The following is a 72,089-nucleotide window of genomic DNA, read 5'->3' on the forward strand; positions in this document are numbered from 1 at the left end:
GCCCATGACATCGCTTTTGGAGAAAGGAAGAGAATTTAAGTGGGATGAGAAATGCCAAGAGAGTTTTGATCAATTGAAGGAGAGATTGATGTCACCTCCAGTATTGATTATGCCAGATCTGCAGAAGGGATTTGACATTTACTGTGATGCATGTGGCCAAGGACTTGGATGTGTGCTCATGCAAGAAGGACATGTGATTGCCTATGCATCTCGTCAGTTGCGGAAGCATGAATTGAACTACCCCACCCATGACTTAGAGTTGGCTGCCGTTGTGCATGCACTTAAGATTTGGAGACACTACATTATGGGAACTAAGTGCCAAGTATACACGGATCATAAGAGTTTGAAGTACATATTCACTCAGAAGGATCTCAACCTTAGGCAACACCGTTGGTTGGAGCTCATTAAGGATTATGATTTGGAGATTCACTATCACCCAGGCAAGGCAAATTTGGTTGCAGATGCCTTGAGTCGGAAGGAACATGTTCACTCCGCTTTCGTTGTCCAGCTACCTGATGAATTAGCAAAAGATTTTGAGAGACTCAACCTGGGAATTGTTACACATACGGAAGGAGTTACTATTGAATTGGAACCTACCTTGGAGCAAGAAATTCGTAAAGGTCAGGTTGGTGATGCCAAAATCCAGGAGATCAAGGATCTGATAACAGAGGGTAGAGGCCCAGAGTTCACAGAGGATGAGCAAGGCACGATATGGTTCAAGAATCGGATCTGTGTTCCCGATATCGATAGTCTTCGGGAAACCATATTGAAGGAGGCACATGATTCAGTTTATTCTATCCACCCTGGGAGCACTAAGATGTATCAAGATTTAAAGCAAAAGTATTGGTGGTATGGACTAAAGAGAGATGTGGCTGCACATGTGGCTATGTGCGATGTGTGTCGAAGAGTTAAGGCTGAACACCAGAGGCCAGCCGGACTACTACACCCACTAAAGATACCTGAGTGGAAATGGGAAGAGATTGGCATGGACTTCATTGTTGGATTACCCCGCACGTCTGCTGGTTATGATTCTATATGGGTGATTGTGGACAGGCTAACCAAGGTAGCCCACTTTATTCCAGTAAAGACCACGTATTCAGGAGCCAAGTTAGCAGAGTTGTACATGGCACGGATTGTCTGCCTACATGGTGTGCCAAAGAAGATTGTGTCAGACCGGGGACCACAGTTTACCTCTCGATATTGGAAGAAGTTGCACGAGTCATTGGATACGAGATTGAATTTTAGTTCGGCTTACCATCCACAGACTGATGGGCAGACTGAGAGGACTAACCAAGTACTGGAAGATATGTTAAGAGCTTGTGCTCTTAAGCATGGTGGTAGTTGGGATAAGAGTCTACCGTATGCGGAGTTCTCATATAATAATAGCTATCAGGCCAGCTTGAAGATGTCACCGTTTGAGGCTTTGTATGGCAGAAAGTGCAGGACTCCCTTGTATTGGAATCAAACTGGTGAAAGGCAGTTGTTTGGACCTGAGATTATACAAGAAGCAGAGGAACAAGTTCAGCAAATAAGGGAGAATTTGAGAACTGCACAATCCAGGCAGAAAAGTTATGCTGATACCCGGAGAAGACTGCTTGAGTTTAAAGAGGGAGATTATGTCTATTTGAAGGTGTCACCACTCCGGGGCATGAGAAGGTTCAAAGTCAAAGGAAAGTTGTCCCCTCGCTTTATTGGACCCTTCTTAATCTTAAAGCGAGTGGGAGAGGTTGCATACCAATTGGAGTTACCGGATCATCTCGTGGATGTTCACGATGTCTTTCATGTATCTCAGCTGAAGAAATGTCTCAGGGTGCCTGAAGAACAGTTACCAATGGAGGACCTTAGTGTTCAAGAGGATTTGACTTATGCTGAGTACCCCGTCAAGATTTTAGATACTTTGACTCGAGTTACGAGGAATAAGGTCATAAAGATGTGCAAAGTGCAGTGGAGTCACCACGGTCAAGATGAAGCAACGTGGGAAAGAGAAGAAGAGCTTCGTATAGATTTTCCCCACCTTTTCTCTAGATCTTCTTAAATCTCGAGGACGAGATTATTTTTAAGGGGGGTAGGATTTGTAATGCTCAAAAGTGTAATAAAGAGAATAGAGTTAATCTCAATGGTTTGTGGCCTCTACCAATTATTGCATGTGATCAACACTAGTTAAGTGAACAATTAGAACCAAGAAAACCTAAATAACTTGTGCATCATGCTGGATCTTACCTTGTGTGCATTTTGTGATTATACAAAAATATGGTAAACAAAAAATAATAATATTATTAATTAGGTTAATACCCCAATGGGGAGTTAAATCCTAAAAGAAATTCCAGAGTTTGGGAAATAAGAAAAAGAGAAATGATATAAAAATATATATAAAAAAATTGATATCCTTAAACTTACTACTGTTAACTATACAAATACATTGTAAATGATGAGCCATCAAGTTTGAATTCAAACTTGAATTCAATTGGATTTGGAAATGAAGAAAATAGAAAGAAGAAGATAAAAGAAAAAGAATAGAAGGCCAGTTGGGCCTCGGGTTCCTAAATCTGGCCCAGTAACCGTTTTTCACCCGTGCGGCCCAAGCTCCCGCCCGCACGCGCCGACAGCTGGTCCCCGCTCGTCGGTCTCTCGTGTGCGCGCTCGTCTCAAACGCCGCTGACATGTGGGACCCACATGTCGGGCCCGTCTCCTTCACGTAACAGAAGCCGCGAATCCTCCACATGGTGACCTCGCCGCGCCGCGCATTTCGGTTGGTCCGGTGCGACTTCGCCTCGGTGTATTTAGCCCTGAGTCGTTCCGCCGCGCCCTAGTCTAATCCCGCGTCCACCTCGTGCGACTCTATCGCGCAGCTGGTTTCCACCGCCGTCATAGCCATTGCAAACTCGTCCGAGTCGCCGCCGTCGACAGTCCACTCCCGTGTTCGCGGCTAGCCGGGGCCTCGCCGTTGGCGCCAAACCTTCCTCGGGTCTCCTGGAATCGTTGCGTGGCAACCTTGGGCGCGGAGCGATTAGGGTGTGCAGCGAATTGCTCACCGGCGAGCTAACACCACCAGGGACCCGCCCCACGCCGCGGACAGGGTACTCGCCGCCTCTAATCTTGGTAAGAAACCCGTCCAAACGGATCACCTCGTCCTCCTCTACGTATAGCGCAGTTCAGATTTAAGTTTGGGGGTCCACATTCGGGGATTGGGCGCGCCGGCCATGGCCTCCGCCGTGGTCGGGTGGGCAGCGCCACCGTTCGTGCGTGGCCCGTTGGGGGCGATGATCCTGGACCGTTGGATGCTGATCCGAGGATAGCTAGGCGTGTGTTTACGCAATCGGTTGTGGACCGTTGGGATTCGATCCATCGGTTCTAACGCGATGTGGGGCGTGGGCAGATCTCGAGCGTAGATCCTGAATCCTACGGTAGATAGTAGGAGTGGAGTAGTGATCAGCGCCGGTCTAATCTTGACCGTTCGCGCTTGATCGGACGGCTGCGGGCACTGCATACCCCTTCGCGGGCGCGGATTTACACTTTGGCCCCTCGGTTTCATTGAAATAAACCCGCCGTCCTGGGACCCTGTTTCCAGTGTCTTGGAAAACTTGCTCCGAAGCCCCTGTAGTTCGCAGAAATGGAGGCCCAGTCCAGAGATCATTTAATTTGAATAAATGAAATAGAAAATGGATTTTCAATATGAAAATAATTACTAGAACTTCAATAATTCATAGAAAATTCATATAAACTCCAAATTGGTCCATTCCAGTTCCTAAATTTTTGTAATAATATTGTCTGCGCATTTGTGCCTCTGTTTTGGCATGAAAGGCTCATTTAAATTTATCTAATACTTAATCTTGTATTAAATACATAAAAGCTACAGAAATTCATAACTTGAAATATATAACTCCAAATTTAGTGATTCCAGTTCCTATGGTTTCATTTTGATATGTAGATTTTTACTGCATATTTTATTTACATGCTTGGTGTGATGTTGATTTTGGCTATACTATGTATGTATTGTGTTGATGCGAGTAGACGAGCAACCCACTGTGGAACCTGAGCTTCAACAAGTAGAAGTAGCTGAGCAGGAGCTCATTGCAGGCAAGTTGTGCCCTTGATCACTTACTTTCCCAGCCATGTTCTTATTAATTTTAATGATCTGCATAGGATAATTTTGATGGGAGCCTTTATGTTACCCCAGTTTTGATTACCTCTATACCTTGTTCACCCCTGAAATATTTTTGGGTAGTACTTGCTATTGCTTTATGTGGATTGGGTATGGAGATACACTATTCATGATTATTCTGTTATTAACTTGTTATTATTATTGTTCATGTTAAGATCATTAAATTAATGGGAACATGGAGCGACCACCCGGGAAAACAGTGCTACCACAAGGGTATAATGGGACGCCCTTGGCTGACTAATTAGGAAAGCTAGTGGAAGACTACCTTACCTGAAAGGGGCAAGGGCAGTAGGGGAGAGGTCAGTGCGGGGAGGTCCCTGGTTGATTTTGCTGCGATGGCTGTCAGCCAGGAACCCTGTACTGGATCTTCCTATAAACTGTAGCGGGTTTTCGGAAGCTAGTGGAACTTTGTAAAGGCCTCGTAGTGGATCCCTAGCCATTCACCTCGGTAGTGTCTAAGGGCCTTGCAAACCCAGGCGACATGGGATACACGACTTGTGGGTAAAGATGCGCAACCTCTGCAGAGTGTAAAACTAGTATACTAGCCGTGCTCACGGTCAAGAGCGGCTCGGACCCTCACATGATTAATTATGGAACTTAAATTCAATTTGACATTTGCATCGCATTTGGGATTATTTTACTATTACTGTTCTTTATTATTATTAAGGTTTGGTATTTACTTACACTTAGTAATTGCTAATAAAATTTTGACCAACTTATAAAAGCAATGCTCAGCCTCAACCTCTATTTCATTGATCAGCCTTACACTACATGAACTCCCACCTTTGGTGAGTTCATGCCACATTATTCCCCACGACTTGTTGAGCTATGAACGTATGTGAGCTCACTCTTGCTGTCTCACACCCCCCCCACAGGAGAAGAGCAGGTGGTCGAAGAGGAGCCGCCTAACACTGAGGAGTTCGATCTGATCTAGGTGGCGTGTCTCGGTCGACATTGGCGCCGGCGATCCTTAGTTCGCTTTATCTTTATTATTTTATTTTGTAATAAGACTTCCGCTATGTAATAAGTACTCTGATGTTTTATGACATTTATCTCTATACACTCTGTTATTATATATGTTGTCTTCTTGGCGCATGTATGAGATGCACCCGGTTTTGTCCCTTTAAAACCGGGTGTTACAATCAGGTAGGCAGCTGTTTCTATTTTGACATCTGCGCGTCCGAGCCTGATTCACCTATAAACCAAGGCAAGCCCCGGTGCATGCAAACCCTTCCTTGTGTTTTTTTAAATAATTTTTGCACACTTTAAGTCTAGTGAAATGTGCATTAGGTTTATAGGAGTTACTTGGAAATCCTTTGATGCATTGCCTTCCTTGATATCCATACCTTTATAGATACTTCTGGTGAAGTATCAAAATATGATTTACAAAAATGCTTAGCCCTGCTCGGATCTTGTGGATAGAGGTTGTCTTTTGCATTAAGGCCTAGCTCAGGGGTTATCCTGAGGAAAGATGGCTTCTACCTGCAAGAATATTTTCATTGAGAGCGTGGTGGGATCTTACTGCAAAGTTCCCTTTGATGCTCTTTTCATCCTAAGGAATACAAACAATCCTAAGGGTGGAAGTACTTAAATCAGGACTTGGGCTAGGAACAGGTGATGTTCTACCTAGGTTGATTAAGGATTGGATGCGTATGTAGGCTTGCTGATCAAGGACTATCTTAACTGGCCACATGCCCTGGAAATGGGACAGGGTAAGCTTTGCCTCGGGCAGACTAATACCAGAATAAGATAACACGCTATGGGCATGGAGAGATGGCAAGAGTAGCGTGTACCCTCCGTGGCAAGAGGCTGGACGGTGGTGTATCTGTGCTCTCGGTTGGCGTGAACCTGATCTGGTCTTAAGAACCCCGGTGGCGAGTTGACATATGCAAGGGTTAAGTGCTACATATGTCGTGTGGTTAGAGATCCTCAGCTGAGTAAATCGATTCGGATCGCCGTTATATCCCCGGACAGTGGAGACTTGATCACTGCCCTACAACCTAAGTCAGGATGTGAACCTCATGAATAAAAATGATGTTTTGTTGATGAGATGGTGAAATTATACTAGATGCAAACAAGGTCTATTAATACTTAATCTAGCATTAAAATGTTGAAAGTAAGGACTCACTTTAGTAAGCTATTTCTGCAAAAGTATCTAAGTTGATTCTTGCTAAAGCCTCTCCTTGATTCCCTAATCCAGCATATCCTTGAGAGTCTTTTACTTTGTCGGGTAAGTCTTGCGAAAGTACAATTCGTACTCAGGGCTTTGTCCCATGTTGTTTTAGGTGAAGAAGCGACAAACTTTTGTTGTTTCTGTTCAAAGGTGGTACCCAAAGAGGAGAACCAAGACTAGAGCTGCGGGAGGGAAGGCCCTCCGTTTAAACTTTTTACTGTCTATTTGGGGAGAAGTTTTTGCCCCCATGGTATGTAATAATAATACTCAGCACTCATATAGTATGTTCTGGTCTGTAAATATTAAACACTATCTTACTTTTCAATAAAAGTAAATTATTGTAACTGCTTCCGCATTTCTGTATCTCCGATGAATTGTAATGTCTGCGTGACGGGTGAAACGCTCTTGGAAAAGGTAAAGAAATTCGGATACCGAACTTGTCAAGTGGTCAGGTGCACCTGCAGGGTTGTCTGAGGTCCGTTGGACAAGGACAACTGTAGGTGGGTCTAATTACTTGGGAGGTTCCGTCACAGCGCGCCAATCACCAATCAGGCCATGTTGAGGCAAAGTACAAGCTTTGGCCCCACCTGCAGGCTCGCATCCTCCCCTGAGGTGGGCCCGAGGGGCCACTGTCGGTACCCTGAAACTAGGGTACCCCTTACTGCTGTATAAAAGCATAGTACCCACGCGGCTACTCTTAGTCGCGTGGTAAAAGAGCTGTATGTGGGACCAAGCCATGACTCGCTCCAGCCTCGGGCGACTACTCTGGGTCCGCAACAGCGCCTAACCCCACCACATGGGCGGGTCCAGGGCCCCAGAGAAAGTGATATACTCCAAGGCATCAACAGTGAGTCCGGCCCCCATGGGAAAGTGTCGGACCCCTGGATATACAGTCCGGACCTCCAAGTTTGGTCCAGGACACCCACGTGTACGGACCAGACTCCTAGAATGGGATCCGGACCCCCCCCCCCCGTATGGGATCCGGACCGCCCACAGTAGGGTTCCAAGGTTCCAGGACAGAACACACCCGGGCCTTAATCAGGGCCCAGGCGGGGGTCTGGTGCCGACACGTGTACAGACCTGGTCTGGTGGGATCCGGATCTATCCGCATACACTCCTGCTCCCTGCTCAGGCAGAGACCCGATGCTGCCATGTGGCATACTGCACGCGGCATAAGCCAAAAGGCGGAACCTGGCATGACGCCTCTGGGCTACACGCGCCTTCGCATTCATTACGGATAAGACGTGCGCCTATCCATTCCACTGACACGCGGCGTGCTCAGTCCATGATACGTGGGTCGTGCAGTTACTCACACGTTACCATATCGAGAGCAATGACTCACCATTACTCGTACGTTTCCAAGAGAAGGGTTACTGCCTATCAATGATGCATGGACTGCAGTCATCATGACTCTCGCTGATTACTCATGCGTTACTCTGTCAACAATAGTTATTCACATAATGTATTTCTTCCATTATGCTCCTGGACCCGCGTGTCGGGGCTCAGCATCCTTGTTTGTGCCTCCCTTAAACTATAAAAGGGAAGGCACACAGCGTTACAGGGGACACGCTCAATTACACTCAATACAACTAACACGCAGTGGACGTAGGGTATTATGCTCCGGCGGCCTGAACCACTATAATCCCTCGAGTCTTCTTGTGTTCATCCACCATTCACCAGACAGGCAAAACGCTTAGGCCCCCTCCTCATCTTAGGATTAGGGCGGGTGTGTTCTGCCACCCAGCCGGAGGATTTTCCCTCTAGCACAAGGTTATCCATAAACCGAAAGCAACTTCAAGGATCGCAAAATGGGCCCTCAAGCTGATGAGATATGGAATTTCATACATCCCATGAACGATAATTAAATCACAGGTCCTCATCGACATCATCGTGGAATGGACTGAAGTCTAGACGATACCCATGCCGACAGAGAAGGAGTACTGGATTATGTACTTCAATGGCTTGCTAATGAAGGGACTGGCAGCAGGGTCATTCTCATCTCAGCATTAGGGGAACATTGTAGTATGCCATTTGCCTCCGCTTCATGACCTCAAAAAACGTGGTGGAATCTGAGGCCCTCGTGAATGGACTATATATCACCGTTGAGTTGGGCATCAGACGTCTGAATGTCTAGGGCAACTCCCAACTCGTCATCAGACAAGTAATGAAAGATTCGAAGTGTCGTGACCCCAAGATGGCGGTGTATTGTAAGGAAGTACGCTGCCTCGAGGACAAATTTGATGCCTTGAATTAAACCATGTTCTCGATGGGATAACGAAGCAGTAGACGCTCTGGCAAAAATATAGTCTGGGCGAGGAACCATCTCAGCAGGGGTCTTCTCTAACGACCTCTTCAAGTTGATCGTTTGTTATGGTGAAACCCAGTGCGAGAATGGTCGACCCTCATGCGCCTGTCCGCCGACCCAAGAAGTCTCACAGCCTCCCTTAGGGTCCAACCCTCGACTGTCCGCCGAAACCTTTGCTGTTATAGGAAGCGAGACCACCCTGTCGAGTCTCACCGATGACTGAAGGTCACTATACCAAGACTATTCCATCGAAACAGAGGCACGACGATTCCATAAATGTGCCAAGTCCTTTGTCTTCATCAGCAAAGATCTATACAAGAAGCGCCATACAAAGGTAAAACAATGGTGTATCCCAGTCGACCAACTTAGACAACTCCTGAAAGATATCCAGAAGGGGTCTGTGGACACCATGCTACCCTAAAGCCTCATTGGGAGTGCTTTTCAGCATAGTTTCTACTAGCCCGCCGTGGTGTCCAACGCATAGTGGATAGTACATACCTGCAAACGGTGTTAGTTCCTTGCACATATGACCCATTTGCCGGCCCAGGCACTCCAGATGATCCCGATCACTTGGCCATTCGTGGTCTAAGGACTCTGAAAGTCGCCTAAAGGGGGGGTGAATAGGGCGAAACTGAAATTTACAAAGTTAATCACAACTACAAGTCGGGTTAGCGTTAGAAATATAATCGAGTCCAAAAGAGAGGGTGCAAAACAAATCGCAAGTGAATAAAGAGTGTGGCACGCGGATTTGTTTTACCGTGGTTCGGTTCTTGCAAACCTACTCCCCGTTGAGGTGGTCACAAATACCGGGTCTCTTTCAACCCTTTCCCTCTCTCAAACGGTCCCTCAGACCGAGTGAGCTTCTTCTTCTCAATCAAATGGAACACGAAGTTCCCGCAAGGACCACCACACGATTGGTGTCTCTTGCCTCAATTACAAGTGAGTTTGATCTCAAGAAAGAATGAGAAAGAAAAGAAGCGATCCAAGTGCAAGAGCTCAAATGAACACGATAAATCACTCTCTCTAATCACTAACGCTTTGTGTGGAGTTGGGAGAGGATTTGATCTCTTTGGTGTGTCTTGTATTGAATGCTAGAGCTCTTGTAAGTAGATGGAGGGTGGAAACTTGGATTACTTGAATGTGGGGTGGTTGGAGGTATTTATAACCCCAACCACCAAACTAGCCGTTTGGTGAAGGCTGCAGTCGACGGGCGCACCGGACAGTCCGGTGCGCCAGCCACGTCACCCGGCCATTAGGGTTCTACCGTTGGAGCTCTGTCTTGTGGGCCCACCAGGCTGTCCGGTGGCGCACCGGACAAGTCCTGTAGACTGTCCGGTGTGCCACCTGCGCGTGCTCTGACCTCTGCGCGCGCAGGCGCGCATTTAATGCGTTGCAGTCGACCGTTGCGCGCGAAGTAGCCATTGCTCCGCTGGCTCACCGGACAGTCCGGTGTGCACCGGACATGTCCGGTGAATTTTAGCGGATCGGAAATCCGAAGCTGGCGGGTTCAGAGTTGCTCTCCCTTGGGGCACCGGACACTGTCCGGTGGTACACCGGACAGTCCGGTGAATTATAGCGAAGCGCCTCTGAGAATTCCCGAAGGTGCGAAGTTTAGCTTGGAGTCCCCTGGCGCACCGGACACTGTCCGGTGGCACACCGGACAGTCCGTTGTGCCAGACCAGGGCACACTTCGGTTATCCCTTGCTCTTTTTATTGAACCCTTTTCTTGGTCTTTTTATTGGCTTTTTGTGAACCTTTGGCACCTGTATAACTTATAGACTAGAACAAACTAGTTAGTCCAATTATTTGTGTTGGGCAATTCAACCACCAAAATCAATTAGGAATATAGGTGTAAGCCTAATTCCCTTTCAATCTCCCCCTTTTTGGTGATTGATGCCAACACAAACAAAAGCAAATATAGAAGTGCATAATTGAACTAGTTTGCATAATGTAAGTGCAAAGGTTACTTAGAATTGAGCCAATATAAATACTTATAAGATACGCATGGATTGTTTCTTTAATTTTAACATTTTGGACCACGCTTGCACCACTTGTTTTGTTTTTGCAAATTCTTGTGTAAATCCTTTTCAAAGTCCTTTTGCAAATAGTCAAAGGTAAATGAATAAAATTTTGTGAAGCATTTTCAAGATTTGAAATTTTCTCCCCCCTGTTTCAAATGCTTTTCCCTTGACTAAACAAAACTCCCCCTCAATAAATTCCTCCTCTTAGTGCTCAAGAGGGTTTTGATGTTAATTTTGAAGAGGGTATACCAATTTGAAATTACATCACAAATAAGATACCAATTTGAAAATCCTTCTTTAAAACCAAATTGAAAGACTAAAATTTTTGAAATTGATGGTGGTGCGGTCCTTTTGCTTTGGGCTCATGCTCTCTCCCCCTTTGGCATAAATCGCCAAAAAACGGAATTATTAGAGCCCTTGGAACTACTTTCTCCCCTTTGGTAAACAAAATATGAGTGAAGATTATACCAAATGCGGAGAGTTGCTCGGAGCGACGGCGAAGAATGAGTCATGGAGTGGAGTGGAAGCCTTTGTCTTCGCCGAAGACTCCAATTTCCTTTCAATATACCTATGACTAGGTTTGAAATATACTTGAAAACACATTAGTCATAGCACATGAAAGAGACATGATCAAAGGTATATTTATGAGCTATGTATGCAAGACATCAAAAGAAATTCCTAGAATCAAGAATATTAAGCTCATGCCTAAGTTTGTTAAAAGTTTGTTCATCTAGTGGCTTGGTAAAGATATAGGCTAATTGATCTTTAGTGTTAATGTATGCAATCTCGATATCTCCCTTTTGTTGGTGATCCCTTAGAGCATCTCCAACAATGCCTCAAACTAATGCCTCAAATCGAAATATAGGGCTCTACACAGAAAAAACCACTCCAACAGTGCCTCAATTCAACAAATTTTGTCAAAAAACTATAGGGCACCCTCTCAAGTGCCTCAAATATACTACACCGTAGTGGGCTGCCCTATAATCTAGATTTGGGGCTTTACTGTTGGAGCGGGGTGTTTTGTTGGTGCCCTAAGTTCTATAAAATTTACTTATTTTTAAATTATAAGGCATTTTTATAGGTCACGTTGTTGGAGATGCTCTTAGAAAATGATACCGAATGGCTATGTGTTTAGTGCGGCTATGCTCAACGGGATTATCCGCCATGTGGATTGCACTCTCATTATCACATAGAAGAGGAACTTTGGTTAATTTGTAACCATAGTCCCTAAGGGTTTGCCTCATCCAAAGTAGTTGCGCGCAACAATGGCCTGCGGCAATATACTCGGCTTTGGCGGTAGAAAGAGCGACGGAATTTTGCTTCTTTGAAGCCTAAGACACCAAGGATCTTCCCAAGAACTGGTAAGTCCCCGATGTGCTCTTTCTATTAATCTTACACCCCGCCCAATCGGCATCCGAATAACCAATTAAATCAAAGGTGGATCCCCTAGGATACCAAAGCCCAAACTTAGGAGTATAAGCCAAATATCTCAAGATTCGTTTTACGGCCGTAAGGTGAGCTTCCTTAGGGTCGGCTTGGAATCTTGCACACATGCATACGGAAAGCATAATATCCGGTCGAGATGCACATAAATAGAGTAGTGAACCTATCATCGACCGGTATACCTTTTGATCTACGGATTTACCTCCCGTGTCGAGGTCGAGATGCCCATTGGTTCCCATGGGTGTCTTGATGGGCTTGGCATCCTTCATCCCAAACTTGCTTAGGATATCTTGAATATACTTTGTTTGGCTAATGAAGGTGCCCTCTTGGAGTTGCTTCACTTGAAATCCCAAGAAATACTTCAACTCCCCCATCATAGACATCTCGAATTTCTGTGTCATGATCCTACTAAATTCTTCACATGTAGATTCGTTAGTAGACCCAAAGATAATGTCATCAACATAAATTTGGTATACAAACAAATCATTGTCAAGAGTTTTAGTAAATAGAGTAGGATCGGCTTTTCCGACTTTGAAGCCATTAGCAATAAGGAAATCTCTTAGGCATTCATACCATGCTCTTGGGGCTTGCTTGAGCCCATAAAGCGCCTTAGAGAGCCTATAGACATGATTAGGATACTCACTATCATCAAAGTCGGGAGGTTTCTCAACATAGACCTCTTCCTTGATTGGTCCATTGAGGAAGGCACTTTTCACGTCCATTTGGTAAAGCTTAAATCCATGGTAAGTAGCATAGGCAAGTAATATACGAATTGACTCAAGCCTAGCTACGGGTGCATAGGTTTCACCGAAATCCAAACCTTCGACTTGTGAGTATCCCTTGGCCACAAGTCGGGCTTTGTTCCTTGTCACCACACCATGCTCGTCTTGCTTGTTGCGGAAGACCCACTTGGTTCCTACAACATTTTGATTAGGACGTGGAACTAAATGTCATACCCCGTTCCTAGTGAAGTTGTTGAGCTCCTCTTGCATCGCCACCACCCAATCCGAATCTTGTAGTGCTTCCTCTACCTTGTGTGGCTCAATAGAGGAAACAAAAGAGTAATGCTCACAAAAATGTGCAACACGAGATCTAGTGGTTACCCCCTTATGAATGTCGCCGAGGATGGTGTCGACGGGGTGATCTCGTTGGATTGCTTGGTGGACTCTTGGGTGTGGCGGCCTTGGTTCTTCATCCTCCTTGTCTTGATCATTTGCATCTCCCCCTTGATCATTGCCGTCATCTTGAGGTGGCTCATCTCTTTGATCTTCTTCTTCATCAACCTGAGCCTCATCCTTATTTTGAGTTGGTGGAGATGCTTGCGTTGAGGAGGATGGTTGATCTTGTGCATTTGGAGGCTCTTCAGATTCCTTAGGACACACATCCCCAATGGACATGTTCCTTAGCGCGATGCACGGAGCCTCTTCATCACCTATCTCATCAAGATCAACTTGCTCTACTTGAGAGCCGTTAGTCTCATCAAACACAACGTCACAAGAAACTTTAACTAGTCCAGTGGACTTGTTAAAGACTCTATATGCCCTTGTGTTTGAATCATATCCTAGTAAAAAGCCTTCTGCAGTCTTAGGAGCAAATTTAGATTTTCTACCTCTTTTAACAAGTATAAAGCATTTGCTACCAAAGACTCTAAAATATGAAATATTGGGCTTTTTACCGGTTAGGAGTTCATATGATGTCTTCTTGAGGATTCGGTGTAGATACAACCGGTTGATGGAGTAGCAGGCGGTGTTGACCGCCTCGGCCCAAAACCGTTCCGAAGTCTTGTACTCATCAAGCATGGTTCTTGCCATGTCCAATAGAGTTCTATTCTTCCTCTCCACTACACCATTTTGTTGTGGGGTGTAGGGAGAAAAGAACTCATGCTTGATGCCCTCCTCCTCAAGGAAGCCTTCAATTTGAGAGTTCTTGAACTCCGTCCCGTTGTCGCTTCTTATTTTCTTGATCCTTAAGCCGAACTCATTTTGAGCCCGTCTCAAGAATCCTTTTAAGGTCTCTTGGGTATGAGATTTTTCCTGCAAAAAGAATACCCAAGTGAAGCGAGAATAGCCATCCACAATAACTAGACAGTACTTACTCCCGCTGATGCTTATGTAAGCTATCGGGCCGAATAGGTCCATGTGTAGGAGTTCCAGTGGCCTGTCAGTCGTCATGATGTTTTTGTGTGGATGATGAGCACCAACTTGCTTCCCTGCCTGGCATGCGCTACAAATCCTATCTTTCTCAAAATGAACATTTGTTAAACCTAAAATGTGCTCTCCTTTTAGAAGCTTATGAAGGTTCTTCATCCCGACATGGGCTAGTCGGTGGTGTCAGAGCCAACCCATGTTAGTCTTAGCAATTAAGCAAGTGTCGAGTTCAGCTCTATCAAAATCTACCAAGTATAGCTGACCCTCTAATACTCCCTTAAATGCTATTGAATCATCACTTCTTCTAAAGACAGTGACACCTACATCAGTAAAGAGACAGTTGTAGCCCATTTGACATAATTGTGAAACGGAAAGCAAATTGTAATCTAGGGAATCTACAAGAAAAACATTGGAAATGGAGTGGTCAGGTGATATAGCAATTTTACCCAATCCTTTGACCAAACCTTGGTTTCCATCCCCGAATGTGATAGCTCGTTGGGGATCTTGGTTTTTCTCGTAGGAGGAGAACATCTTCTTCTCCCCAGTCATGTGGTTTGTGCACCCGCTGTCGATTATCCAACTTGAGCCCCCGGATGCATAAACCTACAAAACAATTTTAGTTCTTGACTTTAGGTACCCAAATGGTTTTGGGTCCTTTGGCATTAGACACAAGAACTTTGGGTACCCAAACACAAGTCTTTGATCCCTTGTGTTTGCCCCCAATATACTTGGCAACTACCTTGCCGGATTTGTTAGTTAACACATAAGATGCATCAAGAGTTTTAAATGAAATGCTATGTTCATTTGATGCACTAGGAGTTTTCTTCTTAGGCAACTTAGCACGGGTTTGTTGGCTAGAGCTAGATGTCTCACCCTTATACATAAAAGCATGATTAGGGCCAGAGTGAGACTTCCTAGAATGAATTCTCCTAATTTTGCTCTCAGGATAACCAGCAGGGTATAAAATGTAACCCTCGTTATCCTGAGGCATGGGATCCTTGCCCTTAACAAAATTAGACAATCTTTTAGGAGGGGCATTAATTTTGACATTGTCCCCCTTTTGGAAGCCAATGCCATCCTTAATGCCAGGGCGTCTCCCATTATAAAGCATACTACGAGCAAACTTAAATTTTTCATTTTCTAGTTCATGCTCGGCAATTTTAGCATCTAATTTAGCTATATGATCATTTTGTTGTTTAATCATGGTAAGGTGATCATGTATAGCATTAACATCAACATCTCTACATCTAGTACAAATAGTAACATGCTCAGTGATAGATGTAGAGGGTTTGCTAGATTTTAATTCTACAACCTTAGCATGCAATATATCATTTTTACTTCTAAGGTCGGAAATGGAAGCATTGCAAACATCTAATTCTTTAGCCTTAGCAAGCAATTTTTCATTTTCATTCCTAAGGCTAGCAAGAGAAATGTTCAATTCTTCAATCTTAGCGAGCAAATCAACATTATCATTTCTAAGATTTGGAATTGAAACATCACACACATTTGAATCAACCTTAGCTAATAAATTAGCATTTTCATTTCTAAGGTTGTCAATAGTCTCATGGCAAGTACTTAGCTCACTAGATAGTTTTTCACATTTTTCTACTTCTAGAGCATAGGCATTTTTAACCTTAACATGCTTCTTATTTTCTTTAATAAGGAAGTCCTCTTGGGTGTCCAAAAGATCATCCTTCTCATGAATAGCACTAACTAATTCATTTAATTTCTCTTTTTGTTGCATGTTTAGGTTGGCAAAAAGAGTACGCAAATTATCTTCCTCATCACTAGCATTATCATCGCTAGAGGACTCATATCTAGTGGAGGATTTGGATTTAACCTTCTTCTTTTTGCCGTCCTTTGCCATGAGGCACTTGTGGCCAACGTTGGGGAAGAGGAGTCCCTTGGTGACGGCGATGTTGGCGGCGTCCTCGTCGGAGGAGGAGTCGGTGGAGCTCTCGTCGGAGTCCCACTCCCGGCAAACATGGGCATCGCCGCCCTTCTTCTTGTAGTGTCTCTTCTTCTCCTTTCTTCTCCCCTTCTTGTCGTTGTCCCTGTCACTATCACTTGATAATGGACATTTAGCTATAAAGTGAACGGGCTTACCACACTTGTAGCAAACCTTCTTGGAACGGGATTTGTAGTCCTTCCCCTTCCGTTGCTTGAGGATTTGGCGAAAGCTTTTGATGATTAAAGCCATCTCCTCATTGTCGAGCTTGGAGGCATCGATTGGTTGCCTACTTGATGTAGACTCCTTCTTCTTCTCCTCCGTTGCCTTGAATGCAACCGGTTGTGCTTCGGGCATGGAGGGGCCATCGAGCTCGTTGATCTTCTTTGAGCCTTTGATCATCAATTCAAAGCTCACAAAATTCCCGATTACTTCCTCGGGAGTCATTAGTGTATATCTAGGATTGCCACGAATTAATTGAACTTGAGTAGGGTTAAGGAAAACAAGTGATCTAAGAATAACCTTAACCACTTCGTGGTCATCCCACTTCTTGCTCCCGAGGTTGCGCACTTGGTTCACCAAGGTTTTGAGCCGGTTGTACATATCTTGTGGCTCCTCCCCTTGGCAAAGACGGAAGCGACCGAGCTCCCCCTCGATCGTTTCCTGCTTGGTGATCTTGGTCACCTTGTCTCCTTCGTGCGTGGTCTTTAGCACGTCCCAAATCTCCTTAGCACTCTTCAACCCTTGCACCTTATTATACTCCTCTCGACTTAGAGAGGTGAGGAGTATAGTTGTGGCTTGGGAGTTGAAGTGTTGTATTTGGGCCACTTCGTCCTCATCATAATCTTCATCCCCTACGGATGGTACCTGTACACCAAACTCAACAATATCACATATACTTTTGTGGAGTGAGGTTAGGTGATATCGCATCATATCACTCCACCAAGCATAATCTTCACCATCAAAAGTTGGTGGTTTACCTAATGGAACGGAAAGTAAAGGTGTGTGTTTAGGAATGTGAGGATAGTGTAAGGGGATCTTACTAAACTTCTTGTGCTCATGGCGCTTAGAAGTAACGGACGGCGCGTCGGAGCCGGAGGTAGAAGGCGATGAAGTATCGGTCTCGTAGTAGACCACCTTCCTCATCTTCTTTTTCTTGTCGCCACTCCGATGCGACTTGTGGGAAGAGGATTTCTTTTCCTTCCCTTTCTTTTTGTTGCGGGACTCTTCCGATGAAGCCTTCCCGTGGCTTGTAGTGGGCTTGTCGCCGATCTCCATCTCCTTCTTGGTGTGATCTCCCGGCATCACTTCGAGCGGTTAGGCTCTAATGAAGCATTGGGCTCTGATACCAATTGAAAGTCGCCTAGAGGGGGGGTGAATAGGGCGAAACTGAAATTTACAAAGTTAATCATAACTACAAGCCGGGTTAGCGTTAGAAATATAATCGAGTCCAAGAGAGAGGGTGCAAAACAAATCGCAAGCGAATAAAGAGTGTGACACGCGGATTTGTTTTACCGAGGTTCGGTTCTTGCAAACCTACTCCCCGTTGAGGTGGTCACAAAGACCGGGTCTCTTTCAACCCTTTCCCTCTCTCAAACGGTCCCTCGGACCGAGTGAGCTTCTTCTTCTCAATCAAATGGAACACGAAGTTCCCGCAAGGACCACCACACGATTGGTGTCTCTTGCCTCAATTACAAGTGAGTTTGATCTCAAGAAAGAATGAGAAAGAAAAGAAGCGATCCAAGTGCAAGAGCTCAAATGAACACGACAAATCACTCTCTCTAATCACTAACGCTTTGTGTGGAGTTGGGAGAGGATTTGATCTCTTTGGTGTGTCTTGTATTGAATGCTAGAGCTCTTGTAAGTAGTTGGAGGGTGGAAACTTGGATTACTTGAATGTGGGGTGGTTGGGGGTATTTATAACCCCAACCACCAAACTAGCCGTTTGGTGAAGGCTGCAGTCGACGGGCGCACCGGACAGTGTCCGGTGCGCCAGCCACGTCACCCGGCCGTTAGGGTTCGATCATTGGAGCTCTGTCTTGTGGGCCCGCCTGGCTGTCCGGTGGCACACCGGACAAGTCCTGTAGACTGTCCGGTGTGCCACCCGCGCGTGCTCTGACCTCTGCGCGCGCAGGCGCGCATTTAATGCGTTGCAGTCGACCGTTGCGCGCGAAGTAGTCGTTGCTCCGCTGGCTCACCGGACAGTCCGGTGTGCACCGGACATGTCCGGTGAATTTTAGCGGAGCGGAAATCCGAAGCTGGCGGGTTCAGAGTTGCTCTCCCTTGGGGCACCGGACACTGTCCGGTGGTACACCGGACAGTCCGGTGAATTATAGCGAAGCGCCTCTAAGAATTCCCGAAGGTGCGAAGTTTAGCTTGGAGTCCCCTGGCGCACCGGACACTGTCCGGTGGCACACCGGACAGTCCGGTGTGCCAGACTAGGGCACACTTCGGTTATCCCTTGCTCTTTTTGTTGAACCCTTTTCTTGGTCTTTTTATTGGCTTTTTGTGAACCTTTGGCACCTGTATAACTTATAGACTAGAACAAACTAGTTAGTCCAATTATTTGTGTTGGGCAATTCAACCACCAAAATCAATTAGGAATATAGGTGTAAGCCTAATTCCCTTTCAGACTCAACTTGGTAGGCCCATTTAGAAAGGTGCCCCAGGGCTACACACACATATTAGTCACCATCGAAAAGTTTACTAAATGGATTAGGCTTGGTCAGTCACGAAGACACCTCTAAGCAGGCAGTCGAAATCGTCACCAATATTGTCCATCGCTTTGGGGTGCCTAACTCTATTATCACGGATAACGATACACAGTTTATTAGGAAGAAACTCATAGAGTTTTGCGACGAACACCATATTCGCGTTGATTAGGCCACCGTAGCCCACCCCCACACAAATGGACAAGTAGAACGAGCCAATGGCATGATCCTACAAGGTCTCAAGCCCTGGGTCTTTGCTCGCCTCAAACGAATCGTCCGGTAATGGCCCCACGAACTATCGGCCGTCCTCTGGAGCTTAAGGATGACCCCCAGCTGGGTGACCAGATACACACCGTATTTCATGGTTTATGGGACTGAGGTCGTCCTCCCACCGACATTGAATACGACGCCCCAAGAGTAAAGGCATACACGGACTAGAACAACAAATTGAGCCTTCAAGATGCCCTAGATCAGCTCAATGAAGCCTGTGATGTAGAACAACTACGGTCGGTGAAATATCACTAGACACTATGGTGTACCATTATCGCCGCATACAGGGGAGGACCATGGCAGTGGGGGACAACGTGCTTTGGCAGGTGCAGAGCAACATGGATCGACACAAGTTGTCGCCACCATGGGAAGGGTCGTTCATAATTGGATAAGTTCTCCGACTGGGCACCTACAAGCTGAAAGACAAATGAAGCAGTATGATCACTAGCACGTGGAATATCAAGCAATTATGTTGATTCTACCCTTAACAAGGTCCGACGTCCATGCTCGCACACGATACATGATGTGACTCAACCCTAGGGAAGCAAAACCAGGGTCACCGATAATGGGTGCTGAGGGAAGGAGGACGAGATAGTAGGATGACCACAGCAACATCATAAATAGAACACATCCCGTTAAATCAGGTTATGTTGCCCTCAGTAAAAACCACCATGCTGACAATTCTCCGCTTTTTGCTCAACCAATGTAGGACACACCCATCCCCATAGGGCTATTTTCCCTCGGCCATATTTCAAGAGGAATAAACGTCATCTGCGATTGATGCATTGGCCCTGCTGCCCTGCAAACCATCCGTGCTCGAATATGGTCTGCTTGCCATGGGCTCCCCTGGTAAGGCCTACACTCATTTTTTCCTTTTACAGGGATAAAAAAAATCTTGTGACTTGTGAAATAGTCATAACCAGGCAAATCACACCGGACCCATAAAACATCTGGAGTTCTAAGGCCAGTCCACGAAGGGCTGGGACCGCTCTAGCGAAAAAGAACAAGGGGCAGCCAGTGACGGGCACACTAGCGACTAGAAGCCAAGTGTGCGAGCATCAAGGGCATCACCAGCTTGTGTTCGAGTCTCGGGAATGTATGACTCATAGTTTATAGCGAGGAGAGGTCGCGAGACAACGGGTCCAGTCGAACGGAGCCGACAACTATATGAGTTCATGCCTAAGAGTATGAGGACAATCATCAGCTAACTCTGCACTTGGATCTTGTGAAAGGAACCACGCCAAGCCTTCATGAGCGTTGTCCCGAGGTGAGGAACTCGCTGGAGCTCGGCCACACCAGTTCACCACGCCCGCTCGGCGTCCGACCAAATTAGCCCCATCCCGAGCCCCGGTTGTGGTCCATAGCGTTCCCCTTCCCTCGCCGGAGCTAGTCCGAGCCTTAGCACGCTCGATTCCCCCTCCCCGCGGCCGAGATTCCTCGCTGGAGTCATCCAGACCCGTCCGGAGCACCCCCTACACTGTTCTCTCGCCTCTGCTCCCGTTATCGCGACTGGAGCCCCACCAGTGAGTTCGCCAGGCCCTCCTCGCCAATTCCAGCCAACCCCGACGACCCTAGGCCCCCGAGACCGTGTCTGCCCTATCTCCAGCGAACCCACCGCCGTGGACAGGAGCGGCGCCAACCACCGAGTCGTTAACCCCTGTGCGCCAGATTTGAACCGTCCATCCCTGACCCAGCGGTCCAAATCTCTGGATACTGCTTCACGTGAGCACGCTCTGCCCCTGGGCCCCATCTGTCGGTCGCTTGTGCCCCCTGGAGCTGGGCCTGATTGGTCAACCCACCTTCCTTTCCCAGTCGCTGGCCCCCCTGGCTCGCGTGTCAGCGCTCGCTCGCGCGCCCACTTGCGCTCAGATCTAATCTTAGCTGTGATCTGTGATCGAGCGGCCGAGATCACCCGATACCCGTTCGTTTGGAAAACTTGTTAAAGGACCCCTCAGTTTTTTAGAAAACAACCCATAGTTCTGTTTCTTGCGCTTAGGCCCCTGGTTTCTTGCATAGAAGCCCCTGTCTTTTATTTTTATCACATAAATAGATCTAATTTAGTGTTTTGAATTCTAAAGCTTGTGAATTTCATATCTTTTGCATATGAACTCCAAATTGGGTGGTTCAAATTGCAAAATGTTCATAATATTATTCTCTATCTTGTTTAAATCATAATCTTTCACTGTTTGCATGTATGGATTTTATGACTAGACAATAGGTTAATTTAAAGTGATGGATTATTTATTAAAAGGACAATAAAAAGGAAACACTAATGAATAGTTAAGTGGTTAACTTTGTGAAATTAATCTCATGTAATGTATGATCCCACCCTAGAATAACTTTAATTAGGTAAATAATTCATTAAGATAGATGCAGTTAGGTAATGTAATCCACTGAGATAGGCAGTACTTAGAGAACCACAAACCTCTAGGTGTATTAACCTACCCTAGAGCCTATATTCCACTTTTGTGTTTATACTTTTCTATTGAACTTGTGTTCACTCTGTTGCATGTGTTTGGTGTACTGTTTATTTGTCATTTTTCTCAAATGTGTTGAATGAATGATTACTTTGCGTAGACAACGAGCAGTCCGAGGTTTCCAAATGTGTTGCAGGAGACTTCCCTGAGCAGCAACCTCGTGAAGGCAAGTATCCTCTAACCTATTATGTCCTATTTACTTTATAATTCATTGTCCCGCATTACATACTTAAAACCTAAGGATTGACTAGCTTTGTATTTACCTTATCCTTGATTACCTTTTGGGTTATTGTGGTTAGTTTCATGTTATTGCTTTACTTTAATCAATGAACATGATGAGAACATTTATGATATGATGATGTTATCTTGATTACAATGATGGACTTGTGATGTTTTAAGGGACTGAGGCTGTTTCCTGAGTACCTCTCCGTAAGGACCTATTCGTTGAGAGATCACCCGAGATAACAATACAACTATGGGGGTGAAATGGGACGCCCTTAGTTGATTAATTAGATGAGCTTGGGGTGTAGTTGGCTTTGCTGTAGGACCGTCAATGGGGGTGGGGGCATAGTGCTTGCTCTGCTAAGGGGGGGGGTGTCGAGGTTCATTCGATTTGGTTTTGTTAGTCACCCACCTTAGGGAGGAGTACTGTGTTTGTACGACTGGCGAAACCTAACGAGCAACTATACACTAGGGGAATCTTTGTAAAGGCTACGTAGTGATACCCTGCCAGGCCACCTAGGTAGTGGTCAATGGGGAGTAGCGCTCTCCGGACAGAAACAGAATCATGGCTCGTGGGTAAAGTGTGCAACCTCTGCAAAGTGTTAGAAACTAGCATATCAGTCATGCTCATGGTTAAGAGCAGCCTTGGGATCCTCTTTTATTAGAGTAACTTCGGATACTTCTCTGATGATGGTTAATGGTGATGATTATAACTATGGTTTTTGGTATTTTCTCTTGGAGGCAGTGCCTTTTGGGTAATAACTTGGGTTATTACTAAAACTTGGCTTTCTACTTGTAATAAATACCTGACCAACTAAAAGCAATCTGCTTTAAGCTTAACTCCACATACATCTAGTCCACTTGAGCCAAACGGGACATTTGCTGAGTACGTTGATGTGTACTCAACCTTGCTTTAAAAAACACCCAACCCCAGATTGTCCCCATTGCAATCAATGCTTAGGATAAGATGAAGGCAACATGGAGGACTTTTAGGAGTTTTAGGACTTCGATGAGTTCTAGTCGTGTTTAGTGGCAAACCCCCAGTCAGCTGCCTGTGAAGGCATTATCATTCTACATTTTGTATCCGCACTTTGATTATGACTATGACTTAAGTTAATGACTCTGTGGATGTCTTGGACATCTTGATGTAATAAAGTACTATTTTTGCTATTTACTTTGAGCAGTGTGTGATGATGTACAACTATGTAATCGTTGTGTACATGAGTTCCTGGTCCTAGAATGTACATGGTTCACATTCGGTTTGCCTTACAAAACCGGGTGTGACACAAACAATATTAGTCTAAATGGTTATGTTGATTGTAAAAAATCGGCCTCATTCTATTTTTATTACAACATTCTTGGAAGATCAATTTGCTAATCCTTATGATCATCTTAGGTAACATTTACCATAGAGCTGGGAACTCAAATTTGGTGGCCTTTGTGGAGGAAACTTGTGCCTAGACTAGATACCCTCTTTAAGGTTTATATAGGAACATTTTATATGCAAGGTACAGTAGCAACTTTAGGAACCCAATAAAACAAGCCAATAGTGAGAAAACCATGACTTAAATTCTATAGGAAGGAATATTAATACAAACTATATTTTTTGCTAAAAGTATCCCTCATCAATTGGGCAAAAATGTCCATAGGATCAGAGTATTATATCGAATCAAGGATTATCAAATTAAGTGTTTACCTTAAATTTGAAAATCATTGCAGATTATGGCAAAGGTTAGCTTACAGCTACGTGCGGACATGCACCTTCTCACTACTATCTATGCCACGCTCAGTGCATGAGTCTCGAGGTAGAGACCTCACACCACTAGTCCATAATGGCAAATCTACACCCAAAGCCACTTGGTCCATGGCCTAGTGCATGATCCATGTAACTCCATATAAGTCTCTACATAATCTAGTTTAAAATAGCTAGGATAAAAGAAAGAGAAGGAAATTTAATAGTCCATTTAATAGTCCCGACTTAGGGCATGAGAAACTTCTAGATCTGGCCCTATTGGTCCACATAGTGGGCTATGCAACTAATTTCTTTGATACAGAAAATCATATACAAAATATGATGTCGGTACCCTGAATCAGGGGTACCCTCTACTATAGTATAAAGACGCTGTACACGTACAATGTCTCCTGGCCACACGAAGAACAGCACCCGACCCCACCACATGGGCAGGTCTAGGGGCACCACGTGGCAAGGAAAGATAATACACCCCAGGGATGCATCAATGGGTCCGGACCTCCATAGAGGAACACCGGACCCCTGTACGCACAGCCCGGACCCTCGATTACAGTCCAGGACTCCCAAGAAGGCATGTCGGGTCCCTCGGATGGGCCCCAGGTCCTCCGAGTAAGGTTCGGACCGTAGCAAGGTCCCGGGACAGGGGGAACCCTGGCATGAGTAAGGGTCCGGTGCTGGCACGTGTCCAGGCCTTGCCCTGCTCTCCCCGCTCAGGCAGAGACCCGCTACTGCCGCGTGGCTTGTGGCCCGTGACATAAGCCAACGGGTGCAGCCTGACGTGAGACCTCTAAAGCCACACGGTCTCTGCATTTATTGAGGAGAGGACGCGCCGCCTGCCACCATGCAGACAGACGATGTGCCCTCTCAGCATTTAATGCGTCTTGTCCACTCCGCTGGCAGACGGCATCAGGGTCATCCTGCAGACGACGCGCCTATCCAGTCTATTCTCAAACAGTGCGCCCGTGCCATGCGGCGCACTGTGCTCACCATCCCTTATACGAGAAGCTTCCCCTGTACGCCGAGGATAAGCAGATCTCGGATGTCAGGGCGAGAGAAGATTGCTCCAGGGCGAACATTTGTAGTTCCAAGTGCTATATCCGTTATGTCCCTGGGCCCATATGTCGGGGCTCAGTACCTTTGTGCATGCCCCCTTCAACTATAAAAGGGGAGGCATGCGACGTTACAAGGGGGCTCACTCAGACACACTTAGACGCTCACAAGTTTATACAAGCTCTCGAGCTCAATACATCACACAGTGGAGTAGGGTGTTACGCTCTGGTGGCCTAAACCACTCTAAATCCTTGTGTGTTCTTGTGTTCTTCCCATTTTCCAACTAACAAGCAAAACGCTTAGGCCCCTCCTCATCTTAGGATTTAGGGTGGGTGCACTCCGCCACCCGGCCGGAGATTTCCTCTTCGACATTTGGCGCGCCAGGTAGGGGGCTAGGCATTAGGTTTTTGCTTGTTTTCCTGTTCGGCATGATGGTGCAAATTGTTGAGCACCGTGCCAAGACTTTGGTGGATTCCGTGGTAGAGGAAGAAGCTGCTTCTTCCACACCACTGGTTCCCAACCGTCCTGTGTCGGGCACTGCTGCTGTGCACGTCGCACGGCAGCATATAGCTGCACAGACATCCCGGACTCCATCGAGGGCGACTCCGGGAGCATTGTCAGCAGCCAGGGAGTTGTTGCGACACCCCCCAAGCTCCACGGCCTCACCAGGGGCCATGAAGCAATGGCGGGATGACGTCGACCGACTGCTCGGCATGGCACATTCTACCTCGACCAGGTCGAGGCCACGGTCATCCCGGCGCCAACATGAGGTGTCGGCGTCTGTGCGCTCATCCTCAGTGAGGGGCGCACAGACCAACGACCTTTGAGCAGAACTCGACCGCAGGCATGTGGGAGAGGACGCCCGGGTCTCTTTGGAGAGGGTGCGCGAGCGCCGCCAAAACATCGAGGGTTGCAACCTCAATCAAGACTTCGCTGCGGCAGCACCGCAGACACCAATGGGCATCTGGTCCCAAGCGGGTGTCCCCTTGGGCGGCGTGGGCTGCGCAGCTCTAGCGGATCATCTCTGCGCGGCGTCATGGCCACCCAAGTTCCGGCCGCACCTACCGGAAAAGTACGACGGAACGTCAAACCCGTCAGAATTCCTACAGGTGTATGTCACCGCCATCACGGCAGCAGGTGGAAACACCGCTGTGATGGCAACATATTTTCATGTCGCCTTGTATGGACCTGCCTGGACTTGGCTCATGAACCACGTCCCAGGGTCAGTCTACTCCTGGGAAGAGCTCTGCGCAAGGTTCGTTGCGAACATCGCCAGTGCTTACTAGCAGCATGGTGTGGAAGCCCACCTCCATGCAGTGAGGCAGGAGCCCGGGGAGACTTTCCGGACGTTCATCTCCCGCTTCACCAAGGTGCGAGGTACTATACCCCGCATTTCCGATGCTTCCATCATCACGGCCTTCCGTCAGGGAGTACGTGATGAGAAAATGTTGGAGAAGTTGGCCACACATGACGTGGAAACTGTCCCCCACACTCTTCGCTCTGGCCGACAAATGCGCCAGAGCCGCGCGAGGGCGTGCATGGCACTCAGCCTCGCAAACCGGGGCTGCCCAGTCGGGTGGCTCGGGTGCCGTCCCTTGGGACGGTAAGAAGAAAAAGAAGAAGGACCGCGACTACTAGAAGCCATGGTCCACCGCTCTGGTCGTTGCAGCCACGACCGGGGGCCAGGGCGACCGCAACAAACATCCACGACCGTAGAGGGGTAACAGCGGCTCATGCCTTGTGCACCCCAACGGTTGCCATAGCGTCATGGAGTGTCGTGAGATCATTGACCTCGCGAAACGCGTCAGCGAGCGGTGCGAGCAGTCTTCCAAAGATGGCTCCCTGCCTCGTCGCCGGCCTGGCAAAGAAAAGGTGGACGACGGTGAGGTGGCTGCGGCTGAACGGGACCTCGAGTATCAGTCACCCGAGGGGGACCTGAAGGATGTCTTCGCTGGAGGCTCCTACTCCGGTGGAGACAACTAGACGGACCCCTAGAGGGACCTCGTGCTCCCCGGTCCACGGAGCTGAAGCCTGCCTTCCTCCGGAAATGCTTCTGGACTCCCCGCAGGCCCAGGCTTTTGATAGGTTCATGCAGGAATGGCCACAGCTAAAGACGAGGGCTCCCTCATCAAATGCAGATGGGGACCCAGGGTCAGGACCTAGTCTTACGGTAAGTACCAAACCAAGAAGGGCTCCGCAACTCTCCCCAGCTGGGAAGGACCCTTCAAGGTAACGGGAAAGCGCCGACCCAAGGGCAACCATCAAGCTACGACTGAAGGAGTGCCTCCCCCCGATGCTGGAACATCTCTGTAAGTTCTATCCATAGAGCAAGTCTGAGGGGTCGAATTTGTTTCCCTTTTGTAACTAGGTAACGCATACGTGTACGCCAGCCCGGTGGGATCCGACCCCATAAACCCGGCCTGTTGGTCTGCACCCATGCATGATGAGTTATAAAGAAAAACTACCCCCTCAGTTGTGCCCCTATGATAGTCCCATCTTGCTGCTCCATGGTCTTACCTTGCAGTTTTTCAGATAATACCTTTTATCTAACCCACCCGCACGGTTCCCATCTGTCCTGACATGACGACATCCGAATTGAGCAGCCAGGCTCGCAGTTTAGGACCTCCTTTACGAAAGTTGGGAGGATCGATAGCCTGGGAGCCGGCTCTAGAGAACGGGACCCCGTTCCATGGGGTGGTCCGGAGCCTGTGTGGCCGCTTAGCCTGGTTCCGTACCCGAAAGCCTGCACACTCCACCACTCCATGATGGGTACCTAGTATTTGGAGCTATAAGTCCTGTGGGTCCGACAACCTGGGGTCCGGAGCTAGAGAATGGACATTTGTCTCCTGGGGTGGTCCGGAGCCCGTGTAGCCGCTCAGCCTGGTCCCGTATCGTGGGCCTGCACTCTCCACCACTCTGCGACAAATGTCCTAGTATATAGAGCAGCGACCCAAGGGGGTCCAAACACACAACTTGGCCACCCGGAATAAACCCTGCGAGTCTCGAGCATGTATCAAAGGATGGCTAATATTAGACAGGGGACCTATGGGTGTACTACTAACGCTCCCTGGCTGAAGCTGTGTACAGATCCAGATCCCGACGAGGCTGCCTCCCGAGAGTTGTTGACAACCCTTTCAGATACGCTGGTATCCAACCTCGACACATCAAGCCTGCATCCCAGGCGGGGGGCCAGGTACCAGGGAAGAATCAACAACATAACATCACACACAGCAAGAACAGGCGGTACACAGATAAGTGCTAATAATGCTTGATAAATAGTACTCAAAAGTACCTTTCAAAAAGCAAAAGTATTACATCTGCTTTCAAGCGGAGTCCTAGTTCCATCTCTACTCTACAGGTATAAACTACCCGACGCTAGCAGGGTCGCGCTGGAAGGTTGTGGCCGCTGACCTTGCGGAATCCCCCAAGACGGCGTGACAACGGTGATGGCCGCCTCAATGCGTGCGCCATTACAAAGAGGTCCTCGCCTCCGTCCTCCTACGGGGGGCGACAACGAGGCCATTAAAGCCAAAGAGTCAGAGGCTCGGCGGCAGGTGGCACTGATGGTCTCACCAGTGGAGGCAACCACCTCTGTAGTAGGTAGCCTCACCAGCGGCGGCGACCACCTCAGCACCGACGACAGCGACCACCTCTGCACCGGTGACTTACTAGCGACGGCGGCCGCCTCATCACGCGCGAAGAGTTCCTCGCTCCCATTCTCCTATGGGAGTGAGGACAAGACCATCCAAGAACGCGGCTGCCACCCCCGCGGCGTACGATGTCTTGTACGACCCCCTGGACGGCATTGGAACAGTGTGGCCGGCGGCGCGGGAGACGTCGTGGATGTGGCGAACCTACGCACGGCGTGACCGTCGCCCGTGCGGTGGACGGACAGCCATGCCCCGACCAAGCGGCAGGAGGCAGCGCCGGAGGCGGCACCAAAGCCATCTAAGCCAAGGAGCCAAACACGCGACAGCTGACGGCGCCTGCAGCCGGCCGGCCCCGTGTAGCCGAAGTTTGCCTCCTCCGCAAGGCTGGTGAACGTCCTTCTCCCCCTAATGCTAGAGGAAGAAGAGGGTCACCAGCCCATGCGGAAGGCAGGACCCCAACTCGGCTCGCCTTCCACCCCAGCGAGGATGATGAACATCCTTGAAGCTGAGGGTGGGGGGGGGGGAGGCCGCAGCCCGGCTCGCTTCTCTCCACCACAAGGCTGGTGGTCATCCTTGTGGATGACCACCAGCGGGAGATTGCAGCCGGGCTGCATGATGAAAATCCTTGAAGCCGAGCGATGGTAGAAGAGCGCCAACCCCCACGAGGTCGTGCTCCTCCAACAGCAGCAAGAAGAAGACAAGATTAGCAGCACCACCGCGCAGAAAACGAAGAGCACGAGCTCTCCGGCGGTGAGACCGCCAGAGGGGGTGGCCCTGACGTGGATCCCTCTAATGAACACCGGCGCGCCCCATCTAGAGGCCCGGAAGGCGGAAGGGCGCGATGAATGCAAGAGGAGCGAGGCATGGCTACTGCCCAAAAGATCAACCCTTTTTAAAGGCAGATTTCCCTACTCGCGCCCCGAAGCGTCATGGGCAAAGTCTCCCCCGATGTGCACCAGGGTTCCCACCCTATGACACGGGGGCTAGGCCCCACATGTCATACAGGCTGACCCGAAGCACGAAGAAGGCGAACCACCGCACAAGGAGCATGCAACCGCCCCACGGTTATGCGCCCCTTCATTTTCACCGCAACCAGCGGTCAGGAAGACGAACCGCCACACAAGGAGCGTGCAACCGCCCCACGGTTATGCGCCCCTTCATCTTCGCCGAAACCAGCAGTCGAGAAGGTGAACCGCCACGCAGGAAGCGTACAACCGCCCCGCGGTTGTGCGCCCCCTCAGCTTCGCTGCAACCGGCGGTCCAACATGGGGGCCCAGACCCACATGTCAGGCAACCGGCGCGCCGGTTACTGGGTGCGGAAAAATCGCACCGCCGCTCGCGCCAATACCACGTCTCCTCGGGGCCGTCGCGGAAGACTGAAAAGATAAGTTTTTAGAACTAGTGCAGCGACTCGAGGCATCCCGCACATGGCCCAACAGTGACATTAAGACCCGCTACTGCCGCGTGGCTTGTGGCCCGTGACATAAGCCAACGGGTGGAGCCTTACGTGAGACCTCTAAAGCCGCGCGGTATCTGCATTTATTGCGGAGAGGACGCGCCGCCTGCCACCTTGCAGACAGACGATGTGCCCTTTCAGCATTTAATGTGTCATGTCCACTCCACTGGCAGATAGCGTCAGGGTCATCCTACAGACGGCGTGCCTGTCCAGTCTGTTGTCAAACAGTGCGCCCGTGCCATGCGGTGCACTGTGCTCACCATCCCTTATACGAGAAGCTTCCCCTGCACGCCGAGGATACGCATATCTCGGATGTCACGGCAAGAGAAGATTGCTCCAGCAGCGAACATTTGTAGTTCCAAGTGCTATATCCGTTATGTCCCTGGGCCCATATGTCGGGACTCAGTACCTTTGTGCATGTCCCCCTTCAGCTATAAAAGGGGAGGCATGCGACGTTACAAGGGGGCTCACTCAGACACACTTAGACGCTCACAAGTTCATACAAGCTCTCAAGCTCAATACATCACACAGTGGAGTAGGGTGTTAAGCTCTAGCGGCCCGAACCACTCTAAATCCTTGTGTGTTCTTGTGTTCTTCCCATTTTCCAACTAACAAGCAAAACGCTTAGGCACCTCCTCATCTTAGGATTTAGGGCGGGTGCACTCTGCCACCCGGCCGGAGATTTCCTCTCCGACATATGCTTAGGCGCATATAAAATTTACTAATTTATTATTTTCCAATCAAACTAACTTTCACATGCAGAAACTGATGGGTTGACCAACAAAACTCATTTAAGTGCATCTAGACATCACTACTTCACTCCTTTCAAGCTTACTTTCTCTGCACAAAGATATGCACACACATTGAGGTGCATTTAAGCTTCACTACTTTTACTGTATTCTAGTCAAACATACATATGCTTGCCCAAATTTATGTGGATACATTTAATTTTCTCTATAAAAACAAAATACTAAATCTTCTCAGATACATCTAAACTTCACTACTTTACTGCACCCAAGTCAAAGTCACTTCTGCATGCATAAACTGATGTGCATACATTTAACTTTCATGAAATAAAAATAAAACAAAACATGCTTAGGTGCATATAAACTTCACAACTTAATTATTTTTGAATCAAGCTAACTAACTTTCACATGTAGAAACAGAAGCGTTGACCAACAAAACCTGCTCATCTGCATCAAAAATCTACTACTTCATTCTAGTTATGTTTCCATGAAACTGATGCGCATACATTTAATTTCCATGCAGCCCCAAAATACTTGCTACATATGTTTAACCTTCACTACTTTACTACATTTCAGTCAAACATACACCCACTTGCTCAAATGAATGTGCATACATTTATTCATGAAGCGAAACAAAAGCTAACTGTGCTTAGATGCTTCTAAAATTCACTAGCTACTTCACTACACCATAGCCAAACTTTCTTCCATATGCATAAATGGATGTGAATACATTTAATTTCCATGAAATTAAACAAAAAACATGCTTAGGTGCATCTAAACTTCATTACTTCATTGCATTCTAGTCAAACTTAATTATTTTAGCATGCAGTCAATGAATGAAGAAAAAACACTTAGATGCATGTATTTTAAGCATCACTACTTCATTTCATTACATCCTAGTCAAACTTACTTCAGCATAAATGTAACTGATGTGTGGACCACAATAGATATTCTCATGCAAGTCAAAGGTCTCCTAACATATACCCCCTTTGTCATAAAATAGAAAACACATTTGACTTGGTGTGATATTCAAGATCATAGTTCGACTGTTAACTTCTCTTACAATATATAATTTGTGGCAACAAAAGTTTTGATGGTTAGAAATTATTTCAAAATAGAAATAATGTGATCGCTTTTACTAAAAATTTTCATATAATTGATCTAATTGTTAATCAAATACAACAAAATCTAAATTATGAACTACATGCATGCTTTATATTTTGAGGAAGGAGTACATATATAGTGTACCAGAAGCAGGTAATCTCTGACTTACCTCGACCACACTAAACATATCAATGTAAGCACCCTGATTGATTCCCATAAATTCCTTAGTCTGGTCATGTCATTGTTATAAGAGTATAGCATCATGACCTGCAAGCATACTATGTGTGCCAACTATGGAAATGATCATTATGTTATCAGAAAAAACATCTTCAATAGCAAAATATGTCAAAATTACAACCATTTTACACACCCCAAACCTCTAGCACCATAGAGTCATGATAGCTTTTGAACCATATAGTCTAAGGATGACTCCAGCATGAGCCTCTAAATACGTCACTCCTTTAAAATATGGGAGATCATCTCCTCTATCCCCTCCAACAACATCTTCTAAAGCATACTCTAAATTTAGAGAACTTTCCACCATTATCTATATAGAGAGATATCTCTCATCTCCTCTATCTATTTTAATAATTTAAATAATAGATTACACAAAACTGACACATATGTTAAATATTTATGGGTATGATAAATACGTACGTACAAAAATCTAGAGCAAAATATATCTCTAGTATAGGTATTTACGTATAGAGAACGAGATATAGAGGACGTTGTTGGAGAGACATAAGGTATAGAGGAGAGTATCTTTTAAAGGAGACGGTAAAGGAGATATATTGAGGTAGTTGTTGGAGACAGTCTAATAAGGCACTTGCAACACAAGTTGTTAGCAACATACCACACACTAGCGATGTAAAATGAACATGGATTTTGGAGTTGTGAAATATTTGCATTCGCTAAAACTTGCAATGTAGATATCAGGATTTGTATTTGTTTCTGTTTGGATACTAAATGGATAACGATTTACTTTTTAGCATTTTATCTACCCAATTATAGACTATATTAAATAAAATATGAAATTTAATATTTATTCATATTCACCAAGAACAAGGTATAATGAAACAAAGTGACTATTTATTTAATTTTAGTATTAGTAATGATGCTTTAAAACTATTTAACACTGTATCTATAAATAAAGTTTTTACAAGTGGGGATGACGAAAAATGACTATTATTTTCGACGGTCGAGCAAAAATAAAGCCGGCCGCCAAAAATACCTGTTCCTGATGCCGTGCGTGTGCCTCTATCACTAACATCGTCTTTGCCTTTAGCCGCCCTGCCATAGTCAGACGTTGTCCGCTTATGGCCTTCGCAGTGACGATGCTGACGAGCGCGTGTGTCATGGACCTTGGCGGGGTCCTGTGTACGTGGACACTGGACAGGGCTGCTGCCCTTGCGCGCTGCGGACCTGCAGTGGCAGTGTGTCAGAAGTGCTGGCCTCATTCTTCTGTCAGGGCACGGTCAAATGTGGGGTCCAGGTCAGGGGCGCTTCCGCGCTTATATAAACACCACCAACCAACCCAAGTCACCATCCTCCGCACCCGATTCACCTCCTGGGAAAGTGGAAGGGAGGGAGAAGCAAGGCAAAGCGGAGCCGAGGGTCAAAGGCCCTCGTCCTGCTTGGCCAAGCAAGCGTCGCGCACGTACGTAGAGGCCGACCGGCCGGCCAGGTTGAAGAAGGCATGGGGAGGCCGCCGTGCTGTGAGAAGGCCGGGTTGAAGAAGGGGCCCTGGTCGCCGGAGGAGGACCTCTTGCTCGTCTCCTACGTGCAGGAGCACGGTCCTGGGAATTGGCGCGCCGTGCCATGCAGCACCGGTACAACCCTCTGCTCAGAGTTTGTCTTGTTTCTTTCTAGACTAGATGGATGGTGCCATGGTGGTTGTTTTATGTCGGCGATTCCTTCACTCGTTCCCGCTGCTGCTCTTGTTCATGGACGATTGCATTGCCTAGGTCTGATGCGCTGCAGCAAGAGCTGCCGGCTCCGGTGGACCAACTACCTCCGCCCGGGCATCAAGCGCGGCAGCTTCAGCGACCAGGAGGAGAAGCTCATCATCCACCTCCAGGAGCTGCTCGGGAACAAGTAATTCCACTCCGTTCCACTCCAAGAACAGCTAGTCCTTCATTCGCAGAAACTCCTATATGTGATTCCTCCTCAGTAGAGAGCCCTAACCACCAACTGCTTTTTTTTACTCGATCAGGTGGTCCGCGATTGCGTCGTACCTGCCGGAGCGGACGGACAATGACATCAAGAACTACTGGAACACGCACCTCAAGAAGAAGCTCGCCAAGACGGGCGCCAGGGAAAGCGGTGCCAGCGCCAAGACGACGAAGAAGAGCGATAGGGCCGCGGCGCCCAAGGGGCAGTGGGAGCGGCGGCTGCAGACGAACATCCACACCGCACGCCAGGCGCTCCGGGAGGCGCTGTCCATGGACGACACTGCGCCGCCGGCAATCAAGCCGGAGCCGCTGCCGCTGCCGCTGGGGCAGCTGCCGGCGCCAGCCAGCCAGGCGATGTACGCTTCCAGCATCGATAACATAGCGCGTCTGCTGGAGGGCTGGATGCGTCCCAGCGTCAGTGGGAATGCGTCGGCTGAGTCCATGTCCTCCTTCTCGGCGTTCTCCGGTGGTGGCGACGGCGCGTCGGCAAGCCACATCGGCACGGCGCACACGCCGGAGGGGTTCACCGGCACGAGAAAGGAAGAGGGCGCGGGGCCGGGGCCGGCGTCATTACCAATGTTCGAGAACTGGCTGCTCGATGACGGCATGGGGAACGGTGATGCGTCCCTCATCTGCGTCCCGCTGGCGGACCCGTGCGAGTTCTTTTAGACTGAACTGGAGGGGGATAAGGAAAAACAGAATAAAAGTGCTAGGCTGGAAGAAGAAGAAGAAAGAAGCCAGGAACTCGATTCCCTGATAATATAGATCGACACAGTGCAATGCTGGTCTTGATATATATAGTATAGTTGTTCAATCCAGTTCCTTGCTTCTTATTTCTATGAATTTGGATTTTTTTTTTCTATTCTCTTTTTTGTTTACAAAATTTGGGTTTGGGCTTGGTCTTGTTATGTATGTCCATAGTTATCAGTCCTACACAGGATGATGGATTATGATTCATCATGATGTGTGCATTAGAAGCAAAAAAAAAGAAATCTACTTCTTATATAAGATTACCAATTCCTATAGAATGTAAGCAATCTTTTGTTTAGTTTAGGTAGGTTATTAAGTTGCATGTAGCAACTAATTCAACCTAAAAAAATTAAACTGATAAGAAGAGGTGAACAAGTTACTTATATTATATTCTAACGTAGATTTCTATAAATGGTATAAATGAATTGGAAGTTAAATTATATGGACGATCTATGTTGAACAATTCAACATGCAATTTAATAGGGGTATGTAAAGGGAAAATCTAGTGACACTACTAGCATCGATTTAATCATATGAAAAATACAGTGAACAATTTAGCATGCTACTTATTAATTAGCACTACCGGAATCAATAGCTTCGCCGAGTGCCGGAAGCACTCGGTGAAGCCTTAAAAACACTCGGCAAAGGCTTTGCCGAGTGTAACACTCGGCAAAGAAAACTCGGCAAACAGTGCATCGGCAAAGACTTCTTTGCCGAGTACTTTTTCTCGGACACTCGGCAAATATCTTTGCCGAGTGTCAGGGAGCACTCGGCAAAGAAAAGCGACCGTTACGGCGCCGGTTGACGGAGACGGTGGATTTGCCGAGTGTCAACGGTGACACTCGGCAACGAAGATATCTTTGCCGAGTGCCAGTTGGGACACTCGGCAAAGAGCCCGCCAGGGAGGGTCCCCATGTCAGGCTCTTTGCCGAGTGCCCCAATAGGCACTCGGCAAAGACGACCTCTTTGCCGAGTGCCAGCGACATAACACTCGGCAAAGAACCTAAGCCGGTGCCCAGGTCTGTGCTCTTTGCCGAGTGTTATGACCCAGACACTCGGCAAAGAGCCTCTTTGCCGAGTGTTACACTCGGCAAAGTGACCAGTATGTACCTTTTTTATTTGATTTTTGTTTTCCATCCACACAAACAGAAGATATCACATATATATCACATATATACATCACAGATATCATCACAGACATAAATAGCCAACACAAACATAAAACCGTGACCACAAACATAAATATCCATCACAAACATAAGTGTTCAACACAAGTATTAAACACAAACATAAGTCTCAAACGTCGCAAGCTCTCACATAAGTATCAAACAGAAACATAAGTATTATACATAAGTTGTGAAGTCTAAAACAACGACTCATGGAGGTGGGCGGTTTGGCCGGGGTTGCGTTGGGCTGAACCCTTCCGGAGGGTTGTTGGATGCCGCCCCAGATTGGCCCTGCACAAAGAAGAGATAGCATGTGTTATACCAGATGCATTACAAACATCTAACTACAATTTTGGTACTCACAGGAGTGTGGAAGAGAGTAGGGTCAACTGGGGGGAACAATGGAGGTGGCGGAGCGATGCCCTGTGCGGCGCCAAGGCTCTGCATGTACTGGAACATCTCCGCCATCCTCTGATCAGCCGCCGCCCGCTCCGCCATTATCCTCGCCTCCATCTCTTCTAGTTGGGTCTGTAATATTACAAGCCAACGTTATAGTAACTCAAAGACTAGGTATATAACTAAAGGAAGGACGAGTTACAGAAGCACTAACCTCGAGTTGTGAAATGCGATGCTGTGAGCTGTCGTGCCGAGGTCGAATGGCTGGGCTCGAGCCAGTGCTCCTTGCTCTCACCTGAGACAGAGTGGGAGTGGAGGACGAGTCGATTGCCCCGTCGGCAATCCAGTACCGCCCATGTCTCTTGCCTCCTCCGACCCTCATGAGCACATCGGGGTCGATAGGCTCGGTGCTCGGATCATAGTCTGGGCCATGGACCTCCTGCGCCATGGCAGTGTAGTCATGGAGGCGGCTGTAGACGGCGGGGTTGGTGTAGGCCTCGGGCCCGTCATCCGGGTTGTAGGTGACGTCGGACGTCGCCTTACCCTTATGGGCCATAGCATAGGCCGAGAAGGTGGAACAAGGCCTGCCACCATGTGACGCCGACTGCAACGGAAACCAACGAGATAGTTAGAAATAATATCTAACTTAGTGCTATATATCGAAATAAAAAGGTGGCGTACCCATGCTTCGGCATATTGGCCCAGGCTCCGGCTGCCTTGGTGGTGCGAGGGCCCTTGCATCTGCAAACGCCGTTCCCGGCTAGCTGTGTGCACCTCGTCCCACTCAGCCGAACACCACCTATCCACCATCTGCTCCCAGCAGAGAGGATGTGCGGCGCACCAATGTGGAATCACCTGCAAAGTAAACACATAAAGTGCATATCAGAAGATAAAATAAAATTCATGCATGGAGTACTGGTACCAAACATGCATGACTTTACCTGCAGGTACTGCTCCCTGGTCAACGACATGGTTCGGGCTTGAGGTTTGGTCACCTTCTCCCCAAGGACGGAGCCGTGGTAGGTGATGATGGCCTGGATGCGGGCCTCATAGTGCATGTCCACGACGAGCTTCTTACAGCACGTGGTGGCCACCACATCCGCCCTAGCCTCGTATCCAGCATCGCATCTGAAGAAATCCTGCATACAAAAACGATGTATCCATACATTATTTCAAGAATTTGCAACGAATGCGACATATTTTATATTATACTAAGACTTACCCATAGCTCTTGCTTCACCCGCTCCGCCTTGTTATTGAATTCCCTGCCGTCCCGGTCTACTGCATCGGGGGCGACGGCGTAGTGGTCGAAGGTGAAGGCTGGGCCCGTCACTCCGGCGTACTCCACAAGTCCAGGGAAGTGTTCCCTGCACAGCAGGCCGAGGATGTTGTTGGGGGGGCGACGATGACCCCCAACATAATCCAAAACCGTCCAAGACCTGTCCAAGTGATAAATAAAAAGTATTAGTTTATATTATGATTTTGAACACATAATATGAACAAGAATGAAGAACATAAAGTTACATACCTCTCCCCTTCCGGCCGAATCAACGGCCGTCTGTCCCGAAGTATGGGACGCGGCGGGAGACTCGCGGGGCCTCGCAGGTAGATGCTCCTCGAACTAGAGCCGCCTGAACCTGAGGCGTCCTGCTGCTGGTCGTCGTCGTCCTGCTGGTCGTCGTCGTCCTGAGGCGCCGGCTGCTGCTGCGCTGCCTGCTCTGCCTCGTGCTGCTGCGCTGCCTGCTCTGCATCGTCTGCCGTCCTACTCCTCCTCCCCCTCCTCCTCCTCAGGAAACCGCCCACCATATTTGTCCAACAACCTGCAATTAAGAGTAAACAAATAAGCACATATAAAAAGATGTATTTAAAAACAGGTTTCTACACATGAAATCATAGAGTTTCAATGTGGATCTCTTAGGTTTCTACACATAGTGTCTCACAACTTTCTCCAAATACTCTAAAATTTTTATCACAGCCTATACATATGATATCATGACACGGGGACAAGTTTCATGATTTTCTGACTTTGTTTGTGTTTTATACAATTTTTAAACATGTGGATGCCAAGTTCACGGCCATGTTTAGTGAGCATGTTGCTCGAAGTTTCCGGTACGCTTCTGAAATCGGTCGTAACTTATGCTAAGTACCATGAATATCATTTTTTCATGCACGGTTTTCCAAGTTTCGAGTGACCTGCAGTTCAAATTTGAATTTTTCGAAGAAATTCAAATAAACGAACTAAATCTACTAACGATTGAATCTCTGTTATAATTGTCCACAAATGATACATGTAGGTCTACATAGTGTAGGAACATACCACAAAAAGTTGGAGAGACAAAATCAAAAAAATAAAAATATACTTTGCCGAGTGTCTAGAGATGACACTCGGCAAAGAGTTCTTTGCCGAGTGCTAGATGTGGGACACTCGGCAAAGAAGCCTCTTTGCCGAGTGCCAGCCGTTGGCTCTCGGCAAAGACTGACGGCCGTCAGCTCTGGGACGGCCGCTGACGGCCCTTTGCCGAGAGCCCCGTTTGCCGAGTGCGTTACACTCGGCAAACTTGTCTTTGCCGAGTGCCTACCTGTGCCGAGTGTTTAGCACTCGGTAGAGGGGCTCTTTGCCGAGAGCCTAACTTTACCGAGTGCGGCACTCGGCAAAGCCTTCTTTGCCGAGTGCCCGACAAAAGGCACTCGGCAAAGAATACAACACTCGGCAAAGCCTCGGATTCCGGTAGTGTAGGTTTGACAGACACTTGCTGCTAGCACTACCGGACACAGCTGCTTTACCGAGTGCTTCGGGCACTCGGCAAAGCCTAAAAACACTAGACAAACTCTTTGTCGAGTGTCACACTCGATAAAGAAGTTTCGACGAACTGTACATCAGCAACGGCTTCTTTGTCGAGTACTTTTTGTCGGGCACCTAGTTCTCGGTAAAGAAAAGTCGCTGTCATAGCGCCAAGTGACGGTGACGGAGTCTTTGCCGAGTGTCACCGTGGTTCGTGACACTCGACGAGGCTCCCTCTTTACGGAGCGTCTTCTGTACCGACTCTCGGTAAAGAAGCCCCTGGGCCCCTTTGCTAGTTACTATAGTGGTGGAGGGTGAAACAATTCTCTATGGGAGAAGGCAATTTAAGAAACAAGAATGAGACAACAAAATTGGGGATCAGACTATAAATGAAATTAACCTGTAGCAAGCTAGCAAGAGGTAGGTGAGGAGTCAAGGAGGAACTCAGTAAGGATTGACCCTCCATACTGTGAGTCTATGATGAGTAAATGACAACGAGAATTGTGTGATCTAACATGTTGTTTGGCTCCATGTGTGAAGGGTAATGCGATGTGTTATCGATGGTATCGGTTGGTGGTAAGCGTTAAGTCGAGCAATCACAAATTTCAAATATAAATGCAACAATACATGAACTCCAGCATGAGATGCAAAATTAGTTAAATGAATTATTAATTATTTATCAACTATTCTATTTATTTAGATATATGCTTCACACAATTTTTATTTTTAAAAAGTTGCTTATTTTAAATGTGTAGTCAACTAAAACTATTTTTCGTAATTCAATATTAATTACTTATTTAGTTTAGGAAATATTAATATAAAATCTTTATCAAGAGTAACTTTAATTCATAAAACGATGTTTTATATTTTTTCTTGAAGGGAATAATCAAATCTAATAAATTGAAACACTTTCTACCATTTATTTCTTCAAACTCACAAATCAAATTTCTGTTTCTATTTATTTCAACTAACATTATTTTAATATTATTATTTATTTTGGAAAGGGTGAATTACAAAGTATAATTATTCCTTAGGGACACTTTCCTTTGGTTCATTTTAGAAAGATTTTACTAATCCAAAATTAAGATTTTGGGTGTCACATAATATTCTATATATATTTAAGATATTGCCACTAGCCACTTAATTATGTCAACATAATTAATACTTTGATATATTGAGTGTTTATCTTATGATATATTTTTTTGTGTGAGTTATGATCTAGTTTACTAGTTGTGTAACTTGTATGCTCAATTATGTGCTATATATGTTATATTCTATGAAACTACTTCTATATAATACTATAATCAATTATATATGCCTAAAGAGTACTAAGATAAGATTTAGTTTGAAAAAAATTATGTTCTACTAAAATTTCAAATAACCATCCTCTAAATCCTGGACCCACCCCTACGTAGGACCATGCGGTGAAGGGTGGCTCAAAGGCCTTGGGGGCCGGCGGACCAGAAATGTCGAGCGACATCACGGACGACTTGGCCTTGGCACGACCGGAAGCATAGACATGACAAAGAAATCCTATCGAGGGATTGGTAGGTGGCCCAGGAGGCGATTGGACCTAAGGAACGCTCTAGAGGGACTTGGATTCATGAAAATACCAAAAAATAGGACTAGTTTGGGAACTTCATTTTCCCAAGGGATTCGTATTTTTCCAAGAGAAAATGAACTAATTTCCTCTAGAAAAATAGAAATTCCTTAAGAAAATGGGGTTTTCAAATTAGCCTTTAGCCTTTTTGCATTGTTACCACGCAAGAGCATGCAAGATAGGAGAATCACAACCCACATGCCATATATATTGAATTCGAACAAAGGCAAGTAGTCCACAGGGGCACGTTTGGCCTGGTGTGAGGAGGGGCTCATGGCATGGTAGAATGCTAGCGGCTCGGCGCATGAGGCCCACGAGGCAAAAGACAGCCAAAGTGTTGGCCCACCTAGCACTGTGTAGTGCAGCCCAACCATTCGCAGTGACCAACTGACACATGCAGACGTGTGACCCACCTGCAAGCATACTCTTGCACTGAAGTGGTTTAGATAGATTGAAGAGTGTTTAAATCCACAATAGGTAAAAATCCTCTTCAATACCTTTCTATGCACTTCAATCCCCCACATTCCAAGAGTACCCAAACTAGGCAACAAGGGGCGAACAACCCGGCTAATATGACCTAGCTGAGGGCTTATTTGGTTGCATCTGGATGGAAGGGGACTGGAGGGGATTAAATCCCTTTCCTAGTTTAACTAGGGAGTGATTTAATCTCCCCTCAATACCCTCGGATACAGGTGCAAACGAATAAGACTTGAAGAAAGAAGCCCATGCGCCAGAAAGGGTGACAAGAGAGGATAAGGCCTTAGAAAGTGGAAGATGCAAGCCATGTAGAGAGGGCAACGGGTACATACCCGTCGGGTAGTACCATTCCATACCCGTACCTATCAAAAAAAATTCTACCCGTCGGGTTACCCATATATGCTCGCGGGTATAAAATCTTACCCATACCCGTACCCGTGCGGGTACTTTTACCCGTCGGGTAGTCCGTACCCGCTAGGAAAGTCTTAAATTCCAATATACTAATCACTCAAAATATTAAATGAACATACAAAAACAAGTTTAACTTCATATATAACAAATCATATGATTACATAACTTGGTAGCTTGACAATTAGCTAAGATGAGCTCTATTAGATGGTTATAGTAGTATTGATGCGGGTATATTTTACCCATGGGTAGACAGGTATAGGTAATACAAACCCGTACACATACCCGTCTACCCAATGGGTAGAGGTTCTTGCCCGTCAATATACCCACGGGTAGAGAAGTCATCCCGTACCCGCCTTCATATCGGATAAAACTCGTTGGATATTCGAATTTTGGGTACCCATTGCCATCTCTAAAGCCAAGTGACCAAAAAATTCAGAATAATTGATTTTGTGATATTTTTCATCTTCCTTGCAAACCAAGCCACCTATATCTATAAATACTCCTCAAAGGGTTGATTTAAGGGCCGAACAATTCAAGGGATCTTGTAGACATGCTCTCCACCACCTACATTTTTAACATACCTTTCAAAGCAGTGGTTTGAGGGTCGAACAATTAAAGAGATCTTGTAGCCATGCTCTCCACCTCCTAAGTAATATTAGTAGTCCTCTTCTCTTAGCTTTTGTGTTAGTTTTTTTCCTCTCTTTCTAGTTAGTATCTTGGTTGTGAGTTAATTTGCTTAGCAGAGAGGAGAGTGCGTGTGAGGAGGTCATTACCTAAATTCATCCTTTTCCCACCATAGTGGATGGATGAAGGGAGGAGGCCCACCATAGTGCGATTTTCTTTTATAGCATTCTTTACTTTTGTTTTGATGTCTTGGTTGCCTTCTTCTGTATTTTTCTCTTGAACTTGAGAATGACTCAGCTTTTAGAGTCAGTTCTTATACTTATTGTGTGTGTCTATATATATATACTAGTAGAGTGCTCGTGTGTTGCGACGGTTTTTATATATCACATAGTTAGAGCTTGTTTAAATGTGATAGTTGTTCAAGCATATTATAAACTTTTACAATAATACTAATCATGACGATAAGTTGACATATTTTAGTTACAATCATTTAAATACTAAGTCAAATCTAAAGGATAGAAAATAAGAATTGTTCGTACATAAAAATTACAAACAAATTCTATATTAATCACTGCTTCAAAGTGAGAAAGTATACCACTAAAATGAAAATGTGTGTTTTTCATTGACAACATCTATGACGTGAGCACTTCTTTGTAGACGATATTCTTCATAAATGTGTCATCAGATTCGATACTTTGATATTCTGTAGTGGCAGCGAGCACCTTGAAGTTGCTTCTGCCGTCGGATTCGGTACTTTGATATTCTGCAGTGGCAGCGAGCACCTTAAGGTTGCTTCTAGTTGTTGCTCACGACATAGCGACATATAGTTGTCCATGGGAGAACACTAGGTTAGGGAGGTAAATACCAATATGTGGTATTGTTTGTCCTTCATCTTTGTTGATGGTCATTTCAAAGCTGAGAAAATTATTTTTCTCTTAAATTTAAAGGGGAACATTTCATCATCAGACGAACATAGAGGTATACGTGGAAAGAATAGTGTCTGCCTTCACCCAGGTCATTCAACAGAAACCCTCAAGAACTCTAGCCAAGGACTGGCAAGAACTGTATAAATGACTGTATATAGCAGGGATTAATGGAACACAAATCTCAGTGCAGGACAGTAGTACCATACTTCAGAACATGGCAATTTAGAGTACGACGAGACACAAATGAAGGCATATAATTCTCCAAACCATAGATTAACAAAAATGATAAACCAAGAGGTTGGAACTGGTTATATTTGGTCAGTTACATCATTTTCACAGGACCTCTCAATATTTTACCCTTATTTAATTGAACTTCTCATTTTCTCTTTGCGGATTAATGGATTAATGCTTTTAACAAGGTAATGAGATGTACCAAAAGTGACTTATGGGAAAAAACAGAGCTTGTTCATGTTCTAAATGAGGAAGTTTAATCTTATGCAGTCTCAAAAGAGCAGAGTTTTGGGAGCAATGTCATCCTCTTTGCCTATTCTGCCAAATCCTTCGAAAGGGAGCTTCCCAAGGCCTCGTAACCCCCAGCATATTCCTATGTTGAGGTAGCTGCCTGATGACTGCCCTTGCGTATTGACACACATCAGTCTGCTAGTTTGCACCCAAGAGCAAGGCCATGGAGATATTGATGAAGCCTAGGTTGGTCACCTTAGATGAACCACCATTGGTTTGGATAAGTATGCACTTCTATTTCATCTCTTTTTAAACTATCATTTTGTTGTTTGGTGTATTGTGCTGCTCCCCCTCGGGCTGCAGCTCCCACAAAGTATATTACTCCATTATACAAGGAGGTCCTTTTACATTTAACTATTTACACCAACACTCCCCCTCAAGATGGGCTAAATATATTCAACATTCCCATCTTGCTACATGCCAACTCATTATCTTTAGGACCTAGACCTTTTGTGAGACTATCTGCTAACTGATTACTAGACTTAACATACTTTAACTTCAAAGTCCCAGCATCAATCTTCTCCTTGATGAAGAACCTATCAATCTCCACATGTTTCATGCGGTCAAACTTGACTGCGTTATTTGCTATATTGATTGCTGCTACATTATCACAATGAAGTAACATAGTCTCATTTTTCAACACCTGAAGCTCCTTCAGAAGACCTTTCAACCATATCATCTCACATAGAGCTAAAGCCATCGCTCTAAGTTCGGCTTCTGCAGTAGACCGAGACACCACAGCTTGTTTCTTGCTTCTCCATGAAACAAGATTACCTCCCACGAACACACAGTATCCAGATGTGGATCTCCGATCATCTCTACTGCTTGCCCAATCAGCATCACAGTAACCCTCCAGATTCAGGTGTTGATTCGCTCTAAACCACAACCCCATGCCAGGGGTTCCCTTCAGGTATCTCAGAATTTGATAGACCACCTCCATATGTCTTGTTCTAGGATCATGCATATACCTACTCACCACACTCACTGCATAAGCAATGTCTGGTCTCGTATGACAAAGGTATATCAACCGACCCACTATCCTCTGATATCTTTCTTGATTCACAGGGTCACCTGACTCGGCACAAGTTTGGTGATTTTTATCAATGGGTGAGCCACATGGACAACACCCAAGCATTCCTGTCTCTGTCAATAGATCAAGAACATACTTCCTTTGACAGAGAATGATTCCTTTAGACGATCTAGCAATCTCAATCCCAAGAAAGTAATGAAGTGGTCCAAGATCCTTTACCTCAAAGGCTCCACTTAGTTTTTTCTTCAGTTTCTTGATCTCCTCCACATCATCTCCGGTGATCACTGTGTCATCAACAAAGACAGCCAGGATAGTGATACAAGAGCCTTGATGTTTGTAGAAGACCGTGTGATCTCCATTACATTGATAGTAGCCCATATCACAAACTGCTCGCCTGAATCTATCAAACCATGCATGTGGTGATTGCTTCAGGCCATAGAGTGATTTCTTAAGTCTGCACACTTTTCCAATAGTCTGTTCATTTGCAAACCCAGGTGGAATTTCCATATAGACTACTTCCTGTAGGTCACCATGAAGAAATGCATTCTTCTCATCCAACTAATGAAGTGGCCAACCAAAATTGGCCGCACATGAGATTAAGGACCTCACCGTGCCCATTTTTGCCATAGGTGCGAAGGTCTCATCATAGTCAATCCCATATGTCTGACTATATCCTTTCGCCACCAGTCTCGCTTTGTACCTGTCAACCTTTCCTTCTGGAGTCTGCTTTACTGTGAAGACCCACTTGCATCCCACCGCTTTCTTTCCTTCTGGAAGATGAACAAGTTCCCATGTCTTGTTCTTTTGAAGGGCAAACAACTCTTCTTTCATGGCATCCTTCCACTTTGGATCCTGTTTAGCACACCTCCAATCTTTCGGGATAGACACAGTTTGTAATGATGCAATGAAGGTTCTATATGCAGCAAAGACGCTAGAGTATGAGACATACTTAGCAATGTTATGTTCATAACAATAACGAGAAGGAGGTTTCCCAGCATTTATTCTAGGTTCTCTTCTTTGTGCAAGAGGTAACTCTTCATGTTCAGGGATGGGAGAAACAGAGATTGGAGAGACATTACTAGTTAGATCTGGAGAGGAGTCTGAAGAGAGATATGGGACTGGAGCTTCAACTTGTTCGGGTTGTGGTTGCTCCCCTGCTTCTTAGTCTGCTTTTGATAGTATACTATAGGTTGCTTCCCATGTTTTTCATTCACTTGTCTTCCAATGGAACAATCAGGTTGCTCCCCATGTTTCTCATTCAACTTCTCTACCGTGGAACATGGGATATACCCAACAATCACCGCCTCATCATCCTCTATCTTCTCCTGAATGTTCATAGTTGGATCACCATGGTCCCCTCTACCTTCATCATTACTTAGTATCTTCGTAGTCATCCCTTCCTCCATTTCTGTTGGAATCATACCTCCAACAATTACCCCTCCTAATGCTCCATTATCCTCATCACTACCGCGACCACAACCATCCTGGCCACTATTATCCTCCCCCTCTCTACGGTATCTTCCATCAACCGGAGAGAAGTCATCCATGATTTGTTCTAGATTAACTTTCTTTGTGTAGTATGGGTCTTCCTCTCGAAATGTCACATCCATACTCACAAAAAGTCGCCTACCAATAGGATCCCAACACTTGTATCCTTTCTGAGTAGATGCATAACCCACAAAAATGCACTTGATTGCTTGAGGATCCAACTTGCTCACCATAGGTTGATGATCTTTTACAAAGCAGACACAACCAAAGACCTTGGGTGGAACTCAAAAGTCACTCTTTCCCAACAGAAGCTCAGTAGGTGATTTCATATCAAGAATAGGTGATCCTGTAAAATTCAATCACTAATAGCCACAAAACTTGGTTATGAGTGTTAGTACGGCTAAATTACTTGAAGCGACTTCTTGCGAACACAGACAATCAAAGAGAAAGCACACAAGAGGCACGCGATTTTTATCCCGTGGTTCGGCCAAGTAATACTTGCCTACTTCCATGTTGTGGTGTCCCAATGGACGAGGGTTGCACTCAACTCCTTTCAAGTGATCCAATGATCAACTTGAATACCACGACTTTCTTTCTTAGTCTTTCTCCCGTTGCGAGAAATCTCCATAACTTGGAGCCTCTCGCCCTTACAATGATGATCACAAAAGAAGCACGAAAGTAAGGGAGGGAAGAGCAACACACACAAGACTCAAATCCACAACACAACCACGCACACAAGTCACAACTTGAGCTCAAAACACAACGCACGGAGTTCACAACTCAAATGGAGCTCATGTCACTATCACAAAGAATCGAATGCGTGAAGTTGGAGTCTTAGAATGTTTATTGTAAGCTTGGGTAACTCCTCCATGCGCCTAGGGGTCCCTTTTATAGCCCCAAGGCAGCTAGGAGCCGTTGAAGATCAACATGGAAGGCTAATCTTGCCTTCTGTCGTGTGGTGCATGCACCGGACAGTCTGGTGCACCACCGGACAGACGCTGTAGTTGTCCGGTGCCCGATTGCCTTCCAAATCAAGCGTAGACGACCGTTGCAGCTCCGGTCCAGTTGGCACACCGGACAGTCCAGTGCCCCCTGCCGACCGTTGGCACGGGCCACGCGTCGCCCGCGGATTGCGTGGCCGACCATTGTGCTGGCGACCGTTGGCTCACCGGACAGTCCGGTGCACCACCGCACAGTCTGGTGAATTATAGCCATACGCCGCAGAACTTTTCCTGAGAGCGGCCTGGCGCACCGGACACTGTCCAGTGCACCACCGGACAGTCCGGTGTGCCAGACTGAGCTGAGTTTTGGCTGCCCCGAGCCAAGTCTTTTTTATTTCTTTTCTTCTTATTTTCTCCTTGTTTCTAGCACTTAGATAACTTCAATAGTATTCAAAAACAAATGTACTAAGTCTAGAAACATACCTCATGTCTTGATTTGTACTTTTTCAATCTTTGGCACATTAGAACTTAAAGAATATGTGTTGGGCACTTAATCACCAAAACATTATAGAAATGGCCCAAAGGCACATTTCCCTTTCAATCTCCCCCTTTTTGGTGATTTATGCCAACACAACCAAAAGCAATCAAAAGAAGTGCAATATCAATGCAATTGAATACCAAATTGTTTTTTACTATAATTTGGCATATTTGGATCGCTCTTTGCCACCACTTGGTTTGTTTTTGCAAATCAAATTCATTTTCCTATCTCTAAGTCAAACTCACTTGTTTGGGCATAAAGAGAGATAATCCAAGAGTGAAATTGATCAAGTGCCAAAAACTCCCCCTTTTTCCCATAATCATAAATTCTCCCCCACAAGAGACTAAATTTTGCAATAAGAGCATTTTGGACAAATCAAAAGTTCTAACTCTATTATTTTCAAAATTCACAAGTGGTAGCTGATCCATTTGCTTTGGCCTTAATTTCTCCCCCTTTGGCATTAAGCACCAAAACGGGATCATTATTGGCCCTTTAACCCCATTGCCTCACCAAAAATGTCAATTAAGAGCAAAAAGGCAATGAGAGCAAAAATATGAACTTGGAAGTGAGTACACTAATACCGGAGTGCAGTGGAAGTCTTTGCATCGTCCAAGTCCATTCTCCCTTTCAATGCACCTTTGAGACTGCATCATGTGTACTCAACCAAATAGATTAATCTCAAAGAGTCAAGTTGTAGCACATCTCCCCCTAAATATGTGCATCATTCACATAAGGACTTGTGAGGTCCGGGGATCCCTTGTACAACTTGAGCACCATATGTTGGGGGCCTTCAGCTTCCGAAGGTCCTCAAAAACGTGATTTAACAATGTTTCTGGAGTGTAATACATGAACAGGTACCTTCGGACTTGGATCAAAATCATAGTGTGAAGAAGTACAAGGAATACGAAGGATGGCACAGAGCCGAAGCTATGCGCAGGGGAGCTTCGGCATGATAGCAGAAAAGGAAACCGACTTAAAGATGAAAAGGCTATTTAAACCTCGATGAGTTACTATAAAGTTATTAGCAAATGTAAAGGGCATGGGTGTAATTTTACATGGGCTGCGTCCTGTGCCTATAAATAGATGAACAGTGCTCCCGTACTGTTCACGCTGACTTGGCATTTGCTTTTGCGTCACGCTTGTACTTTTGCTTTCTTTCAAGCCGAAGGTACATCTGTAATTTGTTATCATTTATATTTTCCATAATAATAAAATAGAAATGAGATAATGATAATATTTAAGTGCTTATGTTATTTCTCATACTTTATATGAATCCTTCTTCATTATTTGTCATATTGATGAAGGTATGTCCTTCATAACCTTCGTCCAAAATTCTTTATATCCCAAGGGAAATAATGTTTCGAAGGACGAAGGACATTAACGTTTAACAATTTCTGTGTTGCCTTGTTCTTAATTCATAGCATTTAAGGACAAGTCCCCAACATTGGCTCCCACCTCCGGTGAACCCTTTTTGACCACCTTCGGCAAGCATCGACCTTCGTCATGCCGCCATAGAAAGCTTCAGCAACAAGGGCTGCTGCTCTGCAGCCGCTGGACCCGAACCAGGAGACCCTTTCTCTTCGGGAAGCCCGAAGCCAGAAGAGGAAGGCCACCAGTCCAACGCCTCAGGAGGACGATTCGGACCAAGAAATTAGGAACATGGAAATGTTGCATCAACAAGTGCAAAGGAAGAAAGAAAAGATGGCCCAGCTAGCCGACCTACAAAGGCAGATAGACGAAGCCTCTGAAGAAGTTCGTCATCTTACGCAAGATGAGCAAAACCGGAGGCCCCAGTACAGAGAGCTTCACCAAGAGGGTTTCGTCGACGAGGATGACTGGTATGAGGATTTCCATCATGGAAATTTTGCTTTTGATGATGCTTCTCCTCTGTCAGCAGAACTGCAGGCTACACCTTGGCCTCCGTCTTACAAACCACCTCAGCTCCCAATGTATGACGAACACTCAGATCCGAAGCAATTTCTGATGAGCTACGAAGCAACCATATCTTCATATGGTGGCAATACTGCAGTCATGGCGAAGTCCTTCGTCATGGCAGTCAAAAATGTTGCACAGACCTGGTACTCTTCTCTTCGGCCAGGAACAATCACATCATGGCAAAAGCTGAAGGACATGCTCATCACCAGCTTTCAAGGGTTTCAAACAAAGCCAGTCACTGCTCAAGCTTTGTTCCAGTGCACTCAAGATCATGAAGAATACCTTCAGGCGTATGTCCGAAGGTTCTTACGACTGAGGGCGCAGGCGCCAACAGTGCCTAATGAAATTGTTATCGAGGCCATGATTAAGGGGCTTCGGCCAGGACCTACAGCCCAATACTTCGCCAAGAAACCCCCTCAGTCCCTAGAGAAACTGCTTCAGAAGATAGATGAATATATCCGAGCAGATAATGACTTTCGACAAAGGAGGGAGGAAGCTTACAGGTTCTCCGAAATGACCAAGGGCTTCGGAGGGAGAATCCACCCTAGGCACGTCAGATCTATCCATTCTACTCAGACTGACGATAGGGGAAGTCAGCAACAAAGGTCGCAGTATTCCTCTCAAGCTTCGGGGCAGCAACAGAATTATCCTCGGCCCCCAGCTCCAAGGGGCAGAGGCGCCAGGGGCTTCGGAGGAAGGTTTGGGGATCAGCCTAGGAAAATGTACTGCCTATTCTGCGGTGAGGACAAGGGACATACTACCAGGATGTGCCATGTCACCATTCAAAAATAGAAAGAGATAGCAGAAGCTGCAGCCCAACAGAGCCAGCCGAAGCAGGTTATGCATACTGCTTCGTACCACTCACCATACATCCCAGAGTATGTGGGTAACCATCCTGCAGTTTCTGTTGCTTCGCAAGCCAACCTCAGGCATCTTGGCAACAGCCCCCACCTCCACCACCAATGCAACCCACTTATCCCCAGGGCCAGCAGCCAGAAGGGAGTCAGCACAATCACCAGCAGAGAGACTTTAGGGAGCAGTCCGAAGCTCGCACAGTCAATAGTACTGTGCCAGAATCAAAGCACATCTACTAAGATATATCCTACCTCTGAAACAATTTTTACATTTGTTATCAATTACCTTTTCAATAAAGAGCAACCATTGAAAACTTAGTTATTTTGTTGTTTTCAATTTCTTGTAATAGCTTCGTCATTATCATAATGAATATACCTTCTTCAAGCATCGATGAAGTTCTAAAGGTCTTGACGAAGGAATGCATTGCAAGCTTTTGTCGAAGCAACAAAAGTCGTTCTTAAGGGAACGCAGCGTAAGTTTTCTGCTCAAAAGTCGTTCCAAAGGGAATGCAGAGCTTACAGCGAAAAATAAACGCTGATACCACCGAAATAAAAGGCGAAGAAGCTCCTAAGGGAGGCTTACAGCGAAAAATAAACGCTGATACCGCCGAAATAAAAGGCGAACAAGCTCCTAAGGGAGGCTTACAGCGAAAAGTCAACGCTGATACACCGAAAAATGGCAAAAAGATTGTGTGTTCCACTGGGGAATGTGTGTGGGCCTTCGGCGCAAATATCATTTTGCATGACATTACATCATTACATCATGTGCATAGCATAGCATCATACATCATATTGCATCAATGGCACAAGAAGGGGATGCAATATGGACCTTCGGAAAGGTAGACAATGTTGACCTACAATATTGAGCTTCGGAGCTCGTTTCGAAGAAGTGCCAAGGCGCAAAATAGGTTTTCAGGAAATACCGCTTCATCACTTTGATATGAAAAAGGAGATCCATTGTTCACAAAGCATAATGTTATTTCGGAAACTGTATATTTTTACGGAATATGGATATTCTTCACGAAGCATGAAAAGAAGGGAAGGTGTTTTTTTCGCCCAAGGCTCAAAAACGGTATGTACGAAAAGTTTCATGCATCATAAAGAGTTGAATTATAAACAACTTATATATTACATTCAAAATTATAAAATATTACACGTATTGTCCAGCAAATATTACATTCCAAATGTCTTTACAATAACAGCTAATCTTCTCTTAAAACTACTTCCGCAACTTCGTTTAATAGTTGATCAACAACTTTATCCATGATTGCTTCGGCCATTTTTATAATTTCATCATCCTCCTTTGCTCTGGGGTCCGCCAATGGCTCGGCGGACTCTAGGGGAGTAGATAGTGCGGCTGTGATGCAAAGCGTAAATAAGTTCGAAGTCATAAAATTAGAACATAAAGTCAAAAGCTATTAATCAATACCTATTCGCCTCTCGAGATCCGCACTTTTCTCAGCGGCCTCTGCTACTTCTCTAGCATCGTGAATACCTTTTTCACTTTTCCTTATAATTTCTGGAGCCATCTCCCGACCGCCATTTTCCCAGATATCAGTGAAATTTTTTCCACCAACCAAGCTTGCTTCGGCTGAGGGGTCCTTTATACCTTCAATGGATAAGGTAGCTTCGGTTTGCGCCAAGGATTTCACATGTTTGCAGCCTCCCCTCTCCAAGATAGCGGCAATCCCCCTAGCACCCGAAAAGGCGCATATGTCCCCACGGGCACTCAAAATTTCTTCAAAAGCTTCGGCCTTGCCGTTGATCCAGTCGATTGGACCTTCGGGATCTCCTAGTACGAAGTTGCCTTCATTCGAATATGCGCCGACGCTGGCGAAACTAGTCTTAATTGTCTCCACACATTTCATGGATTTTTCATAACATCTTTCTTTTGAAGATCGAAGTTCTGCAGTTGTTTTCTCCCAATGATTTTTTCCAATAATTGCTGGCGTCTCGATCAGCTTCGGCAGTTGCACACTTTAATTTCGCTTCAGCCAGCTGTTTCTGAAGATTTTCAATTTCGTACTTCTGGGCTTCAGCTTGGGCCTTGGAAGTAGCTTCGTCTTCTTTTATTTTATTAAGCAATGAGTTTAATATTTTATCTTTCTCAAGACCTTCGTTCCTTAGCTCAATCACTTCGGAACGAAGGTTATTCAACGCCATGGTACATCCCTCGTCTTCAGCGCTTTTCTGCGCTCTGAGGGAATTGCTAAGAATAAGGCCCTACAAAAGGAATGTGGTATTAAAAATAAGCACACGAATTTTTAAGCACACAAAAAAAGTTTATTTTCTCACCTTTAAGCTGTTATACGCCAAGCTGTCGGTCAATTCATCTTTTGACAAAACCGAGAGCCTGTCTTCTAGAGTTGGGAATCCGAAGCTTGTTGCCATCTCCCGGCAGACAGAGATCTCCTTGCTGTCTGGGAGACAATACAAGAAGTCTTCTTCTCTGCTGCCATTGAATATCAACGCCCCTTTTGGATATTTTAATTTCTGGGCATAATGGTGAGCTTCTCGCTTTTCCTCTTCAGATAGCATTTTGCCCGAAGCATGTCGTACAATATAATCAGGCAATTTGGAAGATGCTTTGGGAGTTGAAGAGAGAGTTTTTTCAGACAGAATTTGCTTTAAAGTTTCCTTTGTAGTTTCTCCTTCGGTTTCCAAGGATTTCTCCTTGGCAGACCCTGAAGTTCCAGTTTCGATTTCAGCCTGGTGCTTTGTAGCTTCGGCTCCAGAGGCTGTTGTTTCAATCTGAGCTTTTTGAGCTTCGGCAATTTTTCTCGGAGTAGAGCTTGAAGTCTTTATTGTCTCCAGTACATCCAGAACATTAGCCATCCTTTTCCTTTTGGGGGTCACCGCTGGACCTTTCTGAGTTTGTGGCACTCCAACTTCTGCCGAAGGGCTTAAAATTTCTAACATTTTTGTCCCTAAAGCTTTTGGCTCTTCAATTCTTTCAGCCTTCGGTGTTGCAGTCAGCTCTTCAGTTTTCTGCGCAGGTATAGGTTTTTTGGCTTCAGTAGCCGAAGAAGCCTCGCCGACAAACTCGGGCACTATGGCCGGCTCAATGTAACATGGCCGGTGGGTAAGAACCTTCACCTTTTTTCTCTTCGGTGTTGGCTCACTAGGAGCGGCCGAAGCAACTTCCTTCACAGAAACTATACCTTTTCTTTTGTGACCCCGTGACGGGTAGCGATAGTCAGGATAGACGAACCCAATAGCATCAAAAACTCTATTCAGCCTCTTCTTTTTCCGGCCTCCGAAGGCCGCTGATAGCGCAATATCTTCTGCCTTTGAGTATGGCCCAAGCAGTTCATCGCTTGTGGCTTCAATACATTTCAGCCAATCATCATCTGGCTCGACAAATTTACCCTTGTATCTGAAGGTGAACTTCATCCTAATCAGCCCACCTTCGTCAGGCTTGGTGATAGTTTCTTTTGGCATTTCCCACTTTTCTACAAGTGGCCATACTCTGAAGGCTATATGCTCCTGAACTAAATCCCTTGTCCCAATGAAAGAGCAAACTACGTCGAAGGCCCTCTGGCATTCTTCGACTGCCTCGTCAGCTTCCACCTTCGGTTTTTGGAGGCCGAAGCGCTGCCAGATAGGGCGCATGATGATATCTTTAATATCCTCTCGTGCCTTCAAGTCGTTTTTCACATAGAACCATTTCTTCATCCAGTCTCCGGGCCATCTCTTCCGAAAAGTCGGCACGGGACAGCTTGACCCAGAGCAAGCACCGAAGCTATAACAGCCAAAATTGTTGTGATATTGCTCTTTACCCCAGGGTTTTGTCTCATACACTAGCTCGTGTATATTGCAAAAACTTTTTGCATTCGGCTCCAAACCCTGGCTCTTCACGGCCCATACGAAGATTCCCATTCTTATTATAGCTTCGGGAGTAAGTTGATGAAGGAAGACCTGATATATCTTTAGAACTTCAACCACAAATCTGTTTAAGGGGAACCGAAGCCAGCTTTAAAAAAGCTTTGGAAGATCACGACTTCATTATCTTCGAGAGTTGGCACAATCCTCTCTCCATCATCTGCCCTCACAGTAGACATGTCTCGAAAATATCTCCCCCTCATGTTATCAAGATGACTTTGTTTAATACTCGATTTTCCGAAGACTGAGTGGCTTGGCCGCCATGGCCGATCTTCGGAGTCTTCACCTCCACTTTCTACATCATAACTATCACTTTCACCAGTATCTTCAGATAAGCCTTCTAAAGTTTCTCTAGTAATCTTCTCTGTATTTGTTTTCTCTATCGATTCGATGAAGCCCAGATTTTTCTCCTCAGAAAGGCTCAGTTTCATTTCGGCAACAGCTTTCTTTTCCTGAGACATCTCTTCGAAAATGCTAAAAATGTGCTCGCACGGCCGAAGCTAAAAAATCTAGAAAGCTGGACAAGCGTTTGTAGGCAAAGAGCTATTTGAGCAGGCAAAGCAGATGGCAAGAAAGCGTACCAAATGAGTTCGTGGTCGGATCATATTTATACGCCCAGGGCGATGCAAAGGGGAGGGTCCCGCTTGTCATTGACTATTGCTATTCTAGCAAAGGGAAGGTGTTTTTCGGACCTTCGGCTTAGGGCCTTCGTCCATATCGCAATCCGAATTTATCATCCTAACAAATTAATATTGCGAGGGGCTGCTGTTGGGGGCCTTCGGCTTCCGAAGGTCCTCAAAAATACGATTTAATAATGTTTCGGGAGTGTAATACATGAACAGGTACCTTCGGACTTGGATCAAAATCACAGTGTGAAGAAGTACAAGGAATACGAAGGATGGCGCAGAGCTGAAGCTATGCGCAGGGGAGCTTCGGCATGATAGCAGAAAAGGAAACCGACTTAAAGATGAAAAGGCTATTTAGACCTCGATGAGTTACTATAAAGTTATTAGCAAATGTAAAGGGCATGGGTGTAATTTTACATGGGCTGCATCCCGTGCCTATAAATAGATGAACAGTGCTCCCGTACTGTTCACACTGACTTGGCATTTGCTTTTGCGTCACGCTTGTACTTTTGCTTTCTTTCAAGCCGAAGGTACATCTGTAATTTGTTATCATTTCTATTTTTCCATAATAATAAAATAGAAATGAGATAATAATAATATTTAAGTGCTTATGTTATTTCTCATACTTTATATGAATCCTTCTTCATTATTTGTCATACTGATGAAGGTATGTCCTTCATAACCTTCGTCCGAAATTCTTTATATCCCAAGGGAAATAATGTTTCGAAGGACGAAGGACTTTAACGTTTAACAATTTCTGTGTTGCCTTGTTCTTAATTCATAGCATTTAAAGACAAGTCCCCAACACCATAAATAAGCAACAAATTACATAAATGCAGAAAGTAACATGATCAAAGGCATAGAACACATGTATGCTATAAATCAATCCAAGTTATGCGAATCTAAGACATTTAGCTCACTACGCAGCCTGCAAAAGGTTTTCTCATCTAATGGCTTGGTAAAGATATCGGCTAGTTGGTTCTCGGTGTTAATATGGTACACCTCGATATCTCCCTTTTGCTGGTGGTCTCTCAAGAAGTGATGTCAGATGTCTATGTGCTTAGTGCGGCTGTGTTCAATAGGATTATCCGCCATGCGGATTGCACTCTCATAGTCACATAGGAGTGGGACTTTGCTCAGATTGTAGCCAAAGTCCCGGAGGGTTTGCCTTATCCAAAGTAGTTGCGCGCAACACTATCCTGCGGCAACATACTCGGCCTCAGCGGTGGATAGGGCAACGGAGGTTTGTTTCTTTGAACTCCAATACACCAGTGACCTTCCTAGGAATTGGCACATCCCTGATGTACTCTTCCTATCAACCTTGCATCCAGCATAATCAGAATCTGAATATCCAATCAAGTCAAAGGTAGACCCCTTTGAATACCAGATCCCGAAGCAAGGCGTAGCAACTAAATACCTTAGAATTCGCTTAACGGCCACAAGGTGACATTCCATGGGGTCGGATTGAAATCTAGCACACATGCATACACTAAGCATAATGTTCGGTCTACTAGCACATAAATAAAGCAAGGAACCTATCATAGACCGATATGCCTTTTGATCAACGGACTTAGCTCCTTTGTTGAGGTCGACATGCCCGTCGGTTCCCATTGGTGTCTTAGCAGTCTTGGCGTCCTTCATCCCAAACCTCTTGAGAAGATCTTGAGTGTACTTCGTTTGGGAGAGGAAGGTGCCGTCCTTGAGTTGCTTCACTTGGAACCCAAGGAAGTAGGTCAACTCGCCCATCATCGACATCTCGAATTTTTGTGTCATCACCCTGCTAAACTCCTCACAAGACTTTTGATTGGTAGAACCAAATATTATGTCATCGACATAAATTTGGCACACAAAAAGGTCACCATCACAAGTCTTAGTGAAAAGAGTGGGATCGGCTTTCCCAACCTTGAAAGCATTAGCAATTAAGAAATCTCTAAGGCATTCATACCATGCTCTTGGGGCTTGCTTAAGTCCATAGAGCGCCTTAGAGAGCTTAAATACATGGTTGGGATACCTGTCATCCTCAAAGCCGAGGGTTGTTCCACATACACCTCATCCTTGATTGGCCCGTTGAGTAAATCGCTCTTCACATCCATTTGAAACAGCCCGAAAGAGTGGTGAGCGGCATAGGCTAATAATATTCGAATAGACACTAGCCTAGCCACAGGAGCAAAAGTCTCCTCGAAATCCAAACCTGCGACTTGGGCATAACCTTTTTGCCATAAGTCGAGCCTTCACTAGTACATAGAAGCTCTATAGTGGCGGTTCTAAACCTATTTACACTGGCGTTTTTCAGTACCGCCAGTGCTAGGGGTCAGTGGAAATCAGCATTTCCATTGGCGGTTATTTTGGAACCGCCAGTGAAAAGTGCATTTTCACTGGCGGTTTTCTTAAGGAACCGCCAGTGAAAAGTGCATTTTCACTGGCGGCTGAATAAAGAAAACCGCCAGTGAAAATGCATTTCCACTGGCGGTTTTATAAAGCAAACCGCCAGTGGAAATGCACTTTTCACTGGCGGTTTTCTTTATTTAGCCGCCAGTGGAAGTTTTCCCGCCTTTTTTCAAAATTTCAAACAATACTGAATTATATATATATTTATTTACACACACACAAACATATATATATATATAGATCTATATTGATATTGAAAGCAACATGAAATTAAATTCTATCATACATTTATATACATCAAAGTATTCTGTTTACAACCATATATGCTTCATGCATTCTATACATCATAAGTTTTCACCTAAGCTCTAATAACTATCTCGGCTAAGAGATAATCTACTAATTTCTATTAGTATTCTAAACTCTGGCAAAGCTAATGTTCCGGAAGCATCGTGATATTTTCCTTCTGCGGGAATGACCTCTTTCAATATGAATGTGCAGAGGTCCTCGACTATGCCATACAATGCAGCTTCGGTCAAGTTCTCCGGGTTTCCTCGTTGAAATTGCTGTAAAGGAATTTTATAAACATCATCTATTTATACTCAATAATAACACATTTGCATCTTTAATGACATAAATACATACTTGACTATTACTAATAATACCTTGTCAGGGTTCGTGATGTATCGTCCGTTCACTCTCATGAACTCGCACGCATAGAATCCACATAGGACCGATCCTTGTGGTTGCTTGTGGCACTACATAACGGGAGATTGGTTATTTAGTTGCAACATTGTGTATGATATGTATTCATAAAATCACATACTTACCGGCCAGTGATGATGGATGTCTAGTGGCACGAGTTGTTTCGACAGGTCGTACTTTCCACCTCTCATCTTATAGAATCTATAAGCCCTGTGATCTCAAATAGAATCACCATGTTATTCTCAAATTTTAATCGATAAAAGTATGCATGCATAGAAAAGGCTTACAGCTCTAAGATGCTGAGGAATGCTGCATATGTCGAAGGGTCGAAGTTCAAGGAGTCGAGCACCAGCACCTTTCCAACCTTAGGATAAATGAGGAAGCATATCCAGTGGTCCCTGTACGAATCAAATTTGTGATGCATGTGTATTGAAATTATTAATTTTATTTATGCAAAATCACACTTACTTAAAGTTGTACGGGGCCATTATGGCTTCCCTGTCTTGAAATTGAAGCATTGCATGTCCTATGTAGGTGGCGTATCGAGCTTCAAAATCCTTCTTCATATCCTTTATACGCTTCTCAACTTCTTCGTCCGTCTTTCCCCGTATTTCATCGTTGTCTTTCCCGATTCTAAAAGTGTGGCTTTCCTCGGATATAAGTATTGGGTTGAGATACCCAACCCTTTTACTGGCACTAGCATTGGGCTTGGTACCGTAAAGGATCTCCTGCTGATCATGTTGCATTCTGCAAGTCACACGTGCATGTCAGATATTGAAATTTTATACAGCTCACTAATAATAACACACATATGTGGAAGTATGAGCGACACTTACAATGCAAACATCGTTACAAGTTGCACGTCGAGTCTCTGAAGGTTCATCATTAACCACATGTCCTCGAATGTAACAACGACCTTTTGGTCCGAACCAATAAAAGCATGGTCTGGTATATGCACACTGATGGTGTCGATGCCAACCGATGATGCCCGCATGTACCAGTCATGCAACCTTTTAACACCAGCCGGGACCTTTCTTAGTTTCTCAAGAGGTAGCAGAGGTCTGCCCGACACATATTTTTTAGGCACGTTTTTGTAATCTGCCTTAGTTGGCTTCTTTATCTTTGCGGCCATTGCCTCAGCCTTTTTTGCAGACTCCTCGTGCTCGGCCAAATCAACGGTTTGTGACGTGAGGCTCCGTCCAATCCCTTTTCAAAAACCGAGCTGTGCCAGCAGTAGTAGCTTTACTCTTCTTTTTCTGATACGGGGACACCAATTTTGGTATAGGAAGTTTAGATTTCTTTGATGGCCGTGTATCCTTTGATGGCTGTGGAGAAGGTGGATCCCTTGATGGTGGCGTAGACAGTGGGTCACCAAGAGGATGGGGAGGAGAAGGTGGTGGAGCCCTGAATGGTGATGCTTGTGGCGGAGACGGTGGGTCAGAAAAAGGATGAGGAGCAGCATGTGAAGTTTGAGGAGGTGATGATGGATGTACAATAGGAACAGCAATTTGAGAAGGCGGAGACGGTTGGGCCAGCGACGCCTGCGACGAATTCGACCAATCAAGCAATTCGACATCCCTTCGAGGCCAAAGGATAAAATTCTTGATAGCTTGTCCAAGTTTCTCGATACCTTCGGGCCCAGGGATGTCTAGCATGTCGTCCTCAGATCCTTGGACGACCATCGTCACTTCTACTTTGCAATAATCATCTGGAATATCGTTTCCATGGAACTTGCGTCCTGGGATCGCAAGGCCTGTGGCTACTTTCTTTGTACGTTTATTGTTAATACCATATCTTATAACCAGTGTGCACGCCACAGGCCTTGTGATGTCATCAACTGGATAACGGACCTTATTTCCCGTTGAAGCAACAGAGCTTGGTAATGTCGTACAATCTGTGGAAGCCGGCGGTTGAGCTGCTGGAATTATTTGTATCTATGGAGTGGTCATCTGTTGAACAGACATCGCACTCGCCAACTGTTGCATCAATTCTGGAGGAGGATTCGATAGCATTTGAGACATCATGGCTTTGAACTCTTTCTTGGCCTCCTCCTTAAAATAATCCACCATCTCTTCCTTGTATCGATCACGTTTCTTGTACAGACCTTCCCACTGTGGTCCGAATCCTTCCTTCCATCCTTCCTTAGACGAGATTCCTCGTACACGACCAGGATGCTCAGGGTTACCGAGATCAGCCGTTAGGATGTCTCTTTCCCTTTGTGGCTTAAAAGTTCCTTGGCTCTGCTTAGCTGCCATTGTATATATGTTTTTTGCCGCTTCTTCGACAATGGGATCATCAAAAGATACACCGGTCTCGGTTTCCCTTGGTTTTCTAGCACGGAGCCAATTTGCCGCCCTTTCACCAAGTTGCTCGGACAGCGTCGGCAACCCTGCGGCCTTCTTCTCGGCGTCTTCTTGTGTCCATTTAGGAACCTGACGCTTGTAACCACCTGTGCCTAGGTGGTGGCGGTACTTGTTCTTCTTTGATAGTTCCGAATTTGCCTCACTTAGAGATATGAAATCAGGGCTGCTCCTCTGCTCTAGAAATACTGCCCACTGACCTACTGAGATTTTATATTTTTTGGTGGGGTCCAGACCTTTCTTTGCAAACTTTGTGTTCATCTCAGACCTCCAGTTTCGGAAATTGATTGCAAGCTGCTTCATCGTGTATTCCTTCACGAGTTCTTCTGAACCCCGAGGCAGAACGAACCTCATTAATAGCTTATTCCATATTTGATTCTTGACATCATCTGACACATCTCTCCACTGTCGTATTGTTATGTCAAGATTATCTCTAACTAAAAACCCAAGTGCATTCCGGAACTTAGGTAGTGCCTCTTCTGGAGCTAGGGGCTGACCTTTCGGGCTCACGTCTGAGATTTTGTATGTTTTGTCGGGAAACTTGTTCAGCCCCCTGTCACCTCTTTTTCGATCGCTCTGCTTCCTTTTCCTTGACGTCTCGGTTGTTGTCTTGGTCTGTTCCGGAGCGTCTTGGGTCGGCTCCGGTACGTCTTTGTATCGTGCCACGGCTTCTTCGAGTATCGCACGAAATTCAGACACGACCTCCTATTCATGTAATAAAATGCACAAGAGATCATGCATGTGAAATCAGTAGGGTACACATACGAAGCTAAAGATGCGTACTTTTACCTCAGCTTCTCGTGGATCATAAGTAGGGTCACGTTGCAACTCACGGAGAGCGGCCCTATCTATGCTAGTGGTAGGAAAAGCGTCGCTAGGCGTTTCATATCCTTCACTGCTGGATTGTTCTTGAGCAACACTCTTGTCCATGTGCTCGGGCACTAATCCTTGGTCCTTGATCGGAGAACTCATTGAGCTATATATATACAAATACATAAGCAATAATTAAATACATATTAACACATATTAACGTAAGCAATAATTAAATTCATATTAACAAATACCCTAAACCCTTAACCCTAACCCTAACCCAAAACCCGAACCCTTAACCCTAACCCTAACCCTAACCCTAAACCCTAACCCTAACCCTAACTATAACCCTTAACCCTAACCCTAACCCTAAACCCATAACCCTAACCCTAACCCTAAACCCTAACCCTAACCCTAACTATAACCCTTAACCCTAACCCTAACCCTAACCCTTAACCATAACCCCCTAACCCTAACCCTTAACCATAACCCTAACCCTAAACCCTAACCCTTAACCCTAACCCTAACCCTAAACCCTAACCCAAACCCTAACTATAACCCTTAACCCTAACCCTAACCCTAACCCTTAACCATAACCCTAACCCTAACCCTAACCCTAAACCCTAACCATATAGTATCGTATAGTCGTATAGTATCGTGTAGGACGGGGAGAGAGTCGCATAGGACGTATAAAGAGGGAGAGAGGGAGAATCGTATGGATATTATCGAGTTACGTATAGAGAGGGAGAGAGGGAGAGTCGTATAGGACGAGGAGAGGGAGAGAGGGAGAGTCGCATAGGACGTATAGAGAGGGAGAGAGGGAGAGTCGTACGGAAATTATCGAGTTCAGATCGAATTCGGATGGGATCGGATACGTATATTATCGAGTTGTGACGGATAAAATTACAATGTATATATTCAACCCATATGAACACACATACATTTGAACACATATGAACACACATATATATATTGAACACATACATTTGAACACATATGAACACACATATATATATTGAACACATACATTTGAACACATATGAACACACATATGAATAAAAATAAGTATTGTATGAATACTCTCATCTCCTCTCCTCTCTCTCCCTCTCCCTCCTCTCTCTATCTCTCTCCCTCTCCCTCTCTCTATCTCTATCTCTCTCCTCTCCCTCCTCTCTCTCTCTCACCCTCCTCTCCCTCCCTCTATCTCTCTCCTCTCCCTCTATCTCTCTCCCTCTGTCTATCTCTCTCCTCTCCCTCCTCTCTCTCTCTCTCTCACCCTCCTCTCCCTCCCTCTATCTCTCTCCCTCTCCCTCCTCTCTCTTCCCTCTCCCTCTCCTTCCTCTCTCTTCCTCCCTCTCGGCGGCGGCGGCGCGTGCCCTCCTCTCTCTTCCCTCTCCCTCTCCCTCCTCTCTCTTCCCTCTCCCTCTCCTTCCTCTCTCTTCCTCCCTCTCGGCGGCGGCGCGTGCCCTAGGGTACCCTAAACGCGGCGGCGGCGGCTGCCGGCGCGGTAGACGGCGGCGGTACGGCAGAAGACGGGAAAGAGAAAAAACCTCGGGGTCTTGAAGTGCGGGGGCGCGGGGCGGGAATGGCGGCGTGGGGACGGGCGCGGGGACGATCGCCGGCGAAACCCTCGGGGTCAAAATCCAGCAGCCTGACGGCGTCTTGAAGTGAACTGGCGCCAGGGGACTTGGAAATTTTTCGGCTCCCGCGCGCCACCCTTTATATAGGCGCCATTTCTACTGGCGGTTGACAACGAGAACAGCCAGTAGAAATGGCTTCCACAGACTGTAGAAGCCATTTCTACTGGCGGTTGACAAAGAGAACCGCCAGTAGAAACTATTTCTACTGGCGGTTGTCATAGAGAACCGCCAGTAGAAATGGCTTCTACAGTCTGTGGAAGCCATTTCTACTGGCGGTTGTCTATGACAACCGCCAGTAGAAATTGTTTTTTATTATTATTTAACATAGTTTTTTATATATTGTTTTACTTCACTTTTTATATATTATATTAAGTATACTTTTATATATTGTTTAGTATACTTTTACCTCTCTCCATCCCCTCTCTCTCTCCTCTCTCTCCATCCTCTCCTCTCTTTCCATCCTCTCTCTCCTCTCCACTGCACTCTCTCTCCCCTCTCCCTCTCCATCCTCTCTCTCCTCTCCACTCTCTCTCCCCTCTCCCTCTCCATCCTCTCTCTCCATCCCCTCTCTCTCTCCTCTCTCTCCATCCTCTCTCTCTCCTCTCTCTCCATCCTCTCTCTCCTCTCCCTCTCCTCTCTCTCCTCTCTCTCTCCCTCTCCTCTCTCTCCATTTACCTCACTCCTCTCTATAAAGTCAATAGAAAGTCATGTGAAATTGTAAATGGTAGCCACGAAAATTGAATGAAGACAATTACATGCTTCGGTTTGTCGCTAACAATAATCAATTACATGACAAGTCCTAACAATAATCAATTACATGACAAGTATATAATCTAGAAAGCTATTGTTCTGCCTTGTCCATCGTGGCGTACCCAGGGCAACGAATTGCGTGGGATGCTTCGCTCAACGTTCCTTATCTTGGTTGGATGGTCTATGAAAAGAGACATGTCGTTGAACTGGTTAAAATCCTCTAAATCAGATACACCATCAACTCCTATAGCTTGTTGTTTTCCAGGAAAAACTACATGCTTCGGTTTGTCGGTGCTTTTCTTCTCATTGTTAGAAATGATCTGTTCAGCATAGAAGACCTGTGCAGCATGATTAGCAAGGATCCATGGGTCATCTTTGTAACCTACCTTACTTAGATCAAGAACTCTGACCCCATAGTTGTCTACCGTGACATGTTTGTCTTCAACCCATTGACATCGGAAAACCGAGATCTGAAATGTACCATAGTCTAGTTCCCATATGTCCTCAATAAAGCCAAAATATGTAATAATCTCACCAGTTTCATCATCTATGGCCTCGCATCGAACACCACTGTTTTGTGACATGCTCTTTTTGTCCTTGGACTTGGTACAAAATGTGAATCCACTAATGTCATAGGTTTGCCATGTTGTGACCTGGCGTGATGGTCCAGATGCCAAGCCCTTGATGGTTTGTTCTTCTATTGTTTCTCCACGTGGAATGTCCTTCACCATTAGCCATGTGTTGAACGCTGCTTATGTTGCTTCATTACCCAATCATCCGTATGCCCAGGATTTTGCTCGCGAAGCTCATTGATGTGTTGTTGGATAAATGGCTCCATTATCGTTAGCTGATGTAGGATGCTCTGATGTGCCTCAAGTACTATATCGTAATCCGGTGGGATGAAAGATTTCCGTCCCATCCTCCCGCTTCCATACAGTCTACCCTCGTGTCGTGACGGAGGCAGACCTATTGCAACCTGGTCTTTTAGGATACTATTGCAGAATGGACCTCCGGACTCAATGGCCTCTTCGGTACAGTACCCCTCTATCATGGATGCCTCGGGACGAGGACGGGTTAATACATAGCCATTCAGTATTGACATGAAACGCTCATACGTCCACATTTCATGCAAGTACATAGGACCCAATGCCTCTATTTGTGGCACCAAGTGCACCACAAGGTGCACCATAATATCAAAGAACGATGGAGGGAAACACATCTCAAACTGTGATATTGTCTCCACTGCGAATTCCTGAAGAGATGCCAACTCATCACGGCCAATTACCTTTTGTGAAATCCTGTTGAAAAAGTAGCACAACCGTGTGATTGCCATCTTTAAAAACAAAGGATTTATAGCCCTGATGGCAATAGGTAGGAATGTAGTCAGCATGACATGGCAATCATGTGAGTTGTAGTTGGTGATTGTCAGGTCTTTCATTGACACAATACTCTGTATGCTAGAGCAGAATCCGGATGGCACTTTCAAATTCTTGAGCCAAACACACATCGCATGTTTCTCATCTACATTGAGATTGTAGCTTGCTGCTGGGAGATGGTACTTCCCATTTTCTTGAAGAACGGGATGTAGTTCCTTTTTTATGCCTAAATCTAGCAAGTCCATGCGTGAATTGAGCCCTTCTTTTGTTTTGCCCTTTATGTCTAGCAAGGTGCCCATTATGCTTTCAAACACGTTCTTCTGAACGTGCATACCATCGATCGCATGCCGCACATCTAACTCTTTCCAGTAAGGCAAGTACTCGAAGAAAATAGACTTCTTCTTGAATATAGCCCCCGAAGCTGGTTTGGCATCCTTCCTTGTTTTTCCGTCTTTTGTCTTCTTCCCGAAAACAAACTTAATATTCCTGACTATTTCAAAAACTCTATGACCTCTATTGTTACCCGATGGAGCAGTAGAATGTAGTTCACCATTATTGTCGAAGTACTTATCCATCTTTCGCATGCGGTACCTGTGTCCTTCCAATAAAAAGCGTCTGTGCCTCATGTAAACTATCTTCCTAGATGCAGCAAGGGATACGTAAGCAGTTCCATCAATGCATACTGTGCAACCAACCTTTCCCTTAAACTGGCCTGATAATGTGAAGAGAGCAGGGTAATCGTTGATCGTAACAAAAAGAATTGCTCTCAGCGTGAATGAACCTTTACGATACTCATCCAACATTTGAACACCCGTTTCCCACAATATTTTCATATCCTCCATTAAGGGCTCCAAAAATACATCCATGTCAACTCCAGGTTGTGTAGGTCCAGAAATAAGGATGGTTAGCAAAATGTACTTCCGTTTCTGCATCAACCATGGAGGAAGGTTGTATATGGTGAGGATCATCGGCCATGTGCTATGCTTGCTGCTCCTCTCAGCAAATGGGTTCATTCCATCAGTACTCAGTGCGAACCTAACATTTCTTGGTTCATCGGCAAAGTCTCGGTGGTTGTCATTGAAATCTTGCCACTGCTTCCCATCGGCTGGATGTCGAAGCTTCCCATCGTTTTTGTGCTCATCAGAAGCATGCCAGCTCATAAGTCTGGCATCCTCAGGATTAGCGAACAAACACCTCAATCGATCGACGACGGGGAGGTACCACATCACCAAAGCAGGAATCTTTTTGAGCGCATAATAGTCTACTTCTTTTTCTTTGCTCGTGGATTTTGAAGTCTTTTTTTGGGCTTTCTTTCGCTTCTTCCCTTTAGACACGGATGCAACACACTCTTCCTCTCGATAGTCTTTATTCGTCTTGTACCTACTTGCACCGCACTTTGGGCAGCTCTCCAAGTCTTTATAATCATCACCTCGATAAAGGATACAGTGATTTCTACACGCGTGGATCTTCTCCACACCCATAGTGAGCGGACTGATTAGTTTCTTTGCATAGTACGTGTTAGCAGGCACATTGTTCTCCTTTGGAAGCATGTCTGCGATAATACTCAAGAACGCATCGAAGCCAGCATCAGACACACCATATTTAGCTTTTAACATCAACAGCTTTAGCACAGACCGGAGCGTCGTGAACTCTTTGGTACAACCCTTAGACTCGTCGTACAAAGGCTCTTCTGCTGCCTTCTTCAGGGACTCCATACCTTTCATTAAGAACATCGATTGATCTGTATGACGACGCAACATTGCCTCTAGCAACTCTGCATCTTCCTCATCCATAACACTTGGCAGAACATGAGGTCTATCATGTTCATTTCCTCCAGCGTAACCATGATCAGTAACATTTTGCACTACATGTTCGCTCTGTGGAAGAGGTTGGTGTGTCTCGTGAACGAACTGAAATCTGTCGTCGATGTTCAGAGGGTTTCCAGTCGTATAAGGCGAAGAGCTACCCTCTCCATGCTTTGTCCAAATTGTGTAATCCTTCATAAATCCTCGGCATACCAGATGAGATATGATTTGTTCTGTGTCATTAAATACAGCAGCATTTTTGCAGTCCATGCATGGACAATAAATGTGTTTTGTCTTTGTTCTCCAAGCATGGTTCATAGCGACATCAATAAACCTATGGACCTCAGATATGTATGATGGATCTAGCCTTGATAAGTTATACATCCAGGATGTCCTCTCCATCACCACCTGTAAAAAAGTAACATAAACACACAAGAACCAACCTTTCTTAGCAACCTTCTTCCAAAAAATAAAGATAAAAACCTCCCCCCTTGTATTTTGTGAAATCTGGCCCTCTAATGGAAGTTGGGCTGCGAGCTATAGTTCTTGTCGGGAAGGATGAAGGGGTGAAACCCTATATCCAAAATGTGGCTAAATTTAAGGAAAATGAACAAAAATTGGCAAGAGGAACATAAAACCAAACTTTCCTAGCCATACTCTTCTCTCTAACACATGGTGAAGGCCTAGTTCCAAAATTGAGCAAAGATGAACAATAATTGGCAATTAAAACATAATTAAAACCAACCTTTCATAGCAACTAATAAAAACAATCTTAATTACCAAACCTATCTTCTTCTCTCTCCACACAACACATGAACCATTCATTAAACAACTTAATATGTCATGGATAAACTGATTTGAGAACTAAACATGAAAAAGGAGAGAGGATAGACAAAATCTAACCATATTAAACAACTTTATTTGAGGGAATAGAGCAAAAAAGTGGCTAAAATGTGGCTAAAATTGAGAGAGGATACACTCTCTCTCAAATGGTGAAACCCTAGATCCAAAATGTGGCTAAAATTGAGCAAAAATGAATAAAAATTGACATTAGCAACATAAACCAACCTTTCTTAGCAATCTTCTTCCAAAAAATGAAGATCAAAACCTCTCCCCATGTATTTTGTGAATTCTGGACCTCCAAAATCGCCTCCAATGGAAGTTGGCTGCGAGCATACAGTTCACTGTCGGGGGAAGAAGAGGGGTATTTATAACAGACAGATCACTGGCGGTTGGCTTTAAAAACCGCCAGTGGAAACCTATTTCCACTGGCGGTTATCTTAACACAACCGCCAGTGGAAATAGGATGTTTCCACTGGCGGTTATGTTAAGATAACCGCCAGTGGAAATCAATTTTCACTGGCGGTTGGTGTTACACAACCGCCAGTGGAAACATCCTATTTCCACTGGCGGTTGTGTTAAGATAACCGCCAGTGGAAATAGGTTTCCACTGGCGGTTTTTAAAGCCGGGCCCACCTGTTTTTTTCACTGACGTTTGATAACGGAAACCGCCAGTGAAAAGTTGAACGTGCCGCAGGCTTTGAGCTCTTTTCTACTAGTGCTTGTTTCTTGTCACCACTCCGTGCTCGTCTTGCTTGTTGCGGAACACCCACTTGGTTCCCACAACATTTTGCTTTGGACGTGGCACCAGGCTCCAAACTTCGTTCCTCTTGAAGTTGTTGAGCTCTTCCTGCATGGCCAACACCCAGTCCGGATCCTGCAAGGCCTCTTCTACCCTGAAAGGCTCAATAGAAGAGACAAACGAGTAATGCTCACAGAAATTAGCTAAACGTGAGCGAGTTGTTACTCCCTTGCTTATGTCACCCAGAATCTGATCGACGGGGTGATTTCTTTGAATCGTCGCTCGGACTTGAGTTGGAGGGGCTAGTGGTGCTTCTTCCTTCATAACTTATTCTTCTTGTGCTCCCCCTTGATCACGTGCTTCTTCTTGAGGAACCTGTCCATCATCTTGAGTTGGGGGATGCACCATTGTAGAAGAAGAAGGCTGATCTTGCTCCTGTTGTTCCTGTGGTCGCACATCTCCAATCGCCATTGTGCGCATTGCGGCCGTTGGAACATCATCTTCATCTATGTCATCAAGATCAACTTGCTCTCTTGGAGAGCCATTAGTCTCATCAAATACAACGTCGCTAGAGACTTCAACCAAACCCGATGATTTGTTGAAGACCCTATACGCCTTTGTATTTGAGTCATACCCTAGTAAAACCCCTTCTACATCTTTGGGAGCAAATTTAGAATGTTTACCTTTCTTCACCAAAATGTAGCATTTGCTCCCAAATACACGAAAGTAAGAAACATTGGGTTTGTTACCGGTAAGGAGTTCGTAGGAGGTCTTCTTGAGGAGGCGATGCAGATATAGCCGGTTTATGGCATGGCAGGCTGTGTTCATAGCTTCCGACCAAAACCGCTTGGGTGTTTTGAACTCTCCAAGCATCGTCCTCGCCATGTCGATAAGCGTCCTGTTCTTCCTCTCTACCACACCGTTTTGCTGTGGTGTGTAGGGAGCGGAGAACTCATGCTTGATGCCTTCCTCCTCAAGATACTCCTCCACTTGCAGATTCTTGAACTCGAACCCGTTGTCACTTCTTATCTTTTTCACCTTGAGCTCAAATTCATTTTGAGCCCTCCTTATAAAACGCTTTAGGGTCCCTTGGGTTTCTGATTTATCCTGCAAAAAGAACACCCAAGTGAAGCGGGAAAAATCATCAACAATTACTAGACCATACTTACTTCCCCCGATGCTAAGGTAGGCGACGGGTCCGAAGAGGTCCATGTGAAGAAGCTCCAGTGGTCTTGATGTTGTCATCACATTCTTGTTGTGATGAGTGCTTCCACCTATTTCCCTGCCTGACAAGCTGCACAAGGTCTATCTTTTTCGAAACATACATCGGTTAGTCCTAACACATGTTCTTCCTTTAGAAGTTTATGAAGGTTCTTCATCCCAACATGTGCTAGACGGCGATGCCACAGCCAGCCCATACTAGTCTTAGATATTAAGCATGCATCTAGATCGGCCTCCTCTTTCGAAAAATCAACTAAATAGAGTTTGCCGTCCAATACACCCTTAAACGCTAATGAACCATCACTCCTTCTAAAGACAGAAACATCAACATTTGTAAACAAACAATTGTAGCCCATGTGGCACAATTGACTTACAAACAGGAGGTTGTATCCTAATGACTCTACTAAAAATACATTTGAAATAGAGTGCTCGCTTGTGATGGCTATCTTTCCCAAACCTTTGACCTTGCCTTGGTTCTCATCTCCAAAAATAATCGTATCTTGGAAATCCTTGTTCTTGACGTAGGAGGTGAACATCTTCTTCTCCCCCGTCATGTGGTTTGTGCATCCGCTGTCGATTATCTAGCTAGATCCCCCGGATGCATAAACCTGCAAGGCAATTTAAGCTTGGGTTTTAGGTACCCAACTCTTGTTGGGTCCTACAAGGTTAGTCACAATAGCCTTTGGAACCCAAATACAAGTCTTGTCCCCCTTGCATTTGGATCCCAACTTTCTAGCAACTACTTTTTCATTCTTACATAAGAGCGTAAATGAAGTATTACAGGCATGGTAAATGGTAGAAGGTTCATTGCACATCCTCCTAGGCACATGAGGCACAACATTACTTCTCCTAGGCTTACTTCTACCATGCACAAAAGTAGAGCTAGAAGCAACCATAGCATGTGAATCATTATAAGCAACATGATCATAACTCCTATTATAATGAGCATTCCTAGAAAATTTTCTATCATAAATGTAGGCATGACACTTTTGAGAACTACTAGCCATAAGAACCTTCCCTTTCTCCTTGTTGAGAATAGGAGCCTTTTGGCTTGTTAAGTTCTTGGTTTCCTTTCAAAAACCAAGTCCATCCTTAATAGAGGGGTGTCTACCAATAGTGTAGGCATCCCTAGCAAACTTTAATTTATCAAAATCAATTTTGCAAGTCTTAAGTTGAGCATTAAGACTTGCCACCTCATCATTTAATTTAGTAATGGACGCAAGATGTTCATCACAAGCATCAATATCAAAATCCTTGCATCTATTACAAATAACAACATGCTCTATACATGATTTTGTTACATTAGCTTCCTCTAGTTTAGCATTTAATTCAACATTCAAATTCTTTAGGCTAGAGATAGATTCCTGACAGGCAGATAACTCAGAAGACAGTATTTCATTTCTTTTAAGTTCTAAGGCAAGAAACTTTTGAACACTAACAAATTTGTCATGTTCCTCATACAAAATGTCCTCTTGCCTTTCTAGCAATCTATCTTTTTCATTTAGAGCATCAATTAACTCATTGATTTTATATACTTTAGCTCTATCTAAACTCTTAAATAAATCAGTATAATCTACTTCATCATCACTAGAATCATCATCGCTAGAAGTAGTGTACTTAGAGGTATCTCGAACACTTACCTTCTTCTCCTTGGCCATGAGGCAAGTGTGGCGTTCGTTGGGGAAGAAAGAACACTTGTTGAAGGCCGAGGCAGCGAGTCCTTCGTCGTCGGAGTTGGAAGAAGCGCAGTCCGAGTCCCATTCCTTTCCGAGGTGTGCCTTGCCCTTTGCCTTCCTGTAGCTCTTTTTCTTCTCCTTCTTCCCGCTCTTTTCTTGTCCCTGGTCACTATCATTATTGGGACAATTTGCTATAAAGTGACCAGTCTTACCGCATTTGAAGCAGGAGCGCTTTCCCCTTGTTTTATTCTTGTTGGGGTACTCCTTGCGTCCTTTCAGTGCGGTCTTGAAACGCTTGATGATTAGGGCCATCTCATCTTCGTTAAGCCCGGCAGCCTCAACTTGTGCTACCTTGCTTGGTAGCGCCTCCTTGCTGCTTGTTGCTTTGAGAGCAACGGGTTGCGGCTCGTAGATGGGTAGTGGACCATTCAAGGTGTTGTCCACGTATCGTGCCTCCTTTACCATCATGCGTCTGCTCACGAATTTTCTGAGGATCTCCTCGAGCGTCATCTTGGTGTACCTGGGGTTTTCACGAATGAGGTTGACAAGATGCGGTCAATTACAATAAATGACCTTAGCATGAGTCGGACGACATCATGATTCGTCCATCTTGTGCTTCCGTAGCTTCGTATTTTGTTGACCGGGGTCTTGAGCCTGTTGTAGGTTTGCGTTGGCTCCTCTCCCCTGATCATCGCAAATCTCCCCAGCTCGCCTTCCACCAACTCCATTTTGGTGATCATGGTGGCGTCGTTTCCCTCATGAGATATCTTGAGGGTGTCCCAGATTTGCTTGGCGTTGTCCAAGCCGCTCACCTTGTTGTATTCATCCCTGCACAAAGATGCTAGCAAAACAGTGGTAGCTTGTGCATTCTTATGAATTTGTTCATTTATCATCACAGGGTTATCCGTACTATCGAAATGCATTCAATTTTCTACTATTTCCCAAATGCTAGGATGGAGAGAAATCAGATGACTACGCATTTTATGACTCCAAAATGAGTAGTCCTCTCCATCAAAGTGTGGAGG

General features: G+C 45.5%; 1 protein-coding gene across 1 annotated transcript; it reads left to right on the forward strand.

Moving 5' to 3' along the window:
• The first annotated feature begins 33,191 nt into the window (after nt 1-33,191).
• LOC100193481 (uncharacterized) lies at nt 33,192-34,830 on the forward strand. Its single transcript, NM_001138596.2, has 3 exons — nt 33,192-33,464; nt 33,600-33,729; nt 33,848-34,830. Exons 1-3 carry the CDS (start codon nt 33,332-33,334, stop codon nt 34,473-34,475), a joined length of 891 nt encoding a protein of 296 aa, NP_001132068.2. The 5' UTR covers nt 33,192-33,331; the 3' UTR covers nt 34,476-34,830.
• Nucleotides 34,831-72,089: the final 37,259 nt, after the last annotated feature.

This window comes from Zea mays, chromosome 1, assembly GCF_902167145.1.
Source record: "Zea mays cultivar B73 chromosome 1, Zm-B73-REFERENCE-NAM-5.0, whole genome shotgun sequence".
NCBI lineage: Eukaryota > Viridiplantae > Streptophyta > Magnoliopsida > Poales > Poaceae > Zea > Zea mays.

Coding starts and splice junctions, on each gene's coding strand:
- LOC100193481 (NM_001138596.2), top strand. CDS start 33,332: ATGGGGAGGCCGCCGTGCTGTGAGAAGGCCGGGTTGAAGAAGGGGCCC. Junction 33,465..33,599: donor CGCCGTGCCATGCAGCACCG/GTACAACCCTCT, acceptor TGCATTGCCTAG/GTCTGATGCGCTGCAGCAAG. Junction 33,730..33,847: donor CAGGAGCTGCTCGGGAACAA/GTAATTCCACTC, acceptor TTACTCGATCAG/GTGGTCCGCGATTGCGTCGT.